General features: G+C 34.6%; 2 protein-coding genes across 2 annotated transcripts; one reads left to right on the forward strand and one right to left on the reverse strand.

The window, feature by feature from the left end:
- Positions 1-31,475: 31,475 nt before the first annotated feature.
- On the reverse strand, positions 31,476-37,928 carry LOC131670151 (histone-lysine N-methyltransferase, H3 lysine-79 specific-like). The gene is made up of 8 exons (XM_058945538.1): positions 37,874-37,928; positions 37,296-37,524; positions 36,382-36,524; positions 36,224-36,306; positions 36,120-36,158; positions 32,650-32,848; positions 32,220-32,533; positions 31,476-32,108 (listed from the first exon to the last, which is right to left on the reverse strand). Exons 1-8 carry the CDS (start codon positions 37,926-37,928, stop codon positions 31,476-31,478), a joined length of 1,695 nt encoding a protein of 564 aa, XP_058801521.1.
- A 21,118-nt stretch (positions 37,929-59,046) lies between these two features.
- Positions 59,047-61,176, forward strand: LOC131670152 (uncharacterized). Its single transcript, XM_058945539.1, has one exon. The coding sequence runs from the start codon at positions 59,047-59,049 to the stop codon at positions 61,174-61,176; it is 2,130 nt and encodes a 709-aa protein (XP_058801522.1).
- Positions 61,177-72,089: the final 10,913 nt, after the last annotated feature.

The following is a 72,089-nucleotide window of genomic DNA, read 5'->3' on the forward strand; positions in this document are numbered from 1 at the left end:
TTCCATTAACATTTGCAAGAATTCTTGATCCCAAGGGTCTTGACTTAAAATGTCACAGTTGAAATCGCCTATTAGTATTGAATTTTGTTTCTTTATGTGTTGAGTTATGTATGTTTTGATTGATTGTATGAATTGTGGTTTGTGTAGGTCATGTGATCTGTATATAGCCGCTAACAGTATAGTTTTTTCATTTTCTAACTGTATTGTAGTTTGTAAAATTTTTAAATTTTGTATTTGAATTATTTCTGTTGATTCAATTATGTCGTCTCTGATGTAGGTCACAACGCCATCAGCCTTGTTAATACTACTATTGTTATAGTACATACTGTATCCTTCAATATTGAAGACTAGGAAATGTTGTAAATTCCATGTTTCAGTACATATTATAACACTTGGTTTTTTTTGTAGGTTGTTTATAAATGTTAGAAGTTTGGTGTAATTGGCATTCAAACTTCTGATATTGACACAGATAATAATTTCCTTTTCTGTTATTATGTGCTCATTTAATTCGTCAGTGTTATTAATAATAATTTCGTTGCTAATATTTTCATCGATGGGATGCATTTTTATTTGTATTTCGTATTGTTGTTACCATGTAAGTTGAGCGAGGATATGGAGGCTAATGACGCTAATGATGCGCCGCTTGATAGAGCAGGACGCGCGTTAATTGTTGGTTTTTCTGCAGCCGAGCGTTCTATTTTTCCGAAGTAGCGTTGGTGCGTTGGCATTATCGGATAGTCTGTCATTTCAATGTATTTGTTTATTTTTGTTTTTAAAATTTCACAAGATTGGCTGTCAAATGCACTGTGTTGAGTATCAAATTTAGTTTTGTATTTAGTATTGTGGTATGTGCAATTAGGACATGTTTGTGTTTTATTATTACATTGACTACCTGTGTGATTACCGCCGCATTTGTAACACGTGGCTTCATTTTTACATCGGCTTCCACTATGTCCAAACCTAGCACAGTTATAACAAGGGCTTGTATTTATAATGTCATAGACTTTGCAGTTTTGGCAACCAACAAAAAGTCTGCTTTTATTCTCTCTAATGTGTTTGTACAAATTAGCTGATACCTCCATTATAACTGTCATAGTTTGCAATTTCTCATTAGTGTATGAGTGTATTACTTTACCTTTGTCATCATAATTGTGGAAATTTCTTTGGTTTATATCTGACTCAATGTCTCGCATATTTTGAGTGAAAGATTTGCTGATGCCAGTAATTTTAACAGTTGGTTTCCTAATTTGCTCTTTTTCAATTTTAGCAAACGTGTGTATTTTTTTGTGTAATGTTTTTTCTATATTGTTAATACTCTCTTCATTCATGCAGTTAATTATGATAGTATCATTATTTACTATTTTAATTTTGTTTGTTTGTATTGTTTTATCTTTGATCAGATAATGAGCTACGGTATTTTCTAAATTAGTGGTATCATTTTTATTAGTTCGTTTGATAATAAGTCTTGGTACTTTTTTTGGCTTAGGCTTTGGTAAACTCAATGTTTCAGCATATGAATTTTTAAATATGTTATTTGGTTTATTTTTCTTTTCTTTTGTTAAAAACTCATTCCTATTTTGCTTTTCTTTGATGAGTAATTCATTTAGTAATTCATTTTTTTCCTTTGTTTCTTTGTAGAGTTCTTTTAATAAGTTATTTTCAGCTTTTAGTTGTTGTATTTCATCTATTCACTTACTTGTGTTAAATCCATATGTTCATCGTTATCATTCATTATTTGTTTCTCATGCACGAGTTCATTTAGTATTTCTTGTTTTATTTCCTCTCTGCTTACAAGTGTGAACTGTGCTATGAAAGCACTTGCTTGTTCACTCAAGTTACCATATGGTAAGTTTGAAGTTAGTGCAAAATTTGGATGTTCCTGGCATATTATGAACGAACTATTTATCAATTTAATTGCATTTCCTGCATTGATTTTTGTTACTATTTCACTCGTATGATAGAAATTTCCACATACTAGACACACAACTGCTCCTACTTTTGTATTTGGGTGACACTTGAAATGCTTATGTAGCGATGATGCGTCAGGCGGTTGCACCTCCGCACCGCTTGACGGCGACATCGCGACTGATTTTTTTAGTCCAATTTCGGAATTACAAATCTCAGATTTTTTTGTGGCAATTTAAAGATTTCGAATTTTTGCATTTTACTCCAATTTTATTTGAACGATTGTCTTCGTAACCGCTCCGTCTAATTTTCCTGACATAGTTTTTATCTGGCTCAAAATCTATCTTTGATTCTTTATCGCTTTCCTTATTATTGGGGACGCTTCTCACAAATCTGTCTAAATTGTTACAAATTTTTACTTGATTTCGAACTACTCCAACATAAGTTTTGCAGTTTGCTACTGATTTTGAATAACTATTATCATCTTGCGATGTTGTATATTGATTATCTGTAGTTGTACGAGTATTGTTTGTAGATAAAGAGAATACTTTATTAGCGATTTTTAAAATATTGTTTTTATAATCTATTTTAGCGTTATATTTACGCAAACATTCACTGCGGATTAGTCCGTCTTCTTCAATAGGTAAATCATTGGGTACCATGTGAAATTCGAATTCTAAATCTTTTATTGTACTATTTATTTTTTCTAATATTACTACACTGTTATGTGTAATACCTCGTAACTCTAAAATATTCAATTTATTTAGATATGCTTCGTTTGATTTCTTAGACTATTTCAGTAGAGATGGTCCAGCACCAGTATCTAGCATGATAGAAAGACTGATATTTTGATTTTTATCTTCTAAAATGAAAGTTGGTGACTTACTATTCAAGTTTACCAATACCAGTCTTTTCGTTACTTCTAATATCTTAGTATTCTTACTTAAGCTCGGCGCTCCATCTGTCTGGTCGTTTCCTGGGTCACGCCCGTCACCTGGAGACCACCGGCGTTTACCTGTTGTTGTTTTTTTTGTTCATTAAAAATTCTTTTGTTACATCTATTTTTCCAGTGACCTTTAATACCACAATAATTACAAATAGTCGGACCTCTGTTTGTATTTCCTGGTCCGCCATCGTTAGAATCAAAATTTCCCTGGTATTGATTTTTTGATGCAGAGTTCTGATTTGTTTGGGGCGGTGCTACTTGCTGGTTCATTCTTTCTCTATTGGCTGAATTTTGACTATTCATTTGCTTTTGTCCTTCGTTACTATTGAATCTTTCATTTCTAAATTTCATACTGCCATTGTTACGGTAAAAACACGTATCTGCTAAATGATTTGATAACTTACAAATTTAACATACTTTCGAGTTATCGGTTTTTACTACTTTTACACTTTTAATGTTTGCTAATTCTTTTTTTGCTTTTGCAAGTACTTTTATTGTCTGGTTGAGATCGTTGGGTTCCTGTGTTGCAAAATCGCGTTCAATCTCTACCGCTTTTGCTGTTGCTTCTTCAAGATTTTTTGCCTGTCCCATTCGCGCTTTAATCACCCAGTGTAAGCCGCGGATGAAAAACTTGACTTTATCCTTTTCTCATTGATTTAAGAATCCGATATATCTTTTTTCACACACTGCTGCGCTTACTAATTTTCGCGCTACTGTTTTAACTCTGTTTGAGAATTTTACTACATTTTCTGAGACTTTTTGCTTGAGCATAGCCAGCTCACCAGATAATTGGTTGAATGTTTTGTCTGATCCAAAAAGATGATCTAAATACATTTCAATCTCGCTAATTGTCTCAAAATGTTTTCCACGCATACTTTTGAATGCATCCCCGTATAATCTCATTTTAACTAATCTTGCTAGATCCGCTTCATTTCCGGGTGGAATAACATTATAAGCTTCCCAACAACCGTCTAGAATGTCATGTAGTGGAATGCAGTATCCATCGTATTTAGGAATTAAATCTACGATATCTTTCAAAACTACATTTCTCAAAGGGCTAATTGTGGAATTTTGTACTGAACGGGTTACTTCTTGTGGAGTTGAATGATAAATCGGTCTTGTGCTGGCAAATGTTCTGCTTGTTGATTTTGGTGTAAAGTATTCGGAATTGCTACTTTTCTCATTTTGACTTTTTTCAGTGATTTTTGGTATTAAAAATTTAACGTTTTTATGATTTATAATAGGAATTTCGTTTCTTATTTTATCTATTTCGTCTTCGTTATCGTTGTCAATTGTCAAGTTTCTCAAAGCTTGGAAATATTCCCTTGACTAGTCTTCCGTTATTTCCGCGTTTGATTCAATTATTGGCTCGAATTTATTTTCAAATTGTACTATTTTGTCAGTACGATTTACTGCGACTAAAATTTCTTTTGGACTTATATTACGTTTTGTTAATTCTTCTACAATGAGTAGTAAAAGTGGATCTTGACATGAATTCCTTATTAATTGTTCATTTATATAATGTTCTAAAATTTTTATTAATTTTCCTAGTTGTTGTTGTTTTTTACCTTCTGATTCGAAATCTAAATCTTGATGAGCGTGCAGAAATTTTATACATTCTAGTAATGTTGGTTCTCTAGTAGTTCTAAAATTCGGATCTACTTTTCCTATGAAGTTTCTTAATATTAATAGTGCTTTGTTTGTATCTCAAATCGGCTTCCGTAGCCATGTTTGTAAAAAAAAATTTACTTTTGCCTAATCCTGCTTTTCGTTAAAATATATTCGGAGGGATCCTCAGTTGTTACGTCTCATGTAATGGCCGCGAATTGACAAGAATTACTCAAACGCGACTGTCTCCTTTCGGTCAACGCATAAGCGCTTTACCACGGGTGCGAGACTCAAACGAAAGCAGGGCGGCAACGTATCTAAAGTACCAGGTGAATAAGTAATAATTAAATAATTTACCTGCAGTTTAACTGGACCAGAAACTCGTACCTCAGAACCAAGAGATGAAAGTGGATTAGGTATAACTCTCAAATATGTTATTATAGAAATAGATTTATAATATTTATTGATCAAATTACAGAAGATGCTTAGTGTCACAGAGTAGAATACAGAGTGTTTGTTACAATTGTCTTGCGTTCTCTTTTATAGCACAAAATACATAAAAACTAATCGATAAAGGGTCAATCCCAGAAGCGGTAAGTGCGTCACTGAGATTAAAGTCAGCTATTAAATGACTATTGCTTTTAATTACGGCAACTCCCCGTCCATATTAAATTCAAATTTTACCGCCATAAAATAGTCTGACTCGTCCTCGACGTAACAGAATAATGAAATCAATTCCATCAAAACAATTTCATTCTTCCGAAGAAATATTCCATTGACTTAATGGTACTTTTTATTGTGATTCGATCAAGAAATAGAAAATAATACAAAATTGACTTATAATACAAATCAATAAATTACTTCAACTCAAAACACTATGTATTATTTTTACTTATTGAATACATTTGCGAAGCAATTACTATTAATTGAAAGAAATGATTTAATTGAATCGATGAAATTTCTATCGTTTCAATAATAGTTTTTCCGGACGTAAAGCCATTAAATGAATTCATGAATAAAACCATTACTTCAGACCTAGTTTCTTCGATATAATTATTCCTTTATCCATGAAAGATGTTCAGATAATGATTGATAGAGCCACAAAAGCTACACAGCATTGATAGAGTCACAGAAAAACTATCACTGAAATAATTAAATATTTAATTTTCTGTATGAAACAGTTTCACTGACATACATATATCATGCTCTTCGTGCCATTTCTGATTAGTGCAGTAAAATATTTCATTAAACCAATTAAATATTTATATAACCATTAATGTAACCAATTGCATAATCAAATCTGCGTTCGAACAGAAAAAATATTTTTTTTTAATAATTGAACGTTTATTATACTCAATGTTATACTTAATAACTGAATTTATCAACTAACACATTTGTAATAGTTATAGACTTATGCAAACGATTAAATAATTTTTTAAGAATATTACATAATTCGTTGATTCTGTGACTAATTTGATCTTCAATAGTTTACGAACTACGAGAGGGGGTCAATAAGTCTTTACAATAAGAAGAAAAAAAAAGTTTTGCGTATGTAATTTTTTTTCATTTTTCAACATAATCTCCTTGAAGGTCGATACATTTTATTAAACGGCCTTCCAATTTTTTTACGCCATCATAAAAATATGATTTCTGAAAACCCTCAAAATAGGCATTTGTTTCGGCGATGACTTCTTCATTCGACGCGAATCATTGTCCGGCAAGCCATTTTTTGAGGTTAGAAAATAAGAAAAAGTCACTGGCTGCCAAATCAGGCGAATATAGTGGATGGTCAATTAATTCAAACTTTAAATAGTTAATTGTTGTCATCGAAACTGCACACGTGTGAACTCGAGCATTGTCTTGAAGAAAGAGGCATTTTTTTTGTTCAATTGAGGACGTTTTTCTCTGATTTTTTCTGTCAGCTAACCTAATAATGACGCATAATATTGTCGGATGATCGTCTGGTCTTTTTCCAAGTAGTCGATGTAGATGATTCCATACGCATCCCAGAAAACCGTGGCCATAATCTTGCCAGCTGACTTTACTGTCTTTGCCTTCTGTGGGGCTGGTTCTCCTGCGGTAATCCATTGTTTGGACTGTTCTTTGGTTTCAGGAGTATAGTGGTGTACCCATGTTTCATCTACAGTTACGAGTCGACGCCAAAAGTCTTCCGGATTACGACGTATACGTGTCAAAAGATCCTCAAAGGTGACGACACGGGTTCGTTTGTTTTCAACAGTGAGCACACGCGGCACCCATCTTGCTGATATTTTTTCATCCCCAATTTTTCATGCAAAATTTAAATTATTGTATCCTTTGATACCCGTGTGGCTTCAACTAATTCTGGCAATTTTAATCTTCTATCACTCAACACCATATCGTGAATTTTGTTGACCATTTTGGGCGTACTCACTTCTACGGAGCGTCCTGAACCAGGTTCATCTTCTGTTGTTGTACGGCCGGGTTGAAATACATTTGCCCTGTTATAAATAGTCTTAAACACAAGGGCAGACTTACCATGAACGGCGTTCAACTCAACTGTGATGTAACTCAACTCTTTTGGTGTAAGGCCTTTCAAATGAAAATGTTTTATCACCGCTCGAAACTCTGTTTTTTTCATTTTTCAAATAAACGAATAACTTTTTGTTCAACCAACGCTCACAAAAATACGACTTAATAAATCGAGCTGAAACTTTGTACGATATCTAGTTAGTAGTATTGCTTGCCAAAAACATCATAATTTAATCGTGACGAGCGCCATCTCTTGGATTTGGTAAAGACTTATTGACCCCCCTCGTATTATTTCTAAATAAGGATTCATCAAATACTGCTAGGTCGTTAAACGGTGTAGCTCTACTGCTAACGTAGATTTTGCTTAGTAATCTCGGCGTATGCGCGATCTCCCGTCTAAATTCATCGACAGTCGCTGCTCGCAGCTCATAGTACTCATACTTTCTATCTTATGTCAACTTGCATAAAAATTCGAACGGTGTGCAAATTAGTATATATTTTCATTAATTTTGAAGTGCATTGAGCTTTTTAGTAAAAGCTATGGCAGACGAAGAAGTGAAAAATTTATTGCAATCAAGGAATTTAGCTGAATATATTGGTGTATTTCAAGGTGAGTGTATTTCTTTATTATCCATGGTAAGAAGTCGAATATTTCTTACATCGGCTACGTTGAAAAATGAAAATATTTTGTAATACTTTGGTTAGTAGATAAGCAATGTATGTTCTGGGATACAAAGGAGCCGACAAAGGATGTCGCCAATGTATAAGGGATATGTGTATATTCTGGGACACAAAGAGGCCGCTCGAAGAAGGTGTCGCGGTAGTGATACCTTTTAATTTAAGTTGAGACCCCATGCTGAGTGTTTAAAGGGCATTTGATGTTCGTTTGACGCCTCCCGCATGCCGCCAATGTATAAGGGATATGTGTATGTTCTGGGACACAAGCCAATGTATAAGGGATATGTGTATGTTCTGGGACACAAAGAGGCCGCCCGATGAAGGTGTCGCGGTAGTGATGCCTTTTAATTTAAGGTGAGACCCCATGCTGAGTGTTTGAAAGGCATTTGATGTTCGTTTGACACCTTCCGCGTGACAGTGGGCCCCTTCGACAGAGTGCCCCCCCCCTCAACCACCCACCCACCTACAGAGATTGTTAAGGTAGGATACTGTAGAAGTCGGTAGGGTGTTTGGTAAACTATATGATGGTCTCTCTCTCTATCCCTCTCTCTCGCTCTCCTTCGATAGTAGGGCGCTTATGCTGGCTGGGCGTTGACCCTCGGAGAGGGGGTAGCGTCTCTAGCTTGCTAGGCGCGTACACCGTATAGTGTGGATGCTGTTTTCTCTCTCTCTCTCTCTCTCTCTCTCTCTATCCCTCTCTCTCGCTCTCCTTCGATAATAGGGCGCTTGTGACAAGCAGTAGTAGTAGTAGTAGTACTAGTAGTAATAGTAGTAGTATTACTAATTATCCTACGCGCATTTTCATCACAATGGCTTATATTTCTTATTTTGAAAATACAGTACGCGATTTATGGAAAGCCTATTACAACTCAGACGCTAATAAGGATGATTTTATTAGATGGAAAAATATAATAATTACAGCTTTGAATTCTCTTGGAGAATATATGTTACGGCCTAACTTAAGTAGAGCAATACGACAGAGATGTCAAACGTGCACTACTCATTTGAATTCAATCGAAATTAATTTAAATAATTCCATAAAAGTCGGAGGAAATGTTAATTCATTACGAGTCATTCCAAACCAAATTGAAGGGGACGGAGTTATTTGGCGTGAAATAAATTCAGCATTTGAAAAACGTATCATTACTGCATTCATAGCCAATCAAGAACATACAGATATAAAGTTATTCTTAAAAGCATCAAATAAACTATTACAATTACAAATACCGACATATCTTTCAATTCATAATATTCTAAAAATAAATATAGAAATGTCAGCTCAATTTACCGTAATAAAAGATAATGTAGAGGACATTCAAGTAAAGTATTTCAAGACCGAAAATGTTTCTATTTATAGAACGACAGATCTTAAATTATGGTTTACAGAAAATATTGAAGACGTTATACTTAAAAATTTAGAAGAATTTCAAGAAAAAGATTCCGATTGGACATTAAAAACTTTCCTGTTGAGGTAAAGAATATTCCTAACTTTGAAAAATTAAATAGTATTTTAATAAATCTATATATACTAAAAAAATACGGTTTTAAATTCGAAGTCTCACCATATTATATATCAACTTTAAAACAAGATAAGCATGTAAATCTTTTGATAGTACAAAACGATTATATTGATGAGAATGAAACAGAAAAATCTAATAGATCAAATAACAATGATAATTTCAAATTAAAATTCAAATTAAAACTATGAATGGATTAAAAACTTATCTGCTCTTGTTATAAGTCAAGTAACGAAACATACTGCACAAATTTGTCTATGTGAACGCTGTCTCCACTATTTTAATAATAAAGAAAAATTGAATATTCATGAGACAGATTGTTCAAAATTAAATAAATATAGAGTTAATCTACCTAATTTTCCTCTTCTGAAATTTAATCATTATGATCGAAAAGAAATGGTTCTGTTTATTATCTATGCTTATTTAGAGTGCTTATTACAACCAGTAAATAATGATTCCAAGATCATGAAGCATTTAGTGTGGGGCTTTATATAAAATGTAGTTATGATGATTCCAAATCAGTTTTTAAGATGTATAGAAAAAAACTGAATGAAGAACAATCACCCGCACAATGGATTATCAAACAATTTCAGATTTTGTTAGTTGAAATGAATCAAATATATAAGAATGCTATAGAAATGAATCTTTCATGGCGTAATCAAATGGATTTCAAGATGAGCAAAGTGTGTCATATTTGTAGAAAATATTTTCAACATGATGAAACAAAAGTTAGAGATCATTGTCATTTGACGGGACGATTTAGAGCTGCTGCTCGCGCATCCTGTAATTTAAATTATAAGAATCCTTATTTTATACCAGTCGTCTTCCATAACCTTACTAGATATGATTCTCATTTTATAATAAAAGAAATAGCTACTAGCTCTGATCTTGAAGAAAATGTGACTGTTTTAGCTAAAACCAAAGAAAGATATATAGCTTTCACAAAACACGTGGACAGTAGAACTATAAATTTTCGATTTATTGATTCGTTTCGTTTTATGCCATCATCCCTCGAAAAACTGGCTTCATACTCAACCAAACTAAATATCGTAGAGCATGAATTCAAGATAGATAAATATACAAAAACATAAATAGAATTATTGAAGAGAAAAGGTGTTTTTCCATATGAGTATGTTAACAGTTTTGAAAGATTAAAACAGACTCAATTACCACCTATCGAAGATTTTCATAGTTAATTGATAGATAGCAACATCTCTGAAGCTGACTATGAGCATGCTCAAAAAGTGTGGAATGCATTTGACATCATTGATTTAGGACAGTATTCTGATTTATATTTAAAAACTGACGTATTAATTTTCGTAAAACTTGTGTGGATGCGTATCAACTCGACCCAGCAAACTATTATACTACTCCTGGATTAACATGGGATGCTATGTTAAAGTGTACAAAAATTGAGCTAGAACTTTTAACAGATATAGACATGGTTTTGTTCAACCAAAAAGGTATTCGAGGAGATATCAGTCAATGCTGTAATAGATATTCAAAAGCTAATAATCGATATATGGGCTCAGAATATAATGAAAAAGAACCTAGCAAGACTTTGATGTACTTTGATGTTAACAATTTATATGGATGGGCGATGACGCAATCATTACCATATAAAAATTTTAAGTGTGTCTCTAACATCGATGAGCCTCATTTTTTCAATGTTTCCGATAATAATGAGGTTGGATATATTTTAGAAGTTGATCTAGAGTATCCGAAAGAACTACACGACGAACATAAGGACCTTCCACTTTGTCCTGAACATAACACACCACCTGGATCAAGACAAAAAAAACTTTTAACGACACTGTATGATAAAGAACGGTATGTCATTCATTATAGAGCGCTAAAGCAGGCTATTAAATACGGACTCAAAATAAAACAAATATACAGAGCACTTCAGTTTAATCAAAAGCCTTGGCTTAAAACTTATGTAGATTTGAATACAGAAAAAAGAAAACAAGCTAAAAATGAATTTGAAAAGTTATTCTATAAACTCATGATTAATGCAGTATACGGAAAAACTATGGGGGATGAAAGGAAACGCGAAAAGACGTTAAATTAATTAGTGCATGGAGTGGCAGATATGGAGCAGAAGCACAGATCGCCCAACCCAACTTTCATAGTAGTTCAATCTTTGATGAAAATTTAGTAGCAATACAGTTATCATGGACGTCTATTAGTATTAAAAAACCAATATATATTGGACTTTGTGTGCTAGATCTCTCAAAAACGTTAGTATATGACATCCACTATGGCTACATAAAAGAAAGACTACCTCATAAAGCAAAATTACTTTATGCTGATACAGATAGCCTCGTATATGAATTTCAAGATGTTGATATATATGAAATAATGAAAGAAGATATCAATAAATTTGATACATCAGATTACTTAGAAAATAATCAGTTTAATATGCCGTTAGTTAATAAAAAAGTTCTTGGTATTATGAAAGATGAATGCAATGGTAATATTATGACTTCGAGTAATATTGGACTTCGAAGTAAAATGTATAGTATACTAATAGAAAACCATCAAGCAATAAAGAAAGCAAAAGGCACATACTGTCATAAAAACAATAGATCATGAAGATTTTCGAAACTGTTTATTGGATTTAGAGATTATTAGGCGTGAGCAATGCAATATACGAAGTGTAGCACCAAGTAAGAACAGAAAGAGTGCAAAAAGTAGCACTAAGTCCATATGATGATAAACGATGTATATTCGATAAAAATCCTCATATACTTCCATGGGGTCATTACAAAACTATTGAAACCTCAAAGCTTAAAATCAAGAGTGCGGAACAACGAAGCAAAAGAAAGATCATAGAAATGGAAGAAAATCCTCAAGAAAGTTGTAAGCTTCCTCCGATAGAAGTCGCTTAGAATAGAGTAGTAATAGTGGGGAGGAGGAATGCTTCGTTAGGAAAAGGCTAAGGATAGAATAGTGAGAGAGTGGGGATAACGATAGAGTAGGGGACAACAGCAGACATGGCGACTGAAGTCGGAGGAGTATGGGCAATGGAATCATATGAGAGATTACTCAAGTTCGAGTTCTCAGAGAGGGGGCGCATGGTACAAAACGGAGAACACACCTCAGTTCGTCGCAGTTATTCAGCAGTAGGTTGAAGCAACAGCAGTAGTCTCTCTTCCTAGTTCTCCTATTCAACTTTTATATTTTCTCTTAAAAGTAAGTTTCTTGTATACGAGTAGCACTCTAACTATATCCTAGTAGTATTAATTATTGATTGATTTTTTTATTGTAGAATGGATTTTTCATCAATTAAAAAAATAGCCAAATCGGAATTCTTACCTAGAAAAACAATGTCGCAATTAGAAAATAACTGCTCCTATATGATAACGAAATTAAGATGGCTGAATACTCGTTATGGATTCAGTGTTGTAATAACCGTAGACGACGAATTTGAAATTTTTCTACCTAAGCGAGTAAGCTTAGCGTTAGAAAAAGACGAAGATATGTTGAAGAAATTATTCGAGACTATGGAGAAAAAGGCGTTATTTATTTACCATCGAGAAGGCTCGAATTTGGAATTTGAAAATTAATCTAGTATAATGTGTAAATGTATACATAGTAAATAAATTTATATTTAAAATTTTGATTATGTCTTTAATCCTAATTTAATTATTCCTTCAAATCCTTTTTTTTTTGGAGAGGTTGAAGTAATTACTTATGCGTTCTTTCTGCCGAGTTCCGACTTAGTGTAAAGGTCTCATAAGCAATGTTAGTAGTGGAAGCACCTCACAGGTGAGAGCGATGGTTGGGGCTCTCAACATTCCCTAACAAAAAAAATTAAGAAAGAGAGAAGGGGGCGATTTCGACGGCACGAAAAGCGAAGTAGTGGGGTTATATTATAAAATAGCGATAAGATGTTAATAGGAAGCCCATTCTGTGCGAAGCAGTGGTAAGAAGAAGAAGTAGTAGTAGAAGCTTAGCCATGCCAGCTATAAGAGACAACAGGAGATCTCACTCCTCTTCTAAGCATGTATGGTTTGCGAAGAAAGTTAAAAAAGATCATCTTCCATACGAAGAAAATGACTTTAGAAAAGGTATTTGGGAGCAGATAGTACGAGATCACGAACGTTTCCAAAGACGTATTGCTGAATTGAATAAAGTTATATTACGAGAATTACTCAAGAAACGTATATTGATGATGAATCGAATGCTTGGTCCTATATTAGAAAATCATCACACTATATATATGTTAAATAAAATGGAAATCTAATTTAAAGTAGAGGGAGGCGGTTGTGGCGGCTCGAAAACCAAAGTAGTGGGGAAAGGTTTGAAAAGAGCTGTGAGCCTTGAAGAGCTTTATTCTGTCTCAAGAATCGAGTAGTAGTAGCAGCAGCAGCCGCAGCAGCAGCAGCAGCAGTAACATCAGCACCAACAGTAGTGTGAGCAGTAGTAGAAGTAGTAGTAGAAGTAGTATTAGAAGAAGAATACGTAACATTCTAGATCTCTTTACCTACAGCAAGATGAATTTTGAAATGTTGAATAACATTGGAATGAAGCTTTTCGATATACTTCCTGAAAAAAGTCATTATGAATTGTGTGGCGGGGAATTTCGGGGGTTTCTTCCGCCACAAGGCCTGTTTGGCTCTACCCCCGATTATTTAGGGCGCCAGACCGTCGGCTGATTACGGCGATCGTCGGGGGTAAGGCCAGTAGGGTTATCGCGTATCCCGGTCTGCTTAACGGCGACTGAGCAGGGGGATACGCGTTGTATCCTCGCTTCAGGCCTTGGTGTCCAACTCTCGTTCTCTTTCTACGTCTCCTTGACTAGGGTATGCCGGCAGCTCAGGTGTTGGCTCCTTGATTCAGTTCGTGAATACGTTCAAAATCGCGCGTATGTTACCTATCGTGTGACCCGAAAATACAGCGAATCAGTGATACCCGATTATGACCGCTCGCGGCTGAAAATCACTAGCATACAGTCGAGGTGGGATATCAAAGTAAATTATATATACATAGATAATTAATCACTTTATTGATATATTAATAATTTACAAGTAAGAGGTCGGAGTGAATAGTAATTCTTCAATGATTGAATGAATTTCATTAATATGATTAGGATTACCAGCGGTTTGTTCGGCGAAAAACGATCTCAAACGATCAACGAGCTCGTTTGGATTGTTACGTCTTACGATGTATCCTTTTTTATAACAAATGCACATTCATGAAATTCAAAGCTGCTAACCTACTCGCACGTCAGCTGACGAAACGCGAGGTGAATGACACTCCGAAATAAAGTGTTACGCCTTACGACGCATCCTTTTTTGTAACAAATGCACATTCATGAAATTCAAAGCTGCTAACCTACTCGCACGTCAGCTGACGAAACGCGAGGTGAATGACACTCCGAAATAAAGTGTTACGCCTTACGACGCATCCTTTTTTGTAACAAATGCACATTCATGAAATTCAAAGCTGCTAAACTACTCGCACGTCAGCAAAAAGCTGACGAAACATGAGGTAAATGACACTCCTAAATAAAGTCACCAAACGCAAAAATTTATATTCAGCAAAAACAAAATGTCACATCATATCGCAGTACTGACCTGAAAAGAGCTGTAAAAGATATAAAAAGGAATGAACAAAATTACTCAGGCAGTTGATCAGTAGTCCGTTAGTCAGTCAATAAGTACCTGTAAGACTCAACTCCGTACACACCGGTCCGACAATTGATGATTAATTTACTTAATAAACTCGCGACTGTTACAAAGTTATATCGTGCAAGTAATTATTCAACGACCTATCCAATACAATTCAACAAGCAGTTAGAGCCTGCTACATTTATACAACTCTACAAGCAGTTAGAGCCTGCTACATTTCTATCAACAATTAAAAACTACGATTATCAAGGTAGTGTAATTATCATACATATATATTTACATTTCCACATACTTTTATTATAAGTAAGACATATCCAAACACTAGTCTCATTCATTAGCTATTCGTAGTTGATGCACGAGACGTAACAGAATCATTTCAATATACATAATCAAATAATATTCCTTTTTCTGCTATTTTATAGTTAGGAAAAAGACCCCTTCCATCAATAGTCAATTTTCGCTTCTTAGCACTACCACTTAAAGATAAATTTGGACCAATATACTTTTTGAATTTATTTACACGCTTATTGTGATATTCTTCATTTGTTTCATATCTCTTACGATGAGCGTTAGTGATTTCAAGAATTTTGATATAATTTTCAATATCCGATGAACTGATTAATTTAGAATTAGGTTCTTTACGAAAGAGAAGTTTCATTAATCCAGACGTCTTGCTGAATGCTTTATCATTCACAGTCACATTATCGTTTTGGAAAGAAATTGGAGAATTGCCTATGACATGTATTTTCATGCAATCGAACGCCAAATGTCTTGTCTAAATTACTTTTCTGTTGCGGTTCATGCAATAGTCGAATATAGTTTCCTACAATCGAGTCATCCAATAGCTGTTTTTGTTGTTTTGTAGTTACATTTGAACTAATCGTATTGATTCACTAGTCTTACTAAATTCGTCTTCATCAGCATTATCAACACCATCATCAGTAGCATCAGCAATAGACATAGCGGATTCAAATGTAGAATCAAGCGGATGTAATGTAGAATTTAAGTCATTAACAGTACTATTGAAATATCGAGATTTATAGGGAGCTTCAAACTTTATCGAACGTAATTTTTTTCTCCTTGTTCGTTTCCTGTTCAGTATTATCGTTAGTTTTATCAATAGCTACCTCCACAAGTTTCTTCAATGGATCAACCGTAGGTTTAAAAGTTTCATTCAATGTATTTTCTAAATCAGCTTTGTCACGTTTTATTAGTTGATACTTACGTCTGATGGTATCACGAGCCTCAGATAATTGCTCGAGCTTCTTCTTTTCCTTTTCAAAATTAGCCATGTTGACGCTTGTAATTTCTAAAGTTAAATAATCTTCATTCGTTCACTCTGCTATATTTATAGCAAAAGAATCGAATCCTTTTCTATACCGTCCATGATTGATTGGTCTATAAATAACTATAAATCCATGATTATCATCTCTCCAACATTTTAAACAAATTGCTTTAAACTTCTCAAAAGTGATGTCTGAGTTAACATGATCGTTGTAAATATGTTTAATATTCACGTCATCTTGTCGAAACAAAACTAGTAAATTCATATTAACTCGAATGAGATGCTTCGGTATGCGAGCGTACGAGTATAATTGACAGAGATAGAAACTATCTACTTTTTTATGTCTTCCCATACAGAAGAATGCTCTCACGTTGTCCTGCTTTTCAGTGGCTATATCGTCAAAAATCATGATGGAATTTGGATTAGCTTTATCCGGTGAAACAACTGCCTCATGCTCGCTGAATGCATAATACTGTATACCATCAATCGGTTCCAATAAATCTTTTAAAAACTTGTACTTTAGTTGATTGAGGGACTTTGAATAAACATAAACGTTTTCGAATCTAAGTCCATTAGGATGTGTGATTAGTGTTAGCAAACAGTTAGTTTTCTTATAGTTACTAGGACCACAGAAAACTGCTCGTATAATGTCAAGTAGTAGTTCACCATGTCTTTTTTCTCGTTTTTCCGTCTCAATCACATTATCAAAATTTATGACTTGAAACTTAAGTGGTTGCTCTTTGAAGTCCATATTGTTTTCTAGTCACCGATCGAACGACGAATGAGACTACTAACTATAAAAAGACTGTTTATATATTTTTTACTTTCATTAAGACTTTGTCTTCTAATGAGGTATGATCATTTGTCACAAAAGAAAGACTGGTGGTGCTGGCTTAGTGAATAAGATCATTAATAACTTACCATTCGAAGCTCATTTGCCTGGTTATCAGTATTGCGGGATGGGAACGAAATTGAAAAAATGACTTGCTCGTGGTGATCGTGGAAAAAATCCGCTAGACGCTGCTTGGAAAGATAACGATATTGCTTATTCTCAGAATCCAGAGAATATTGAGGCGAGAAACGAAGCCGACAAAATTTTAACTAAACAGGCCTGGGATAGACTGCAAGCGAAAGATAGCAGTTTTGGTGAGAAAGTTGCTGCGTTTGCTGTAGCCAACATAATGAAAGTTAAAAGTAAACTTGGTATGGGTGTTAAAATTTCAAAACGAGAAAAGAAACGAAGTAAGGGATTAAAAAATCGTCAACAACAATCACAGCTATGAAAAACACATGTAAAAAGTAAAAATCTATCAATTGCATTGAAAAATATTATTAACGCTGCCTCGAGAAGTGTTGTACCTAGTAATAAATCACTCTTTGTCATTCCTACGGCTATAAAAGGCGCTAAAGAAGCTGTGAAGAAGGCTGGAGGAAGAAGAAAAATGAATATGCCTCGTATTCTACCAATTCCTAGTAAAGTGGGTGGGGCTCTTCATTTTTTAATTCCATTATTTACCGCTTTGAACGCCACTGGAGCTTTAGCTGGAGGAGCTGCTTCAATAGCAAAAGCCTTTAACAGTGCTAAGGCCGCTCAAAATTAATTGAAAGAAGCTCATAGACACAATAAAACTATGGAAGCTATTGCTATTGGTAAAGGACTTTCTTTGAAACCACATCGTAAAGGTTATGGTCTTCATCTGAAACCATATTCAAGTGGAAAAGGTTTAAAAAAAAAGCTCGAAGTAACTTTATCTAATCGAGCACTGACAGATCATGATATAAGAAAATATGCTAAAATACTAAAAATTGCAAATTTTCGAGGTGTTTTTATGCGTGATGCTCTACCGACCGATGGACCTCGATATCAAGAGACAGCTATTGTAAATTTAGATAATAAATGGGGACCAGGTACTCATTGGGTAGCATATAAAAAAAAAGGTGATGAGGTTATATATTTTGATAGTTTTGGTAATCTACAGCAGCCTATAGATCTATTGCTTTATCTCAAAGATAATAGAATCATGTATAATTATATTAGATATCAAGATTTTAATACATATAATTGCGGCCATCTTTGTCTCAAATTTCTTTTAAACAAACTATAGAAAAGACAACTAGTATAAAAAATACTCATTCGACGAATGACTATCATTTGATATGAATCTGTCATGGAGAATACACTGACATTGAGTCTCTCGGAACATCATCCGTACTCAAAACATATTATTTTCCAACGATCGAATTGATACCAAACAAAAAATACGTTCTTGGTCTAGTTGAGCTATTAACATTTAATTCAATACCAAAAATTGACGTTGGTTATAATAAGTTTTACATTGAAGGTCAAAAAGCTATCACTTTACCAAATGGTAGCTACGAAATAGAAGATATTGAAAGCTTTCTCCAAGAAGCATTAGCATCTAAAGGTATATCGTTTAGCCTGAAACCAAATAATAATACTTTACGTTGTGTCATTCATTGCAGTCAAAAAATACATTTTGAACTAGAATATTCTATTGGATCAATTTTTGGCTTCATTAAACGCACGCTCGTTGAAAACGGAACACATAGTTCTGACTTACCCGTCACTATACTGGAAGTCAACGTGTAGAGTGTAATATTACTACAGGCTCTTACATAAACAATCGCAAAGTACATAGTATATATGCATTTTTCCCAGCAGTCCCACCTGGATATAAGATTATAGAAGTTCCCTCTCATGTCATTTACCTTCCAGTCACTGTGAGGAGCATTGATCATTTTCAAATTCGTATAGTTGATCAAGACGGAAACCTAGTTAACTTTCGAGGAGAAGTCATCACAGTGCGAGTACATACAAAGACCATATCTTAGTAATGGGTATTATTTACAATATAAAGAGCGGCCGAGGCTATATTAAAAGACAAAAATGTCAAACAACAGCCAGTCAACAGCGAGCTATCAGACTGCTCACACCTCAGAACATTCAATTCCTGAAAAGCCGATAACAATGAAGTTTTAATATGTAATGCTCTAGATTTTTTTGATGTTACTATACCTCTTAGTATGTTGATGGACTTTGCTGAAGATTATCGGAAAATTGTAGTCAATGTCAAGCATGAACTTATTCTCACAAGATCAAGAGATGATTTGAATGCTATTTTAAGGCTCTGTAACGGTCCTATGTATGAGCTATTTATTAAATCACTGAATGACTGCAACTAGTCTAATGTATCTATCTGTTTATTCAAAACAATACATTAAGCGGCGCTACCTCACTGTTTACGCGACTGTATACAAATAAGAGTCGAATCAAAATAAACAGCGTGACGTCACAAAGTAATAGACATAGATATAATGATTTAGGATATTAAGAAAAATATGTTAATTAGAGATAATTTTAATATAACAAAGTATTGATTATATAGATTTTAGCATGTAGATTCATAATATTATAACAAAATTCACATTCAATTATGAAATAATAATGAATATCAATATGCAAAGTTGATTTATTTATTACGATAACATATGAAATATTAGAAAAATGTACAATAAATAAGTCATATGCAAAGTGAATAAACATAGAACATAAGTAAGAATTGGTGTCATTAATAACAGCTGTATAATAACTGTTATTAGTAAATAAACAATTAATAATTTATTTAAACAATAAGCTATTTATAGAACGAAAATATTAAGTTTATACTTGATAATGATAACTTTATGATTTAGAAATCTTATATAATTAAACTAATAATTGCATATTAAGATTAGAAAAAACCGTTACAAATATGAAAAATTAGTCATAATTCAAATGTTATTAATTAATTTAAATAATTAATTTTGGAGAATACTTCCAAAATTAATCAACTATAAAGTTATATGAAAATTTAATAATTTTCTATTGTAAATATTGTAATATCACGTTAATTAACTTTATTAGTTAATAACTTTTAGCGATAAATGTATATTGTATAAAATCAACAAATAACAAATTCTGTAAAGTTTACATGAGTTAAAAACTCAATATTAATGGTTATTTACTTGTAAATTAAGAAAACTCATTTCTCAAAATTCGCGAATGTCTCTCGAATTTTCGATGAAATCTCTCCTGCAAAAATAAGCGGGAAAATCTATGTATAAATAGGCCAACCTCTGCACAGGCTAGCATTCACTTCTAGCCTTGCAAGGTGAGCGCATGAGTCTGAATAAACTTGGATTATACCTAAGTTCTTTCTCTCATTGTGATTAACTAAGCAAGACTGTCCTTTCCTTATAATTTGAGCTCGACTTATAAAACATCTCGCGCTATAAGAAACTTGGGCCGAATTATATCCTATCAAAGAAAGACTTTAGCTCTGCTTATGGGACAATTCGCACCATAAGAAACTAGGGCATTGTCTGACTTTCCTCGAAATATTGCACTTATTTATGTATATTTGATCTACTTATTTATTGCATTTGATTTATTTATCTATTTTCTTGACAATTAGAGTAAAATCATTGGAAACAAATTCTTACTCATTAGCTGGATTACAAGAGTTCGAATTATTTTATATATAAGTGATACGAACATCACAGCTGCAATAGGGAATCCTGCTGCTTCAGAAAAATAAAAAATTACTTTAACTAAGGTTGAATGGTTGATGCCATATGTGATGGTTGCAGATAAAGAAAAAATCAAATTACTCAATCAAAATTACCACGTACATCAAAGCATGTTTGGAGTGTTAAGACTTCCAATCAATTGGAAAAGCCTGGCTTTGTTATTTTAGCTTTTCAAACTAAACGTAAAAGATCAGCGAGTGTTAATTCTAGTAATTTTGATCATTGTAATATTAGTAATGTGAAGCTATTCCTCAATTCACAATGCTATCCGTATGGAAATTTCAATTTGAATGTCAATCAAAATCAGTATACTGTTCTCTACGATATGTACGAGGTGTGATCAAAAAGTAATGTGAATTTTTAATTTTCTCAAAAAATATTTATTTATTCATCAATTTTTATTTTATCTCCTTCAAAGTAATCCCCCTCGGATATAATGCACTTGTGCCAACGCTTTTTCCAATCCTCAAAGCATTTCAAAAAATCATTTTTTGTGATCTTGTTTAGTTCATCCTTCGATGCCGTCTTTATCTCCTCAATCGTGGCAAAACGCCGTCCTTTCATGGGCCTCTTCAGTTTTGGGAACAAGAAGAAGTCACAGGGGGCCAGATCTGGGGAATACGGTGCCTGTGGCATCGTTACTGTGTTGGTTTTAGCCAAAAATTCGCGCACAAGCAACGATGTGTGAGCAGGGGCGTTATCATGGTGCAAAAGCCAATTTTTATTTTTCCACAAATTCGGACGTTTCTGGCGGATTGCTTCGCGTAAATTGCGCATAACTTGCAGGTAATATTCCTTATTTACTGTTCTACCCTGTGGCAAGAACTCATGATGCACCACGCCCCTGCAGTCAAAGAAAACTGTAAGCAAAACCTTTACATTTGATCGAACTTGGCGTGCTTTTTTTGGTCTTGGTGATCCAGAATGCTTCCACTTGTAAACATTTTTTTGGCTTAAAGTAGACTCACCGTATGCCACTTTCAGCATTTCAAGTGTTTTGGAACATTTGATTCCATTTTTCACACAAAATTTAATGCAAACTCTTTGATCCATGTTTTTAGACAGCAGCAAATCGTGGAGCACGCAAAACACTTCTAACCTTGATGCCTCTCACAAACAAACCAAACATACTACAAAGCTGAAATTTGGAACGTATGTTCTAGATGAGTGTACCGATATAACCAAATAAAAAAGTCGAAGATCGAACGGACGTAGCCCGCTAAATTTCAAAATTCACCTTACTTTTTGATCACACCTCGTATACTAATTTTCAAAACGCTTATTATGGTAAAGAAAACGAGCCGTTACTCAATAAAAAAGATTTCATTAATAAAGTGCCGCTAATAGTTATAGACTGCTCCAAACAAAATGAAACATTAAAAAGCGCGCCAGTCAATGTTCGCTTACAATTTGAAACTCGGACTGATTTTCCTGAAGATACTGCAGCCTACTGCTTAATATTACACGACCGTATTGTACAATATAACCCGATTAGTGGTGATGTTAAAAAATTAGTTTGAAATTAACAAGACATTATGTAATCAATGTATACAATGCTTTTCAATAAAAAAGGAAATAAATTATATATATTGTTGGAATTTAATAAAAACTTTTAATAAAAAAAATTCAGTCGCGATGTCGCCGTCAAGCGGTGCGGAGGTGCAACCGCCTGACGCATCATCGCTACATAAGCATTTCAAATGTCATCCAAATACAAAAGTAGGAGTAGTTGTGTGTTTAGTATGTGGAAATTTCTATCATACGAGTGAAATAGTAGCAAAAATCAATGCAGGAAATGCAATCAAACTAATAAACAGCTCATTCATAATATGCCAGGATCATCCAAATTTTGCACTACCATCAAACTTGCCATATGGGGACTTAAGTGAACAAGCTAGTGCTTTCATAACACAATTCAAACTTGTAAGTAGAGAACAATTAAAACAGGAAATATTAAATGAGCTTGTGCATGAAAAGCAAATTTTAAATGAAAACGATGATCATATGGATGTAACACAGATCAGTGATTTGGATGAATTACAACAATTAAAAGCCGAAAATAACCTATTGAAAGAACTGTACAAAGAAACAAAAGAAAAAAATGAATTGCTTAATGAACTACTAATTAAAGAAAAACAAAATAAAAATGTAAATACTAACATTATGAGAAAAACATATGCTGAAACAATTGCACTACCAAAACCTAAACCCAAAAGAATACCAAGATTAATAATAAAGAAAAAGAGTAACGATAACATAAACTTAGAAAATCAAGTAGCACATTACTTAATAAAAGACAAAAACATACAAACAAAAAGTGTACAAGTTAAAAATACTGACACAATAATTATCAACTGCATGACCGAAGAAAATGTCACAGTATTAGAAAAAACTTTACAAAAAAAACTACCGGCACTTACTGTTCTAAAAGAAGAAATACGTAAACCGATAGTTAAAGTAGTAGGAATTTCTAAAGCTTTCACAACAAATGTAAAAGATATAGAAACTGATATTAATGCAAGAAATTTTAGTTAATATGAAGAAAAATGCAAAGTAAATCATGTATTTACAAATGAAAAAAATACAACAGTAACTGCAATAGTAGAAGTTCCATCTATTCTATATAAACATATAAAAAACAATAGTAAAAAATTATTTATTGGTTGTCAAAACTGCAGAGTCTTTGACGTCATCAACACATATCCGTGTTACAACTGCTCAGGTTTTGGCCACGGCGGCGGAAAGTGTGAAAAAGCAAAAAAAGAGCCACCGTGTTATAAATGTGCAGGCAAGCACCAAGCAAAAATGTGTAGTAGCAGCATACTCCAATGTCCAAACTGTATTTTCCACAATGAAACATATAGTAAAAACTACAACGTAAACCATAGTGCAATCGACAGCGAAATGTGTGAAGTTTTAAAAATGAAAATAAAAAGGTATATTGAAATGACAAATTATCCAATTCAACCAATTCATCAAAGATATTTTGGTAGAATAAACTTTGAAACAAACACCCGCAAGATATATAACCGTCCGAGAATAAATAACAGTTTATCGTTATCATCATTATCTACACCAAGTCCAACAGGTAATAAAACCAGGAATACTAAATAGTTTTCTGCAATATTAAAATATGGATAACAGCTTATATGATATTATATTTGAAAATGAACATAAAACAGATAATATTGATGAACTAAACAAATATATATGTAAAGAAAATATTATCATTCTATGTATAAACATCAGAAGCCTAAAAAAAATTACAATAAATTGCTAGTATTTCTGAAGAACCTCGAAAAAAAACCATGTACAATAGTATGCACAGAAACATGGAATTTAGAAAATCATGAAATGTTCAATATTCCAGACTATAAAATATATTACAATGAAAGTAAAATAAACAAATCAGATGGAGTTGTTTTGTATATGAAAGAAGAAATCACCGAAATTACAGAAATTCTTGAAATAGATAAATTAAAAATAATTAACTCTAATATTACACTAGAAAACAACAAAAATTTGGTGCTGTCTGCAATTTACAGATCCCATGATTTATCTAAATCTGAATTCCTATTGAATCTCAAAGAATTATTGAAAATAAACAAAAAATATAAAAACAATATTTTAATGGGCGACTTTAATTTTGATATATTGAGAGAAGAAATACTAGATCAAGATTTTTTACAAGTACTGCTAGAAAATGGATATTGCCCTAGACTACATACCATAACAAGACCATCCAACGTTGATATTAACAAAGGTACATGTATAGATAATTTCTTTGTTAAGCTAGAAAAAGTCAAATATAAAACTTACGTCCTCAACGTACCCTTCAATGATCACTACCCAATAATGATAAGTCTAAGGAATAATTATAAATGTACACAAAAAATCAATTTCAAAATAATAAACTATTTTCAACTAAAAAATAAAGCCAAAAGAACTGTTTGGACTGACATACAAATTATAAAAGACCCTAATCTAGCTACGAACAAACTAATAGAAAAAATACAAACATGTATTACGGCATCATCTAATAACAATAAACACAATAAGAATAAAATGAACCCAAGGAGTAATTGTATAACTAAAGCAATAATGATATTATGTGCACACAAAGAAAAACTTTATAATAATTGGAAAAAAGATCCCAATAATGCAACAAAAAGAGAAAAATATAAAAACTATGTAGAAACTTTAAAAAAGACCATAGATCTAGCTAAAGAAAAATATGACAAAAATCAAATCAAAACAAATCAACACAATCCACGAAAATTATGGAAAATAATCAACAACAAAATTGGGAAGAAAACCAAAAAAAAACAATAACATAAATCATCTATTAATAGGTAATAATAAAATTACAAACTCAAACGGCATTGCAGAACAAATGAATACATTTTTCAGTACAGTAGGCAAACAGATATGTGATAATATTAGACAACCAATAAATAGTAACATTACTCTACCACCTATGAACAACAACAGTATTTTTCTACATTTAACAAATAGAATAGAAGTTCAACAAACAATAAGAAAAATGGGCAACAAAAATGGAGGATCTGACGGCATCAACACTCAGGTACTAAAGATGATAATAAATCACATAAGTAATCCGTTGACCTATATCTTTAAGTTATGCTTACAAAAAAAAATATGGCCTGACGAATTAAAAAGTGCTGAAATTATTCCTATCCATAAAACTAAAGAGAAGTATCTACCAACAAATTATAGACTTATATCTTTAATATCAAATATCGCCAAAATTTTTGAAAAATTAATACAAATCAGTTTTTTCAACAAACATAATTTATTTTCTAATAAACAATTTGGTTTTAGAAAAGGTCTTAGCACCAAAAATGCCCTATACTACCTAACTAACTCAATATACAATCAACTAGACAAAAGTAAATCAATAGCAGCAACTTTCTTGGATCTAGCGAAAGCTTTTGACACTGTGGACCACAAAATTCTACTCAAAAAACTCTACAGATATGGAATTAGAGGAAGTGCGTATGAACTTATCAAAAGCTATCTAAGTAATAGGAAACAAAGAGTTAAAATCAATGGTGAATATAGTCAATATCGACAAGTCAACATAGGCGTACCACAAGGTACAATATTGGGACCTTTATTTTTCATAATCTATATAAATGATATGTTACAATAGCTACCAAATGATAGTGTGTCGGCTTTTGCTGATGACACGGTAATTATTGTGAAAGGCGAAACATGGCATGAAGTCGAAAGAAATATGAACTTCTATTTAAACAAAATATCCATTTAGCTAGCATTGAATAAACTGTCACTAAACATTGACAAAACAGTATATATGGCTTTTGGAAATAACTGCAATAGCAACTCAACATATCTTCATATAAATATAAAGGGTGCACCCATTCGAAAAGTTGATAACACTAAGTACCTTGGAGTGCATTTCAATAGCCATATGAGATGGGACCTGCATACAAACATGCTATACAATAGACTAAAATATCTAACTTATATTTTCCACAAATTATCTAGGATAATCAGCACAGATAATCTACGTATGATTTACTATGCACTTTTCCATAGCGTAACAACCTACGGTATTATAGCATGGAGTGGAGCATACATTGGAAGACTCAAATATATACAAACTCTACAAACACGACTATTACAAATAATAAATAAAAACAAGTTTATAAATGAAAAAAATCCACTAAACATAGCTCAAACATTCATCATGGAATCTCTAGTGTATCACTATGTCAACCTGCAAGATATGTTCCTGAAGAAAAATTCCGTAACAAGGAAAAAAACTATACAGCCCCTTAAAAGAAAATTAACAATCAGCATTAAAGATAGCTATACAAGAGCTTTAGCCACCTTCAATCAACTACCTTCTCACCTCAAAACTTTAAATAGCAATATAAAAACAATAAAGGACAAAATAAAAAAATGGATCAAAGGCCATCCATTCTAGATACAGGAATACAATGAACCACAAAATACACTGCAACAATTTACAACAAATCTATTACAAACTAAAGCAATAAGGGAACTTTGATAATAGTCTAAATTCAGCATTGGAAGTCCATGTGGATGTGGATAAGGATAAGTTTCTCTTGGATGTAAGGACATATTTGTGTTCACAAGGCACTTGTACACTTCATCAAAATCGTTCTCATCGTCGAATATCTGAATATAACATGAAAAAAATGAAAGTATCAGATAACTACAGAAAAATAATAGAAACAATTGCAAATGTGATTGACATAGCATGGAACTCACAACGGATAACTATTAATACCAAAACAAAAAACGGACTCAAAGAGAGAAAAAGAAACGAAACTTACATTCTAACAAAAACAGATACAACCAACACAAATTTTATTAATAAATGTGAATACTGCACATACAAACAATTAATTGGTAAAAAACATATACATTTCATAAAAGAAGAAAACAAAGAAGATCACAAAGAACCAAATACAGATAAAGTAAGATATAAACCCATAGAAACAGTATTTAAACAAATAGATGACATTGCAGAAAACAATAGTATGCAAATAGAAACAAGTAAACCAAAAAATACACCAGGAAAACCGATTCTACAAACAAATAATATTCGAATGACCTATGGAGACATCAATTATCTTGGAAACAATAAAGCATTATTATACTTTTATAGAGGTATCAGGATATCAAACTTTCACTAATTCATTGTACTCACTGGAACAACAACCTAAATATAAAGATTTGATAGTCTTAGATGACATAGTATTCACAGCAACATGTAAATGCGATTCACATAGACAGCATACTGAAATGTTCCCTCACTATAGAGTCACGTGTGCTACAGGACGTACTTGTCCTGTTAGACTAAATACATACGAAAGAATATCATATGCAAGAAAAATGAAAGCATCAATGACGACAATCGTAACGGCCAGACAAATGTTAATCAGATATTGGAGATAGAAGAATAAAATCGTAGATATTAGTGAAGTAAGCTTTTATAGGAAGCATTCTTGCTACCAATATTAATCCATACCTCATCTGTGAAATATTATAATCTATTATACAAACTAACTCTTAGTTTAAAATTTTTTTTTTTAATTTCTTTAAGTGTTTAGTAGTTTTAAATACCAGACCAGCGAACAGGTTTATCCTCTGCCGGGTTACAAATTTGTAATGTATGATTGTATAATTATTACTACTTGTTGTAATATTTTGTACTATACTCTGGATAATAATAATAATAATAATAATAAACTACCTATAATCATACTACGAGTATACAGTGACTATGACGCCCTATACTTTCGAATGGTGAGGTCTAGTGACTATGGCGCCCTCTACTTTCGAATAGTGAGGTATAGGTTTTATATAGAACAAACACGTGCCTCTACTCTTATAACGGTTTTAGGAACTAGTAGAGTTCACATTAACTTCAGCATCTTTTCAAATGGATTTCGTAATAGATTTTCAAGGCTTTCAAAGTTTAAACGAGAATTTTGTTTGTAAAGAACTCGCATATCTACCATTAGATGTAGATACTGTTCCAACTGTGTTTTTCTTCGAACCACCATATCATTGGTTTCAACTTCCTTTCAAGTGTCGAAAAGTGAATCATTTCTTAGAAACGTGTCCTCATAGTTTATTATAGAGATCCGATCTTATTCCATATAAAAATTTAGTACGTGTACTAAACAATCATTTAAATAATTCTAGAAATATTTATGTAAAAGGATTAAAAAAGAAACAATGGTTACAAAAAGCTTTACCTGAAAAGTAAGTATTTTTATTTTTTTTGTTAGAAATTAAAATCATTATTAATTAAAAATTTTTTTCCTTTTTTAGAAAAATTTTAGAACTTGAAAGCGAGATGAGATGTCTACCAATGAGCGCATTACCTTATCCATTAGAAACAATATGTACATATCATTACAATAAACCAGCTAACTTTGTATGTGCCGTTACAGATGCACAAAGATTGTTTTTATGGATAAAAGCTAGACGGAAGCAATCTGAAATGGAAGGTATTGATGAAGTTGACAATATTACATATAAAAATTCAAATCAATATTTCAATATTGCAATGTCAACTACTGAAAATAAAGATTATAGACAGATTGTATTATATTCAATCTCGTAATATAGTATACAAGCAGTAATATTCACTACAAATTTAAATTATTTTTAACAGTTAGTTTTGTGCCTTATTTATTACATTTGTTTGATAATATGATTTTATCCCCATTTTGTGAGAAAATAAAAAAAGAATCAGATTTGTTGGCTCATATAAAAACGAAGCATAAAATAATGATGAGTTCTAAAGTTTAGTGTTCGCATTTTGATTGTAATTAAAAGTTTTGCAATGTGTATGCTTACATAAAACACACGACTCGGGTCCACAGCAATATTAAAAAATCTTTAGTTAGTTATTGGGAAATACTAGAAGCAGATGATGTTGAATATTCAACGGAACCGAGTACTACGCTCGATTTTAATCTAATAAATGAAGATCTCAATCTCTTTATGAAAAGCTTACCACAGCCAGTTTTAACACTTGAAGAATTATCTGACGTCATTTCTAGAGAATTTGCTTTGTTAGTAGCCAAATATTTTGCAATACCCGATATAATACAAAAAACATTTTAGATATAATTCGTTCATTTTCAAAATTTTATAAAGGTTCAATTAAATATATAGAAAATAAATACAAAGTAATTCCAGAACTCCCCTTGAAGCTCTCCTTAATACGAACTGTTTTCAATAAATTTCATACAGAATATCTTGTATTCAAATATTATATCGGTCAAGGACCTTTGATTATGCCAAAGTCTATTCCTATAAGAACTTATCTAAAGTCCCGAGCAATTAAAGAACAGTTTAAAAACAGGCTAATACATGATGACATACAAATAGTTCCTATTAAAAGTGTATTAACAATTTTCTTGCGTTTGCCCGGTGTACTCAATTCCATTGTATCGAATATAGAAAAATGTAAACAAAGTAAAACATTTGATTCTCTATTTACAGGAGCATTATATAAGAAAATACTGATTTCCTTTACAGATGAAATTGTTATTCCGCTCATAATATACAATGACAATTTTGAAATAAATAATATTATCGGCTTATGTAAAGTTCTCCGGAAAATTGGAGCGGTTTATAATATTATTTTAGGTATTCCTAATCAATATTCCAGTCAGCTGAAAAATATATTTTTACTACAATTGCATAAATATTTAAATCATAAAAATTTAGGTAACGAACCAGTTTTTCGAAGTTGCATCGACGAATTAATTAATTTAGTAAATGAAAGTTTATCCATAGAAAATAAGAAAATTCGTTTCGTAATTTTCCAAGTAGTTAGTGATAATTTAGGTGTGTATTCAATACTAGGCTTTTCAAAATCGTTTTTGTTAAATAACTGTTGCAGAATTTGTACTGCAGATAAAAAGATCAGACAAAAGCAAACAAAACCAAATCCTTTGCTTTTGAGAAAAAAAGAAAATTACGAAAAGGATTCTCTTTCTCAAAGTACAGGAATTGAAGAAATATGCATTTTTAATAAAATACCATACTTTCGGTTGACGGATAATAGTTGTGTCGATATCATGCATGATGTATACGAAGGAATTTGTCGATATGTCACGCCCAGAATTTTAGATTACTTTATCAATGTCAAAAAATATTTTACATTAGACATAATTAATTCTAAAATATCTTGTTTGAATAAGACTTGTTGACAAGATCGTAACATATTACCAGAAATACCATTGAGTTGATTTAAAAATAAAATATTAGTTTGTTCTGCAAACGAAATGAGATTTTTAATAGAATACTTTGGTATTTTGGTAGGTTATTTGCTACCTAAAACTGATAAAGCGTGGTATTTATATTCATTATTAAGAGAAATGTGTACTTTGATAAATACTCTAGTTGCAACTGATGCTTTATTAAAACGCCTCGAAAGTATTATTGAAGAACATCATAAACTTTATATGAAACTATTTAAAGAATTATTAAAATTCAAATTTCACATAATTTTACATTCCCGCGTAAAAAAATGAAAAGTTTTCAAAAACTTTTGCCAAACTTACGTTGGCTGAAGTTTAGGAAAACTTAAAAATTGAGACGATGCCAAACTTACTGGTTTATTGGCTATGTTTGTGTCAAGTTTGGCAAAATTTTTTACTAACTGTAGCCATTGATACATTTTTTTAATATTTTTTTAACCGACTTTGGGCGATGTTTGTAAAAACTTGGAACAAAATGAATTTTAAGATTGCATTCACAAAGTTCAACCAAACGTTATACAAACGTAGTATAAAACATTTAACATCATATATCTAGTTTGGGATAAAGTTTGCCCAAACATTAGCTAATTATTTTTTATTTTCAATCGGAATATGAAGTTTGGCAGAACTTTATCAAAACTCGAAACCCGCAATTTGATTCGATTTTTTCGTCATTGTCGTAAGTTTGGCAAAACATACGACGAACTTAATTTCAATTGACCGTTTTTTACAATATTTTATTTGTGTGTTTGGCTAAACTCTATGTAACTTTTGAAGGTACACCATCCGTATCTCTAGCTGATAGGATTTTAACGAAATAGATTATTCGATCAACAATTAAATATCGAACAGTGTGGTTATGTTTTTAAGATTTAATATATTCGAATTTTGTAATTTCACAATCAATTTAATAATTAAATATTTTTGTCTTGATAATCATGAATGTTTCTTATATTTTTTATGGTGTTCTGTTCTATTTTCGTATTCCCACTCATCTCCCCATTAACGTTTCTTTCTTTCTCTTGTGCCTTGTTTGCCCTGGTCACTTCGTACTTCTTCGCGATATTCCTTTTCAACTGATTTTTCTCCTTTTTGGTCGCATTTGCTTTTCTTTCTACGTTGTTGCTCTTCCTCGTGTCTTTTCTTTTTATCATCACTCTTACTTTTGACTTCATCCCGATTTTTCCGGTATTCTTTTGCTCCTATTTTCCCGTCTGACCCTTCACTTTTTTTTCTATCTATCTTCTTTTCCTCATACAGCCCTTTTCCATCAGATCTTCGACTCTCAACTAGCAGTTCGGTATCTTTCTTGCCATGTTGTTCTTTCTCATGTCGTTCCGTTCCATCAGATTCTTTTCTTTCGCTCTTCTGTCCGACCTTCTCGAGGCTTTTTTCTCTGTTTTGCCTTCTTTCTTTATTCACCTCATTTACACCATCTCGCTGTTTCTCAAATATTGGTTCACTGCTTTTTCTGCGATAATTTTCGTTCATGTATCGTTCCTTATCATACGGCTCTTTTCTCTCGCTTGTATGTCTAACTCTCTCCTTGTCTTGCTTTCTCTCTTCATTCTGGCAGGATTTACCAGCCTGCTGGTGCTTGATCTCATGTTTGCTGTTCTTTTTACGATGCTCTTCCTTGTTGTACCGTTTCTTTGCATCCCGCTTACTCTCAGCCGACTATCCACTCTCATTATCTCTCTCTCTCTCTTCGTGCTCTTCATTACTTTTTCGTTGTTTCTCTATCACAGATTCGCGATTTTTTCTGAGATGCTTTTCCTTTGCGTGCCCTTCATTTCCATCAGTTTCTTTGCTTTCATTCGCTTTTTCGTTTCTCAGTAGACTTTGTTGATCTCCCTCATATTGCCTCTTTTCACCAGGTTTGCTCTTCTGATTAAACTGCTTATTCTTGTCGCCTTCTCGTTTTCGCACCTCGGATTTCTCTTTCACACTAGAACCTTGCTGTTCATCTGCTATTTCGGTATTTTGATCACTCGAAATGTCTTCTCTACTGCTCACTACTATTTCTTCCTCATAATTTTTACTTTTACTGCTGTTACTTCCTTTGCCAGTATATAAAATGTTTATTTACACTCATTGTTATATATTAGTTCATTACATTTTAACATTTTACCTTTAGTATTTTTATTTCAAATCTCTTCCATTGTTCGTAAATCACCTTCTGTCATATTCTTGAAGCTACTATTAGTTTGATTCGAGTGAAACTTTGTTTTTTGCGACAAACTTCGCCTGGAAGATTTAACCGTAGAATTGCTGTTGGCCATACAAATATTGGTTCCTTTTTTGCCTTTTGGATTTCTCAAAGTTGCGCACTTGGATGTGATGACTGCAGTATATTGTTCGTAAGTAAGCCTAAACTGAGGTTTTGTGTTCAAGTTTACAAAGCCTATATGGATTCAAATGGAAATATAATTATTTAGTCTTCTATTAAAGCTCTACTATATCGTAGATATCAGTGAATATCAAACGAACTAATAATATTTTCTTTATAAATTCACCTTTTGTGGCAGGGAATTTCGGGGGTGTTGACCGCGCTCCGAGTTCTTCCGCCACAAGGCCTGTTTGGCTCTACCCCCGATTATTTAGGGCGCCAGACCGTCGGCTGATTACGGCGATCGTCGGGGGTAAGGCCAGTCGGGTTGTGCGTATCCCGGTCTGCCTAACGGCGACTGCGCAGAGTGGGCAGATGGGGGGAATACGCGTGGTATCCTAGCTTCAGGCCTTGGTGTCCAACTCTCGTGGCTATTTTCCTCCTTAATTAGGGTACGCCAGCAACTCAGGTGATGACTCCTTAAATCAGGTCGTGAGGACGTTCGAAATGGCGCGTATATTACCTAACGAGTGACCCGAAAATATAGCGAATTAGTGAAACCCGTATGTAACCGCTCGCGGCTGAAAATCGCTAGCATGCAATAGAGGTTGGTTATCAAGTAAATTTTATATATAGATATAAAGATAATTAATCACTTTATTGATGCATTAAAAATTTCTCACATACGAGGTCGGAATGAATATGGTCGGTAAAATTCTGAATTTTCATTAATCCTTAAAGGTACAATTTAATCGGACGTTAATGATTTTCCGGTCGGTCCTCGGTTAATAAAGAGAGAGGGTCAGCGCAAATAACTCAGTCGCGAATTTCCCTTGTCCGATCTTACCGCTCACACTCGGTTCATAAAATGGCGGAAAGGTCAGCGCGAATACTAAATCGCAATTTTCTTTTTGTAAGACCTAACGCTCAAATTCGGTTTGCGAAATGGCGGAAAGGTCAGTACAACTAATTAATTAAGACACTTTGATTCGGTTAAACCTATATTCGTAATAAATAATCAACGAAAGGTCAACGCGAATACTAGATTGCAATTTTCTTCCGTAAAACGAACACTTAATAAAAGTTGACGAAAGGTCAGCGCGAATACTAAGTCGCAATTTTCTCTCGTAACCGAACACTTAACAAAAGTTGACGAAAGGTCAGCGCGAATACTAAGTCGCCATTTTCTCTCGTAACCGAACACTCAATTTATATTTACGGAATGGCGGACAGGTCGGCACGATCCGGTAGGCACCGGCGTCGACGGATCCACGCGTCGCGACGACCTACGGCATTGAACTAAATAAGTTAACTAATCTAACCCGCACTCCGCGATTAAATAAATAAGTGGCACTTTGCCTACTTACAATTTTCTCCTTGCGGTATTAGCAAACAAATTGACAAAGATATCTGAGGCGTCTAGCGCTAATAATCTGACAACGATTAGCTGATAGAGAGGCTCCTTCCTTGCGGATATCCAGTGGAAAAATGGACGAGAATCGGCTTCTCGCGGTCAAAGATCGTTTCTCTTCTCCTCTTTCCGAGAAGAAATGTTATTATTGGTCGGTATGCTAATTCGGATATCGGTAGCGCCCTCCGAATTTTTATCATTGGTCCGTATGTAAATTAGAATAATACAGCGCCCTCCTTAACTCTCCTACTTTCGTCGTTATATACTCTCTCTCACCCCCCCACTAAGGTAACTATCATTAATTGTCGGAAAAGATCTACACCTACTCTTATCTATTCGTCTATCCGGACGGAAATCAAATTTTATTCTAATTTGCCTATTGGTCGTGACGTCACTAGCGAATTTTGTCAGAGGTTCAAATTCGGTCAGTTAAATTATTATTTAAATCTAAAGGGGGTAGTTGTCGCTCGCTATCATAATAGGGGTGTCGGTCGCGTGCGAATTTTACAATTCGATATTTGTTCCACGCTCATTATTTTCCAATTTAATATTTTAATTTTATTATCGGAGATACGTATATAATATACGCCGTTTCATTCGTAGCGCCCTCATCTTCGCATTTGCATATGATTCTATCTATTATTTTAAATAGTCTGTCTCGCTCGCTCTTGTTTCGTCTTTTTCGCTCGCTCTGTCTCGCTCGCTCTGTCTCAGTCTGTCTCGCTCGCTCTTGTTTAGTCTGCTTCGCTCGCTCTGTCTCGCTCGCTCTGTCTCAGTCTGTCTCGCTCGCTCGCTCTCAGTCTATATCAGCGCTTCAAGATGGCCGCTCAGTTTCTCGCGCGTACGCTTCGTGTCCTTGTGCCGGTTGTTGGAGCGCCCCCTGGGGCGCTCCCGTGTCGGTTCTGTGATGTTCCTCCGGGTGTTGGTGTGTGTGGTTGCTGATATTTGTGTGTGTGGCGCTCAGGATGTCGCTGATGGTGTTCGGCAGCCCGACATAGCTGATTGCCGGCTGCCACTTCATCGGCGATTTTCTGCTCGCCCCAGGAGTGTCAGTGCCTCGGGAGTGTTAGTGTTGGTGCCTGGGAGTGTAACGGATCTGCATGTGTCATCAACATGCATTTCCGTTGCATTTCCCAGTCAAGTTTTGCATTTCTTTTGCCGGTCGGCAACACGTGGTCGGGAGTGTATATGAGTGAGTGTGTGCGTGCGCTCTCTTTTTCTGTGGTGCGCTCCTTTTTTTTTGTCTGCTCTTTGAGCGTCCGTCGGATCGCGTTGGGCAAGTTTGTTTCACCCATATCTCCGGCGTGGTCGTTCGGACATGGAAAAGAATAATTGTTCGGTATAGGGCGTGTTTAACTTTATTTTAAACGACCGGTTGCGGGGCGGCAAGGGACGGGGATGGCCTTTCTAAGGTGTTGCAAATAATGCAACACTCAGGAAAGGCCTTGTAATGTACCACATTACACTTTAATAAATACTGTAATGTAGAAGAAAATATACGAAACGATAAATTTATCGTTCTATTTTTATATTTTAGCATTACGACACTTATAAGAAGTAAGTGCGTAGAGCAAATGTTGTCCATTCGTTTGTGTATCTATAGATATCTATATAAGTTATATAATTTAATTTTTACTTTGAACACCTTCAAAAATATTTTCGGGGATGGGTTCCCTGTTATTTTCCCCCTTTGTAGATGATTTTTTCAGCATATCGATTCCAATAAGATCAACTAGTAAACGACGAACCTTTTCTTTAGGATTTTTTTTGTACGAAGTTCTGTAAACGCTAAGTTTCCATTCGGGTAATTTTCACTTGGAGCCCTCTACTATTGGAATCTAAATTATACAATTTATATTATAAAATTGAATGCACTATTCAGACATCTTCGAAAGTCGTATCTTACCTCTCGATTTTTGGTGAAACCAGCTTTTTTATTAATGTTCTGCAAAACAAATATGAGCAATAAAAAAATTTTGAAATTTTTTCAATCTAATAATAGTGACTTACATCAAGGTCTTTTAAGACTTCTGGGTTTATGGCTTTAGCAAGGTCCAATATCATTTGCAATTTTCGTATATCTTCTTCGGTAACTATAACAATAAAAAAAAAGGATTATTTTAAGTGGTTGAAAATTTAAATCTTTTAAATTAATTTTATTTGCTCACTATTTGGAAACTGTGAACATATACAATTTCGCTCTGCGCCCTTCTTATTCTCATTTTCGTTGCCCTCGTGCGTCATGACGACATTGTCATCCGGCTCAGAATAATTTCTTCCATCACTCTCTTCCAGGTCTAATTCATCTTTCCTACATTAATAAACGACATAATTATTATTGTGTACCTAAATAGTAAATCAACTTTTACATTATTATGTTTAAGGGGGTGCCACACCTCTGTTTTACCGACTTTTTATTGGGGCGTATTTTCTCCAAAAGTACTTAACGGCGCAAGTGGGGACTTTCACAAAAGTTTCATTTTTGAAGAAGAGAGAAAAATCGTCATCTTGATTATTGAATAAGAAATAGGCATGATTATTGGAGACGACTAGGCATCGATCGATCAGCTGGTCGTCGTAAGCATTGTTTATCAATGAAATGTTCATACAGTTTGTAGATCACGCATAGCAACGCGGTGCGGCAACGCTTTTTTTGATCGGAACAAATTATTAATCAGATTTTCTTGTTGGATATTTTTTTTTCAAACTTCACCAACAAGATGACCGTACTTCCGCTCTCTTTTTTAAAAATGAAACTTTTGTGAATGTCTTTACTTGCACCGTTAGTACTTTTGGAGAAAATACGTCAAAAAAAAAGTCAGTAAAACAGAGGTATGGCACCCCCTTAAGCTAATTAAAATCTGTGAACAGGTTTGACGCGCTTGTATGATCAAGCTTTCAATTTACAGAATGGTCAATTACGAAATATTTAACGCGGACGAGTTTTAAAATTTCACGATACGCAATTTTTTCTTAAGATACTGCAGCTCATATACAAGTACAAATTCGTGTATGAACAAACATGCGCCGTATGGTATAATGAGTATCGCAATGAAAGCTTTTTTAAAGTGTTGAGTCTTACCTTTCATTTTCACTGTCATCATCTTCTGAAAAAATTGATCGTTTTTCCAAAACCTTGTATCCCTGTGCTCTTGACGCCTTCTTATTTAGTTCGTTCAACCTTTTGTTCTCCAAGCGATTAGTTTTTTTCGCCGAAGGCCGCGACATTTTGTTGCAGTTCCTTATCTCACTATTGTCTAAGATAATGCCTTCTTTTGACACGTGCAATGAATCGAGCCACTCTTTGCTACCTATTTATTAAAAATTAATTATTAGATAACGTATAGTTTGAAGAAGTGCATAGGATTCGTTAAAAAATCAAACATACAAAAACTTTGGTAGGTTTTAAGGTACTTACTATTGACACGTATTACTTTTACCGGGTAATAAGAATCACCCCACTTTGCAGTTACTCCGTTACAATTTTTTTTAATGTGTGTTATTGGAATCGTACTCACGTCTCTAGTATTAGACCATAGAACCAATACGTATATCGGTTGCAGAAATTTTCTGCGGTTATGTAAACGAAAGGTTAACATTCGAACTACGACATGAAATCATCGATGCCTTTTTTTTGAATGTTTTTATAGCCTTAATAACCTTGCGATGTGTCGTAACTACACATGATAGCTTCCACGAACTGGTAAGTATTCATTTCAGGCATAAATTATAATTAATAGAATGAATAATACAGTAATAAACTAAATATTTTGCAGGGTGAATTTTCTATATTCCCATCATGAATGAAGGGCGTACTTTTGTAAGCTATTCGCGGGCATCGCGGTATCGCTATATCAACAAGCTTAGGGCAAGCAATTCAGAAAGTGAAAGTTCTAATGATTCCACAAGTTCAACAACTGTTAGTGTGAGTGATTTTATTCTTAGTATCATATCAAAAAATTGCACTGTGCTTAATCATATTAGTAAATCATAGGTTTTAACATAAAATTTTTCATGGGACATTTCTAAAATTACATTTAAAGTTTTACTACCCACGTAGTGCTTGAGTGTAAACAACTTTTTTTTCCCCGCGGTTGTACCTAAAACATATTAATTAAGAATTACGAATTTTGTTTTGTTCAATTGGCATAAACACAACTAATATTAACGCTTATGTTTCTGTAGAATTACTCCGACACAGACTCTGAAAGCAATGAAGGTAATGACACCGACGATAATCATAATGAGCAGGAGAGCACTTCGAGCGATGCTGATATTGGAGATCGACAAAGCTTAGAAAATGCGCCCGAAAATAATAAGAATGATGATGATGATTCTACGTTCGAACAGCAGGGTTAGATATTATGGTCACTCGATTCTAGTGGAAAACTTGTACACTTATTAATTTCTGCACGATATCAATCCATGAGTTTAGTCTCTTTTCTAACTACTATAAGTACAACAAAATAATAATCTCATTTATATTTATATCATTTATGTATGCTAATTTGTAAGTTCGCGCATGAAAAAAGTATTATTAGTAGGCACGTGGCATAATCTCTGAATTCGCGCGACTATTTAAATATATTTTGATTATATTAGTGGTTTTTGGAACATAGGGAATAAAAAAGAGATCAAACCTCCGTTTTTTTTGTATTATTAATTATGTTAACAGGGAAAAATAAAAAAAAATGACGCTTTTATTATTCCGCGTAATAAAGGGTTTTAAAGCAAGAAAAAGCGATGTTGCTGTTACAGAGTGATAGCGGCTGGGTACGGCACAGTGACTCGCGACGGGTTTTCAATGTAGGTTATGATGAAGCTGGGTGCGCTTTAACTCCTCGTTGTAGATCGGCATGTCGTGCCGCTCGAGTCCCGGCAGGTAACACTCGGACGACTACATCTGGTCTTCGGTGATCACACTCTTGAACGTGCGCGCGGAGGTCAGCTGTGAATCTCGTCAATTTTCTTTTTCTTCCTTGGACACAAGCGACGTAAATACAATCGTCCTACGTGTTTATTTCACACATCACACGCGTCTTACTCTCCGGCTCATAGAGCGTAATAATGACGCAAGAAAAAAAGAAAAGAGAATAAAGTAAAAAAATATCAACAAGATCTACGGCTGATCGAAATCACATTCAAGAATTTGAAAACCTAGAAAGCGACTCTTATTTTTCCCGGCGCGCCGACCTAAGTCACCTGGCCGCACTCAGCCTTCGACCAAGCCGCTGCAGCTGCACCCCGACTCTCTCTCTCTCTCTCTCTCTCTCTCTCTCTTTCAGTCACATTCGAACCCTTTTTCTTGCGCATTTTGGGAAATACATTTGTCAAATGAATTTATAAATTACTGAAACTTTAATGTAACTGTACAGAATCTATTGATGAACCTCAGAACTCCAGCGAAGAAGACGAGAGTGTTTCTACCAGTGATAGCAGCTCATCAGCATGCAGTTCGTCTTCCGAGTACTCGGATACGGAAGATAGTGGCGAAGAGGAGTTTACAATTATAAACGGCGACGAACCCTTGTATCCTGGAGCCCCGATAACGACAGCAGAAAGTATTATGTCAATTTTCACTGTCATATCGAGATTTGAAGTCACGGGAGCTCTAATGACAGCTATTCTCGAGCTTATATCGTTACACTGCATCAAACCAAACTATTGCGTGAAAACTTTGTATAAACTTAAACAATTTTTCGCGAATATTCAATGTCCATTAGAGAAACATTTTTATTGGTCAGCATGTTTTACACCAATAGAAAACGAGCAATGCAACATCTCTCAACAAAATACTAAAATTGACCACTTTCTGCGAATTCCAATAACACCGCAATTAGCTTCGTTTTTTAAGCGTCCAAATTTTAAAGAAAATCTAAATCACCGATTTACACGAATTAAACAAAATATTGACAACTACGAAGATATATATGACGGGTCGGTTTACAATTCACTGCCTCGGGAATATAGAGAAAACCCTAATAATTTGACTTTTACTTGGAACTCTGATGGTGTAAAAATTTTTAATTTTTCAAAATATGGTATATGGCCACTGTATTTGATGATTAATGAGTTGCCTTATCATTTAAGAATTAAAAAAGAAAATTGTATTTTGTCAAGCGTATGGTTCGGACCAAAAAAACCATTACCAAATTTATACTTATCCGCTTTACAAGATGAACTTACTGAGCTCTACGAAGGGCAGTATTTTAATGTACATAATCTATCTGAACCTGTAAAAGTTCGTGGGCAGATTCTGAATGAAACTTGCGATTTACAAGCAAAAGCTATATTCCTTAACATGCAACAGTACAATGTGAGATTCGGTTGTCAAAATTGCGAAATAGAAACTGTAAGAATCGGAAATGTGCAAACCTATCCTTATATCAAAACTCTAGAGCCTTTGGAGAGAACGACAGCACAAACACGGCGATATGCTAGGCAAGCTCTTGAACAAGGAGTTCCTGTACGAGGTGTTAAAGGACCTTCTGCGCTAGATTTAATAGTGCGCGATTACATAGGTTCGACTGCAGTCGACGAGTTCCGTTTGAATGTCATAGAACTGAATCTTACGTGTTAACAAATACAAATAACATTGATGATGTACTGTATTATTTGAATTTTGATGGTAGAATGTTTGTTGTAGAGCGAGCAAATACCCTCGAAAGAGAAACAGGTTAAATAGTATCGAACTACTTTTTTCTAATAAAAGTAAAATTGATTGTGAAATTACAAAATTCGAATATATTAAATCTTAAAAACATAACCACACTGTTTGATATTTAATTGTAGATCGAATAATCTATTTCGTTAAAATTCTATTATCTAGAGATACGGATGGTGTACCTTCAAAAGTTATATAGAGTTTAGCCAAACACACAAATAAAATATTGTAAAAAACGGTCAATTGAAATTAAGTTTGTCGTATGTTTTGCCAAACTTACGACAATGACGAAAAAATCGAATCAAATTGCGGGTTTCGAGTTTTGATAAAGTTCTGCTAAACTTTATATTCCGATTGAAAATAAAAAATAATTAGCTAATGTTTGGGCAAACTTTATCCCAAACTAGATATATGGTGTTAAATGTTTTATAGCTACGTTTGTATAACGTTTGGTTGAACTTTGTGAATGCAATCTTAAAATTCATTTTGTTCCAAGTTTTTACAAACATCGCCCAAAGTCGGTTAAAAAAGTATTAAAAAAATGTATCAATGGCTACAGTTAGTAAAAAATTTTGCCAAACTTGACACAAACATAGCCAATAAACCAGTAAGTTTGGCATCGTCTTAATTTTTAAGTTTTCCCAAACTTCAGCCAACGCAAGTTTGGCAAAAGTTTTGGAAAACTTTTCATTTTTTTACGCGGGCTATTAGCTAGAGATACGGATGGTGTACCTTCAAAAGTTACATAGAGTTTAGCCAAACACACAAATAAAATATTGTAAAAAACGGTCAATTGAAATTTAGTTTGTCGTATGTTTTGCCAAACTTACGACAATGACGAAAAAATCGAATCAAATTGCGGGTTTCGAGTTTTGATAAAGTTCTGCCAAACTTTATATTCCGATTGAAAATAAAAAATAATTAGCTAATGTTTGGGCCAACTTTATCCCAAACTAGGTATATGATGTTAAATGTTTTATAGCTACGTTTGTATAACGTTTGGCTGAGCTTTGTGAATGCAAATCTTAAAATTCAGTTTGTTCGAAGTTTTTACAAACATCGCCCAAAGTCGGTTAAAAAAGTATTAAAAAAATGTTGTAACGGTCCTATATATGAGCTATTTATTAAATCACTGAATGACTGCAACTAGTCTAACGTATCTATCTGTTTAGTCAAAACAATACATTAAGCGGCGCTACTTCACTGTTTACGCGACTGTATACAAATAAGAGTCGAATCAAAATAAACAGCGCGACGTCACAAAATAATAGACATAGATATAATGATTCATGATATTAAGAAAAATATGTTAATTTTAATATAACAAAGTATCGATTATATAGATTTTAACATGTAGATTCAGAATATCTCATTCAATTATAAATTAATAATGAATATCAATATGCAAAGTTGATTTATTTATTAACATATGAAATATTAGAAAAATATAAATAATTTATATGCAAAATGAATAAGCATAGAACATGAGTAAGAATTGGTTTCATTAATAACAGCTGAATAATAACTGTTATTAATAAATAAACAATTAATAATTTATTTAAACAATAAGCTATATAAAAAACGAAAATATTAAGTTAATACTTGATAATGATAACTTTATGACTTAGAAATCTTAGATAATTAATCTAATAATTGCATATTAAGATTAGAAAAAACCGTTACAAATATGAAAAATTAGTCATAATTCAAATGTTATTAATTAATTTAAATAATTAATTTTGGAAAATACTTCCAAAATTAATCAACTATAAAGTTATATGAAATTTTAATAATTTTCTATTGTAAATAATGTAATATCACGTTAATTAACTTTATTAGTTAATAACTTTTGACGACAATATTGGCGATAATTACATATTGTATAAAATCAACAAATAACTAATTCTGTAAAATTTACATGTGTTAAAAACTTAATATTAATGGTTATTTACTTGTAAATTAAGAAAACTTATTTCTCAAAATTCGCGAATGTCTCTCGAATTTTCGATGACATCTCTCCTGCAATAATAAGCGGGAAAATCTGTGTATAAATAGGCCTACCTTTGCACAGGCTAGCACTCACTTCTAGCCTTGCAAGGTGAGCGCATGAATCTGAATAAACTTGGATTAATACCTAAGTTCTTTCTCTCATTGTGATTAACTAAGCAAGACTGTCCTTTCCTTATAATTTGAGCTCGACTTATAGAACATCTCGCGCTATAAGAAACTTGGGCCGAATTCTATCCTATCAAAGAAAGACTTTAGCTCTGCTTATGGGACAATTCGCACCATAAGAAACTAGGGCATTGTCTGACTTTCCTCGATATATTGCACTTACTTATGTATATTTGATTTACTTATTTATTGTATTTGATTCATTTACCTATTTTCTTGACAATTAGAGTAAAATCATTGGAAACAAATTCTTACTCATTAGATAGATTACGAGAGTTCGAATTATTTTATTTATAAGTAATACGAACATCACAATGTATCAATGGCTACAGTTAGTAAAAAGATTTGCCAAACTTGACACAAACATAGCCAATAAACCAGTAAGTTTGGCATCGTCTCAATTTTTAAGTTTTCCCAAACTTCAGCCAACATAAGTTTGGCAAAAGTTTGGGAAAAGTTTTCATTATTGTACGCGGGTTAACCACACTTGATGAGGTTACTTGGACCTCTGATTCAATTTGAAGTGATGCGATTTAAAGGAAAACACAAAATATTTAAAGATGTAGCAAATGCAATAACATCTAGAATTAATCCTGAATACAGCCTTGCATTAAAGCAAATGTTACAACTGTCTTATAGAATTTTATGTTATGTATGATTTGAAATGCGAATTGTTTTGTCGCGGAACGACTAAGCTATCATGCCTTAGGTGGCATGACGCCTTTATCTTCTTTGAACTTTTTAATTTGTTACACACGAGTGTTGATGATTGAAGTTGGTGAAGGTGTTGAAATTATTTTACACTCGCGTAATGGGAAAAAGCCGTCTAGCACAAAAAACCCATAATTTATTAAAATCTTAAAAATAACACTAAACTAATACAAAAAAAGAAAATGCAAATTACGCATAGAATGAAGATTCCGTGCTTAAAGGAATAAAAGAAAGAACGAGCGAATATTACAAATGATGTCGCGTGCTTACACACACACACACACAGCGCACTGCACACTGATGAAATGATATATTGTGGTCGAGAGAAATCTCAGACACACAATTTTGATATAAAGCTGTACTCAATACACCTAAAATGAATTGAGTGATGAAATTGAATGCTTGATTAGCACCTCAAACGCCGAACGGCGAATGAGTATAATGCAACACGTGGTGACTTTAATATATGAACTATTTTTTCACATATAAATTGACTTAAGATTAACTAACTGAACTAACACTCGATAAAAGGTGCGCAATACGTTGGTTTGCGTCTTGACTATTCTGATAAGGGGCGCGAAAGCACACAATGACTTACTTTTAAGAAAACTAAAGCGCTATATTAAGCACGTGTTCATGAGCTGAAAGCCGGAACTCTTCGTCGCTACTATCTGGCAACCGCGTGGCGAGCGAGCAATTAGCCGCGTCCGGCATGTGCTGTCGCCACGAGGCGCCCCAATCACTCTCATGCACACTTACAAATAAAGCATTGACGTGTGACGACGGAACATACTCCCGGCCCACGCGGCGAAATACAGGTATTAGATACGAAATGAAGCAGATTGCGAAGCAATACAAAGAGAATTGGAGCAATAGCGCTCAGAACGAAACCTTAGACTGTCTCCAGCTCCATCCGGGAGCATCGCGTCACAGAAGCCACCCTCTCGGCGTGACCTCTGAGCTTCTGGCTGTGAAATTTCCGATTTCACCATTCTCGGACCAGGCTTAGTAGACCAGGCTCTCAGACACGACATGGTTCGACTCTTTTGGGGCAAACCACAGCGTACACATCTGGGGCAATAATGTCAATATGTCAGAAGAGAGTTTTGAGGCTCCGACAAAGCGCATCGCTCCTGAACATTAATGATTATGACTAAAATAAAACGCACATAATGGAGTTAGTTTTACCTAACAGCGATCTTTAGAAAAGCTTGACTAAATGTCGACTAGACAAGTTTTCAAACGGGACAGTTTCCTCTGGAGGGACTGTCTTGTTGATTACACATAGTTTTAATTCTAATTCTATCACAGATAGAACGCAATGAGAACTTAACCTACGAACAAAATCTTAAATTTACGTAGAGTTTATAATGGGAAGCACACACAAACGTGTGAAATTCCGCTTGAACACGCCTTTTACAGTCTTGACTGAAGCTACTCTCACGACGCCATCGCTACCAGGATGCACCTCGATGATCACACCCAGTGGCCATTGTCCGCTTGGGACGTTGTCTTCAATGAGTAAGACCACCATACCTGGAGCTAACTCGGAATCACTCTTAGTCCATTTCTGGCGAACTTGGAGTTCATGAAGGTATTCTCTATGCCATTTCTCCCAGAAGTTCTGTCTGGCTTTGGTCAAAAACTAGTAGGTAGACAACCGATTTTCTGAAACTGACGAAAGTGATTGTTCAGGCAACATGTTAAAAGGGCGACCTATCAATACATGAGCTGGTGTTAAAACTAGAGGGTCGTTGGGATCGGCTGAAAGAGCGTATAATGGTCGCGAATTCAGTATCGCTTCATTTTCGATGAGAAGAGTGTTAAATTGCTCATATGTGAGCTACTTATCGAGAATGCGTTTTAAGTGATGTTTGAAGCTCTTTACGGCCGCTTCCCATAGACCTCCCAAGTGAGGTGAAAGAGGCGGATTGAAATGCCATTCAATTCTTTTCGAGATTGCGTAGTTGTTGATTTCCGCGTGAAATGCCTCTGTATCAAAGAGTTTATAAATTTTTGTCAATTCATTGTTTGCCCCGACAAAATTGGTTCCGTTATCGGAATAGACATGCAAAGGTACTCCTTTCCGAGCGATGAATCTACGAAACGCAGCTAAGAAACCATCTGTTGACAAATCGATAGCCAATTCGACATGGACGGCCTTGGAAGTCAAGCATATAAAAACACGTCCGTAAGTTTTGATGAACGACCTATTTCTATGAGCCTTCTCTTTAATGTTGAACAGTTCGAAAAAATCGACACCTGTGTGACTGAATGCGAAAGATTCATAGACCTGTGGAGCAGGTAAATCTGCCATTTTGGCGTGGCCAATATGTGGTTTTTGGCGAATACATTTGACGCACCGTTGAATCACCTGCCTTATTTGCGATTTTCCATTTAAAATGAAAAATTTGAGACGAATTGAATAAAGAGTGGAATGAATTCCGGCGTGCAAGTTGCCTTCATGATGATGACGAATGATCATTTCAGTCACAGGATGTTTCTGAGGCAAAAGTATCGGGTGTTGTTGCCCGTAAGGAAGTTTAGAATTCTTGAGGCGACCGCCTACGCAAATCAAGTTGTCGCTGATGAACGGACACAACTTGTCAAAACATGTACCCTTTTTTACACCTTTAGATAATTTAGATAAACGATCATACTCTACAGAGAAATCCTCCCTTTAAACTAGCTCCAAAATCTTCCTTTCGGATTCCTTGATTTCAGATGGAGTCAGCGGACGAATTCGCTTGCTAATTCCTAGTATTTGCATTGAATCATATTGAATTTCATAATTCGTTTGAGCTGGCTCGCCTGTAAAACGTGAGCCCTTTTTCCAACGCGAGGCGTAAGCCAGTACTCTAACGAATCGTTCATAACAAGAGAATTGTGAGTAAACTTCGGAAAACGAAAAGGATTTGGTAGCGACCAAACACCTTCCCCCCTTTAAACCTGGAACTTCTCGTGGCACCGAGACCACGTCTGGAGGCCAGTCAACCCTGTCTCTAGCGAGCCATAGTGGTCCAGATTTTCACAGAGAATATTTGATGAATTCAGATGGTAACTGACCTCGTGAAAGAGAATCAGCTGGATTGTCTTCTGAACGAACATGTAACCACTTAACCTGGTCCCTTACTGATTGAATGTTGGATACTCGGTTAGCTTCGAATGTTTTTAATTGTTGAGGCTCTTTTTTTAACCAACAGAGAACAATTGAAGAATCAGAATATAGAATTACCTGATGAACAGGGATCTGCAATTGAGATCGGACCTGGACGTATAAATCCTTGAGGATTGACGTGGCGCATAACTCTAACCGAGAAATGGTTAACCCGTTTAATGGCGCTACTTTAGACTTGCTACAAAGAAGCCTGACCAAAACGTTTTCCTGAGCGTCGATGGACTTAACAAATAGACAGGCACCGTACCCAAGAAGTGAAGCGTCACAAAAACCATGTATTTCGACGCGCAATGCGTCTGGAAGAACTATTTTGCGATCAAAACTGAGACTTTCTACCAGGGATAGCTCACTGAACAAAGCTCGCCATTTTGTTAGAGTCTGTTGAGAGACGGATACGTCCCAATCGACCTTTGATTTCCAACAATCCTGAATCAGAAATTTTGCGAACATTGTAATGAGTCCTAACAGCCCAAGTGGGTCGAAAATTTTTGCAACAGCTGAGAGAAAAGTTCTCTTAGTCACCATAATTTGAGAATCAATTTGAACGATGCAATACTGAAACGTATCAGCCCTCGAATCCCAAACGACTCTTAAGGTTTTCTGCAAGGGAGCCTCCTTGACCAAATGGTCAAGATCGAGGATTTTCTTGTTGATAGAAGTTAACACTTCGAGATCATTTGATGCCCATTTTCGAATGATAAAGCCGCCTCGTTGAAGAAGAGCCGTCATCTCCTCACGAATCGCGCTGATCTCTTCTGAAGTATCTACCCTTGCTAAGAAATCATGTACGTAGAAATTTTTGAGCAGAAGCTTACTTGCTCGAGGAAAATTCAACGCTTCGTCTATCGCTAGTTGTTGAAGAGTACGAATTGCTAAATACGGAGCTGCTGCTACTCCAAAAGTAACGACTGTTAAGAGAAAAATGCAAATCCTACCCTGATGATACCAAAAGATTTTTTGATATTTTCGATCGTCTGGATGAATCCACACTTGACGATACACTTTTTCGATGTCACCCGTGATGACGTAAGAATGTGTACGAAACCGAAGTAATTGCTGGAATATAGTGTCCTGAATCGTGGGGCCTACCATAAGGATGTCATTCAAGGATACGCCGGTCGAGGTTTTTGCCGACGCGTCGTAAATCGGTCGAACCTTTGTCGTCTCACTAGACTCCTTAATCACAGCATGATGGGGAAGATAATAACCGTCGTTGTCATCATCTTCGCACAAAACCGCGTGACCTAACGAAATCATTTCGTTCATGACCTTGGAGTACTCCCTTTCTAAAACCGAATTCATCCTAAACTTCCTTTCGAGATTGTAAAAGCGACGGAGAGCCTGTTGTTTGGATTCCCCGAGCGTATGTTTATTCTCCTTGAACGGCAAACGGACAATATATCTACCTGAAGAGGTGGTATTTTCGACATAATGCCGCTCGCAAGCAAGTTCTTCATGAGATTTCACTGACTCGTGATTTACCTCCTCGAGATGCCAAAAACGCTCGACCATTCGAGTGAGAGGAAGCAAATTGCAGGTTCCTTTATCGGACGGATCCGAATTGTTTGTTCCTACGGCTACAATCCATCCTAAAACGGTTTTTTGTAGAATGAGTATTGATTCCTCATGTTGAAGCTTTATTTGTCCGACGCTCAGAATCGAAAAAGCTGTTCGTGAAGCTAACAGCATTTGTATGGACTTGGGAAGATAAAACTGGGGATCGGCTAACCGAATGTCCTGCGGGATCTCAAAATCTTCGCGCGGGAAAGCCTCGCTCGGCACTGTATCAGCAATATTAGGAACAACCAAGAAATTTAAATTAAACTGAAAGTTATTTTGCTTTGAACGACAATTTACTTTAACTTGATGATTGGAGGCAGTATTCAAACTGTTAAATGCTCCAATGTTTATTGAACACGAAAGCTTAGGTAGATTTAAAAAATTTGCAAAATTTTCTGTAGTTAGACTAACCGTGGACCCGGAGTCTAACAAAGCACGAGCTGAGACAAACCTTCCCTCGCGATTTTTGACGTCGATCAATGCCGTTGGCAGTACATGAGAATCTGGTGAGAAAGCTACTGATGTATATGCTGGGTAAGCTAGTCATGCAGTCTTGGAAGACGACTGTTCATTTTTTTCAGAGCTCGCATCCTCTTTGTCTTCAAAATGCAAGAATGTGTGATGTGGTTTGTTGCAAATTTTGCACCGCCCGGAGTTGGGGCAAGAGGATTGATGATTTCAAAGACAATTTCGACAAATGGATTTTGACTTTGCGAATTCGAAGCGCTTAATAGGGTCAAGTTTGAGAAATTCTGGACATCTAAAAAGTCGATGACTGCCCTTGCAGCCTGGGCACAATGGCCTTTTATCGGCTGCTGTTGAGGAATATAAGGGGGCCTTATTAGCGGAAGAAGACTTTGCCGAATCAGTTGCCCGCGACGCGGAAGTGACGAACGACCTAGCCGATTTGCTGCGCTTGCTTGCCTGCTGCTGAGCGCCGTCACTAGTTCTTTTCCTGTTATCGCTCTCTCCGGCATCGCGCTCTATTGAACGAAGTCTGAAGATCGTATTAGCACTAAAGTCATAAAATTCCTGTAGGGTAGGATACCTATTCATATTGAGCGTTTCCTGCCACTTAGAATTGATAAATTTTGGTAAACGCCTCTCTAAATATCTAACAACCGCCTCTTCTCTGATGACGACGTCAAGACGCTCCAACATAAACAAATGTTGCTTAGTGAGATCAACGAGTGAAGACAAAGAAGATGCGACGTTTTTAGGATCTACGAACGGGAGATCATAAAATTCATCTAAATGTTTAGTAATCAACACGAGCTTTGAATCATACGCGTCAAGCAGCGTTTGCCAAGCCTTCGGATAATTTTCTTCGCTAGGAGTGAAAATTTTAAGTTTTAATTTGGCCCCGCCCTTGAGTGCTTACTCAAGGCGGCTATGTTTAATCAAGTTTCTATAATCTGCTCGCGAATGTATAAGCGCGACAAATTTATTCTTAAACGCAATCCATTCTTTTGGATCACCATCGAATGTTGGGATTTCGATCGCCGGCATTTTCGGATAATAATGCTGATCAGTCATTGAAGTATTTAACGTAGAGTTCGCGAGCGACGGGGGCTGTTCGCGAGGTTGGATTTTCGTAGCCCTTGTGGCTACGTTATAGTAACTCGTTTCAGTCGTTTCAAATTCCGGGACTAACGGATTTTCTGGATCTAACGCAGACAACTCCTCAAATTGTTCAAAATAATCCTGAAAAAGGATTGATAGGTTTGATAACCTCAATTTACCGCTGTACCTTCGAGATAAGTACCTAAACTTTGAACAATGGTCTTGAACGTTTTTATTTTTTGTTCGAGATATTTAATTCGATCGCACATCTCTGCCATGTTGATAAACGAACTAAAAGAATTGTATTTTGTAAAAATAATGACTTATCTTATTATTCTTTTTGTAGCGGTGGCTAACTGGGTGATGAGGTCATCCAAATGGCTAGCGACGGTGTTGCTTGGCGTCTGCAGGTTGATGACGTCACTGCGTCTATTTGATACGCTAAGAATTCCGGCGCGCTCGCCGCACTGATTCCTTTGGCGCGCTCGCCGCTTTCCTTTGTCTTAAAAATCACTCACACGCGCGCACGCGACATCACCCATGAACACAAGCCGAATTGAAAAAAGTGAGATTTTCAAACCTCACAGGAGGCACCAAAATGTTTTGTCGCGGAACGACTAAGATATCATGCCTTAGGTGGCATGACGCCTTTATCTTCTTTGAACTTTTTAATTTGTTACACACGAGTGTTGATGATTGAAGTTGGTGAAAGTGTTGAAATTATTTTACACTTGCGTAATGGGAAAAAGCCGTCTGGCACAAAAAACCCATGATTTATTAAAATCTTAAAAATAACACTGAACTGATACAAAAAAAGAAAACGCAAATTACGCATAGAATGAAGATTCCGTGCTTAAAGGAATAAAAGAAAGAACGAGCGAATATTACAAATGATGTCGCGTGCTTACACACACACACACACACACCGCACTGCACACTGATGAAATGATATATTGTGGTCTAGAGAAATCTCAGACACACAATTTTGATATAAAGGTGTACTCAATACACCTAAAATGAATTGAGTGATGAAATTGAATGCTTGATTAGCACCTCAAACGCCGAACGGCGAATGAGTATAATGCAACACGTGGTGACTTTAATATATGAACTATTTTTTCACATATAAATTGACTTTTAATAGCGTCGGCGTGCAATGCCGATATATTCACTACTATTACCAATTATTTATAAAGGGGGAAGGCAAGGGAGGAGGTGTATCGCTCCAGGCAAAGCAGGAAGGAGAACAGCGGGCAAATGATTTCACACACACAACTCTTTGACAAACCGTTTATTACAACGCACGACCTAGAGTGCCGGTGAAAGTACAAACACTTATTAACAATAACGCGCAAACTTAATCTAAACGAGATGACCGGCACGTTAGCGCCATGTCACCTCGTTAACCGGCTCAAACAATTACTTAAATTACACACTGCCGGAGACTACGCCGGCTCGGAAAAGCCTGGCGTAGCAACGCGAACCGTGAGAATCGCCGAGGAAAGGAAGAGATAGAGAGAGAGAGAGGAATCGGTGACCTGACCAAATTCTGGTGGACGTCGCTGTTGCTGGCAGCCTTGAAGGTGTCCCACCGGCGGCTAAGCTGGAAAACCCCTAGCTGCTGCATGGCCGGCGACCTGGCAGAAAAGGCTGTCGGGTGTTGCCTCGATGACAGCTTCTTGCAGGGCAACTGCTGCGTCGCTGGCAGAGGAAGTCCCGTCCGGCCGATCTGCTGAGGAATGCTGACTTCTTCCGGACAAAGGGCAGGCAGCAATGGTCACCAGCTAACTCGTACGACTGATTGCTGTCGCGCGCGTCGCGTCACTCTCTGTCGCGAGTGCATGAGAGCCGGCTTCTCACGCCTTCTTCCACCACTCGCCTCCTAATCGGCGGCACGCGGCAATGCCGGTCGCGACAAGTGCCGCGCGCCAAGCCCAACACTCAAACTATTGCTTTTCTCTCTCTCTCTCTCTCTCGCACTCTCAATACTCGATCGCGTCGTCGCGTCCACGGCTTCTCCTTCCACTCTCGTGCGTTGCTGAAAAATAAAAGGGCAGGCATCAGGCACGTGGTAAAAACGTGCGCTTGATGCCGGCCGCGCGCCTTTGCCTAGGAAGGAGAGGGAGGTAAGCACACGGTGCAGGCCATGACCAGCCTACACCGTCACAACTTAAGATTAACTAACTGAACTAACACTCGATAAAAGGTGCGCAATACGTTGGTTTGCGTCTTGACTATTCTGATAAGGGGCGCGAAAGCACACAATGACTTACTTTTAAGAAAACTAAAGCGCTATATTAAGCACGTGTTCACGAGCTGAAAGCCGGAACTCTTCGTCGCTACTGACTGGCAATCGCGTGGCGAGCGAGCAATTAGCCGCGTCCGGCATGTGCTACCGCCACGAGGCACCCCAATCACTCTCATACACACTTACAAATAAAGCATTGACGTGTAACGACGGAACACGAATAGAGAAAGGAAGCAGTGAGAAAACTAGAATGGAGAGCTTCACAGACTTTCAAAAATATAGTACTGTTTTGCGAAATCTAGTTAAAACAGAGGAATACGAAATTGTAAAATGGATTCACGTAAATGGAACGTTGTATAAACAAAGTTCCGTTATTTTCATAGAAAATAATAGCTTTATCATTAAATTGGGAAAAGTTTATCATATTGTTACGTCCCGAGACGTAACTATTTCTTCATTTTGATTTCATCAGCAATCAATTAAAAAACGAAATAATGTATAAACGACGAACGGCATTTTTACAAAATACAAACTCAGCGAAATTAAAAGATGAGTAGTCCGAAAATTTGGGGCGCCCGACATTTTGATTTTTTGATTACTTAACATATTAATATGGGCCGAAGAGTCAATATAAAAACAGAAGACTCGACTTTTCGGCAGTTGATTCGGGACGCGCGACTACTCAATAACATTAAAATTTGTTACAGTTCTTACGAGCTGATTCACGACGCGCGACAGCCGAATAACGTATAATTCACTTATTGTTATTTTTGAGAAATCATTTCTGTCTTTGAATAAATAAATAATTACTTGAATCGAGTGTTCGTGCATCCTTACCGATCGACCTCATATATACTTATATTTCATCGAGATAGAGCTAAGGAGCCAATTTAACCCCCAATTATAACCCGGGTAAGTTCCTGTCACTGTAATAATTACTAATAAATGAATGATCATACATATTCTAAAACTACACGTCATGGCTACGTAGTCGCGACATAACAATATAATTCTAACTTCTCAACATGATGTAATATTTATATATAAAAAGCTACAAAATATTTCTCAGAACACACATGTAAACGCTTATGAAGTCGTAGAATCTGATGTCTGGAAATGTATTAAGCAGGACAGTCTTGCAGACTTTATGCCTTCATGCGATCATTTAATGAGTGATGGGAAACGATATGTTCAAATTAGAAATTAAGTATCTTCAGTAATAAAATTTAAATAATTGTTCTATGGATTTTAATGTTTCAATATACGTTTACTGTTCATTTTCAGTTTATATTACTTTATAAATATTTGTAATCCAAATAAAGTTTCTTTTGATGAAATTTGATACCTGCAATTAATTACTACCCATGAAATTTATTTCAAAGAAAATTGTACGATTCAAGAAAATATTTTATTGTTTTATTCAAGCGTATGCTTGGAATTTATGAAACAAGTTTCAAAGAGATGTTTGCTAATTAATTCAATGAATATAAAACAGCTTTGATTCCGCAGTTATGTAATGCAATGAAATTATTGTTGTAAATAAATATCCCAAATTTTTGAAAGTATGAAATCTATTTTCAGATCTTATTAAATATTTGATGATTTTAATAGTAGCTTTTCCGGAAATGAATGTAATTATTCAATGCGTTTATAAAAGAAAACGCGAAATTAATTTCTTTGTATAATCAACCAAAAATTGAATCGATAAATCACGATGTGAGCTTCAAATTCATATAATAAATTTATATTAATTCGTAAAATTTCTATTTTATCCATTTATCTGTTATTTTTGGATGCAATAAAAAATGGATTCGACGAAATATTTTTTTGATTTTCATACTTTGTAGCCTACGGTTAGAGGGCGTATGAGTATTTTATCTGCAAGTGGCTGGGTAAGATGTCGATTACTATATAAGGACGAACATTTTTGTAGATTCCTAAGCGTGCGTATAAAGCGAAGATGCGTTTCATTGTAGCGATTAAGCGTGTAATTATTGCGATCAGTGTGCGATTATTTATATGCGTTGAGACGTACACAAACTGGACACGAGACACAAATAGTGAAATAGTAAATGTAAACCAAATGTAACATAAATTGTAAATAAAATATATATATATATATATATATAAATCCAAAACATCGCACAATAAATGTGAAACCTAAAGACGTGATAAAAGAAAATGAAATACATGTCTTGACATGATTCTCTTACGACTAACGTTTTTTTCAAAAAACCGAAATTCCAGGTAGAAGATAAAGTGCGAGTGAGCACGTCTAAATAAGTTTCTAAAAAAGGGTATTCGTCTAATTAGACGTTTGGTTTACAGAAATTTTTACTGTTCATCATATTTTGAGAACTAAACCTATAACATATCACCTGCTAGATTACCAAGAAAATTCCATTGTTGGTGGCTTTTACGAGCAAGAACTACAAATAGCTATGTATTCTGATATCTATATTCTGGAAAAAATTCTCATAAGACGGGATAATGAAGTCTTTGGAAAATGGCTCGGCTTTGGCAATACTCACAATTCTTGGATAAATAAGAAGACTATAAATTAATGAATTACAAATAAAAATGGCCTAGCCGGATAAGATGGTCGAAACTGCCCCCAACGGTTAAGCCAAGCGGAATATGGCATCTTGTAGGGCTTGATTAGAAACTCTTCTGACCAAATTTTCAGACCCCTAGGTGGCCAGGGGCACCCTGTAGGTCCAAAAAAGGATCAAACCGTTTTTTGAGATAACTCGGCTTCTATAATAGCTAACGGAACCAGCCGAACGGCAAAAAATTTGTCTTAGATTTTTAGAACGGATTCTAATTTTTAAAAATTGAAAAAAAAAAAACAAAAAATAACTCCGAGCTTGAAAAAATTTATTTTGTTTATTTTATATTCCTCTATATACTCAAATTTTTTCAGATTTTTTCAAGTGGTGGAACATCGATAAAAAAATTAATAATCATTTTTCGATCATTTTTCCTACGTTTCCGACGTTTCACTCAATTCCATCGATCGAAAATCATTCATTTTTCTATATTTTGTCAATTCTATAGTTACTGCGATTATATATGATGTCTTTATACCATCTAAATGTAGATTGAAATTGAGTTACTGAATGTAGGTCCTTATTTTGGAGTCTTTGTCTTGAAAACGCGTAGAGATTATTTTTTGCAAATAATTGTATTTCTGATATCAATGAGGTATTTTGCCTTGTGATGTCTCCGGGTAAGATGGCGAATACCTAGGGACAAAAATGTACAGGATTCATATGGGAGTCGGATATACTATCTGGTTCAGCATTTTTTCTGTCTTGGGAGGCCGAAATTAGCGGGTTATCGACCGAGCATTTCGGCCCGCAAGACATAAAATGTCTTATGGAGCTGGAGATTCCTTCAAGTTGAGCTGCTGCATCTATTGAATGTGAAGTATTTACTAGTATCGTTATTTTATACATATTCCAAAGTGAATGATTGATTCTAATATTCATAATTTTATATACAAATTATTTCACTCTTGATTGCTGTGTTTACGTACTGTAATTCAGTATAAATGTATCAATTTGTAATAATAACATGATCTGAAGGAAAGTGGAATGAGGACTCGGCCTGAAAAAACGGACCGGTCGAATTTATTAAACAAACTCTTGACAGCCTTAGACCTAGGTCAAACGTACATACTTCCTGCATCAAATCAAATAACAACCGGCCTTTGCAAAAAAAAAATGTTTTGTAACTGAAGGTTTCCTTTTATGTAATTAAATCCATTTTATTTAATATACAGTGAATCAGTGGAATTTATTTTCAAGAAGAAAATAATCTATAACAGTAATAATAGATTCAGGATTTGAGCATAGGTGTGTAGTTTTTAATTATTTATGTGACTATTTTTCAATAAAGTTTATGAAGCATATTAAGAAATTATCATTGAAATCAATATGTACAGAAAAGATGGAATATATTTATTTATTTTACAGTAAATAAAAACTCCAAGTTTCTTCTCTATTAATAGTATTCTACCTTTAATACGTTTATATTCATTCAGTAAATTATTGAATACATTTACTGAAACCATGTATCTTTGTTTGTTTATTATAATTTCACTACTCTTTGGTATTTGTAAGACTTCAAATCGGGTGTTCTTTTAGTTGAGCTATAACAAAAATAAAATATCCAATTTTTTTATTAAGCCTTACATGTTGATATTCCACTTCATATTAAAGTCAAAATTCCACCCTAGATAATAACAACTTCCTGTTAGTTTTATTCTATTATTTGCTATAAATATATTCTAATCAATGGACACATTGTTACTGCGTACCAAAAAAACAGAAGTTATCAACATTTTGATTCTTACTAAATCAAGTGTCATCTGCATATGTCATAATAAGATGATCAAGTTGAACAAGAAGATCATTAAGAGGACCAGCTAGTGTTAAAGCTAAAATTAACGAAATAAATATTCAAAGTAGAATTATTGAGAATTGTATAGTAATGAATTTTTACTTCTGACATAGACTCCGTAACCTACTGTTTCATATACTTACGTATGTCTAGTTACTGATGGTATAGCTGGGAATGTCTTGCCAACCAATTATTACCAACAATCATTTTTCGTAGACTTTCAAGAAATCTCTCTGGGCTAGATTATTTTGCATGGAGGTTTCATACACCTTTTTTAAAAAATCAACACTGAAGAAAAATAATTTTAAAGTATGTGCACTATGTTTTACTAATTTGATTTATGAATCAGAATCTTGTCGCTATATACTTCTTGAACTATATATTCAGTTTAAATTGATCATTTTTAATGTTTATACGATGCTCCACCATGAAAATATCAAATATATCCAATATAATGTATTCGACCAAACATCTTTGGTTTCTAGTCAGAAATCTAAAAGTCTTTCCTGACAATCAACTTTTATTGAACTTCACACATGTATTCTACATATAAAAAGAAGAATTTTGGTCACCTCCAGAATTTCTTAGACCATTTCAAACCCAAGTTATTGCTAATTAAAGGTTTTTTAAAACCAATTTTCAAAAAGTTTCATGCCTCCACTACTTTGAGCAAAAAAATTGCTTGAAGGCTCATTTTCTTCCTTCAAATCAATAGAACAAAGTCTTAGATCCCAATTTTTTTCCAGGTATTTTTTACAGCAAACTAAATCAAAGGATATCAAGCAATTACATAGAAAATACTATTTTTCAATATAATTAATCTATAAATTCTGTATATATTGGTTTTGTTTGAAAGCAATTCAATCCACCACTTTTCCAAAACCAAGACTTTGTTCTATGGGTCTTGAGGAAGAAAATGAACCTCCGAACAATTTTTTTTGTCAAAGTAGTATACCTACGCAAGGATTATTTTTAAAAATGCCTTTAAAAAAACCTTAAAATATTAATAAATTGGGTTTGGCATTGTCTAAAAAATCCTGCAGGTAACCAAAAGTCTTCTGTTTTCATGTGCATACATACAAAGTTTCAAGAAAGTTGAATGTTAGGAAAAAATTTTAGGATGTTGGTCAAATCAAGTAGCAACCCACCTTAATATGATTTCAGTTGTAATTTCACTTTTCAAAAATATTCAAAAATATTCATGAAGATCCACTTCATTTCCATTCGAGTTTTGTTGAATAAAACCTGTAAATAATAACAAAGCACTCACAAAGAGTCATATTCTACCTATTATTACAATACTAGAGTTCATCAATACTTATCTGAATGGATGTCATGTTTTTGAGTATACATTGAAAACTGTACTTGTCTTATTACTGAAAACAATTAACTCACACAATAATATTAACAAACATGCGAAGTGTGCAATCTATTAAGAAGAGTAGAAGACAAGATACTGTAAACAGTAAATATAATGACATGTCCAACTAACCTTAATGCTACAGGGGGTCTAGGCAGAGTGTGGCCAAACCGCGTCTCTCGCGCTGATTGGTCGAGCCAGTTTTGGGACAATATGGCGTCCATCCCCGTGCATTAGTATATCTATATATATAGTGCAGCTTCGTTTCCAGTATGTTTACGTTATGGATTGAAACTATTGACGTTGATTCTTGTTGATTTTTACATTCGCATCGATTTAGTAATTTAGTCAAGTACTTGATAAAATAAAATGATGTGTTGAAAACAATATTGCACCTCGCTGACATTGATGCAAATGCTTTGATTTGCATTATTTATTATGTATTTCTATATATATCCTTATTTCTATAGACGTAGATGGTTTATTTTTGCACTGAAGTTCTATTTCAATATTCATTCTTTTTCATGTAGTGTATTAATCAGATGAATAATCAAAAAGTGAAACCCTGCATTGAAACTAAAACCTAAAGGTATTTCATTTTGGCTTGCGCGCGCTCGTATGACGTCACATTTGAGATAATATGGCGGCCATTGGCCACACTCTGCCTAGACCCCCTCTACTTAATGCAATCCAACAGACCTTTATTATTGTGTGACAGATCGAGACGTCACGTGTCGTAATGGGCATGAGGTATGATCGTATGGATCGTATGGATCAATTTATTGTATTTTAATAGTGTAGAACCTAAATCATTTCTTGATGAAATTAAGTCAATTTCGATAAATATATTTTTTAGATAAACCAACGCCCCATGATATAAAACTTAATGTTTCATCCGTTTTCTATTTCTTTCTACTATAAAACTTAATATGTTTTATATAAGTGATTTCTATTCAATTTCAGGTTCATTATGTCTTCCACTACAAATACAAAACAACGTTACAAAAATTGTATTAGATGCAACTTGAATGAAAGAAAATCAACGGGCTACAAAAGGTTTATTCAATTACAATCTGTGGTGGATGATTTGAAAAAATGTCTTAACGTTGATGCTGAAATTGACGATTTTATCTGTAGCAAGTGTTACGCTGTTTTTTCATGTACGAGGAGTAGGTTGACAAAAGAAGAAGCGACAACAACAAATCAGTCTGAAGATAGAGTATCCCAATCGTTCAGCCAACTATCTGTTTCTTCAACAAATTCGTCTCAACAAACTGATCCTGGAGATCCTCCTATATTGTTTACTGAACGAAAGATAGTCGAGGAAGACGAAATAGAATTACCTATACCAAGATGTATTGCCACACATAAATATTGCTGTATATGCAGAAAAGATCGTAATCTTATGGCAGTACCAATGGAAGGCCGGTTGCAAGTTTTCACTGTGAGGAATATTTTCATTCGCGCTGGTAATCGATGTTGCAAGGATCATCTTATTAAAAAACATTTATACGAAGAAGTTATGAATAACATCATAGCAACATCTAATGTTAGCAGTATGAAAGCTTCTGATGTTTCTAATTTTTTACAAAAGTTCAGAATAGATGTTGATAAAGAGCTTACTGACAAAGTTGGAGATTTTTCTTTACCTGAAAATCGTCTCATCATTTTCACGGGCTTGACATGGGAAAATCTTTTCGAACTGCGTGCAATGATGACATCACTACGTAATTCAGATTCTCGAAATGTCACTCAAGCCATCGTCGTATTTTTATTCAAACTGCGAACAGGCAACTCTAATAACGTTATTTCTTCTGTGCTCGGTTTGGAGCGTCCTCAACAAGTGTCTGATTTTTCAGCTTCAGTATTAGAATCATTTGAAAAAGATGTGCTACCATCTCGTTTTGGTATAAAAGCAGCGAACCAACAGTACTTGATAGAAAATCACACTGCTCCAGTCGCAAAATTATTGCACGATTTTAACGATAGTCAACTGGGTTTAGTATGTGACGGTACATATCTTAGGCATGAAAAAAGTACAAATAACGAATATCAACGTAAATCGTATTCAGGTCAAAAAAAAGCTCCGTTGTGCAAACCCTTTACAATTTGCACAACTAATGGTTATATAGTAGATATGTTGGGCCCGTATTATGCGAATGTTAACGATGCAAAAATACTTGAAGATATTTTTAATGATCCTGAAGGTTTAGTCACTCTTTTAAGGCCTGGTGATAAATTTTTTTTGGACAGAGGTTTTAGAGATGTTATTTGCAAGTTAACTGAAATGGGGTATGAAGGACTCATGCCAGCATTAAAAGGTCAACGAAAACAGCTAACAGCCACTGAGGCAAATAATTCACGCATGGTTACAATTGTACGTTGGGTCGTTGAAGCAGTCCACGGTGTTATCAGCCAAAAATACAAACTTTTACATAATCAATTTGACAATAAAATGATTCCGCACGCAGGAACATACTGTCGCATAGCTTGCTTTCTTATCAATATATTTGGGAAAAGATTCGTCTCCAGCATTTCTAGTAGTGAAGAAGTGGTTAACCTTATGAAAAGGAAAAAAGACACGGGCAATAGCTTGGCGGAAGAAGCGGAAAGTGGAAGATGGAGTAGGCGAAGAACGAAATTCATGAAACTAACTTCAAACGATATTTTAGATTTTCCAGAAATGACAGAAGAAGATTTGAAAATTTGTTTCACAGGAACGTATCAGTTGAGCCAAGCAATTTCGTATTTAGCTGAATTAATTGATGAAGAGGGTCGAGTAAATATTGATTATCTGAAGGAATCATCAAGTGTACTCAAAATTCAAGTTCGTTCTCGCCACATATCTGCCAAAACATATAATTGTTACGTAGAATATACTCCTAATTCGATTGGATATGGTGGAGTCAAAAGATACTATTGTGAATGTGCAAATGGAATGAGAACCGTTGGTTGCTGTTCAGATATAGCTTCAGTAATTTACTTTTTATCGCATGCTCGATACTTGTCTAAAATTATAAGGCCGGCTGAAAAATTGACAAAAATCTACCAAGAAAAAGAAATAGTTCCTGTCATAAATGATGACAGCGATGAAGACTAAACAAATATTAGAATAAACGCCTCTTCAAAACGATCTACTTTGGTAATTTATTTTTATCCTCTTATTTGCTGTTGGTACTGTTAAGCTTTTGTGATTTTATTATGAAAAAAAAAGATAACATTCGTATCAATCATATGGCATTCCAACAGTGTGGAACTTGCTCATAAAAAATATAGAAATATATTCAATCGTAATATTTTATTGATGCATCTTATATCAATTTAGTTTGGAGAATATTAATCGGAAGTTACAAATCCTTTGCGATATGTAGAATAGAGTAATTTTCCGGTAACCGTTACCATATTTCTTCTCTGTGTACAATAACTGATAAATATCATTCACTACATTACACGGAACGTTGTAGAAAAATTCTCAAAAAATTATCCGCTGATTTATTCATCTCACTGAATATATAATCGAATAAGAGGTTCAGCCAATGATCAATCTACATTTAGATGGTATAAAGACATCATATATAACCGCAGTAACTATAGAATTGAGAAAATATAGAAAAATGAATGATTTTCGATCGATGGAATTGAGTGAAACGTCGGAAACGTAGGAAAAATGATCGAAAAATGATTATTAATTTTTTTATCGATGTTCCACCACTTGAAAAAATCTGAAAAAATTTGAGTATATAGAGGAATATAAAATAAACAAAACAAATTTTTTCAAGCTCGGAGTTATTTTTTGTTTTTTTTTTTCAATTTTTAAAAATTAGAAACCGTTCTAAAAATCTAAGACAAATTTTTTGCCGTTCGGCTGGTTCCGTTAGCTATTATAGAAGCCGAGTTATCTCAAAAAAACGGTTTGATCCTTTTTTGGACCTACAGGGTGCCCCTGGCCACCTAGGGGTCTGAAAATTTGGTCAGAAGAGTTTCTAATCAAGCCCTACAAGATGCCATATTCCGCTTGGCTTAACCGTTGGGGGCAGTTTCGACCATCTTATCCGGCTAGGCCCTTTATATGTATCTAGCTTTTATTGAAATAAATAATGTTGTTTTCATTTATAAATATTACATTTTTTTTTATTTTTTCTGTATTTAAATTCACATAAGGTTTAAGCCAAGGCTTCTGATTAAATTTTAGCGCTCTATGAATCATTTTGAGTTTTAGTCCCAACCTTATAGTCTGTTCAATAATATAATAATGCTCTATAATAAATAACATACCGCTCTTTATCATAAAGCGTAGTCAAAAGTTTTTCTGAGTCGAACCATGTGGTTGACTATGCTCAGGACAAAACGGAAGATTCTTATGTTCGTCATGTAACTCTTTAAGATACTCTAGATCTACTTTTAATATATGGCACATTCCAGACTATGACGATCAAATTTCAGGGGTATATTTTGAATTTTATTGAAACTTAGTATACATATTGTCTATATGGTAGTATATTTAAGTATGAATTATTAGATCATTATAATAATTATATTAAAAGTTATAAACAATTGAAATTTTTACGAAAAATTTTTAAAAATTTATATCTCCACAACGATTTAAGTTACTGAAGTGAATTTTATTTCAATTACGCGTAAAAGGGTGTACTTGGAAGATATTAAGCGAAGAATACTGTAATATCAATTTTTCCAAAAGTTATTAACATTTTTTTTAAACAATTGACCATTTCTTAGAAAGTATTATTTTTATTTTCAAAATTTTTTTTCTATTGAATTCATTTTAAAATTCTTCAAATGATCATTAGATGCGATACAGTGAACGAATAGTAGACGCTCACAGGCCATACAACGCTCGCTCGGCCGCGCGTCCGCGGCGCTATTACCAAACTTTTTTCTTTTTTTTTATTTAACGTCACTCTATTTATGCTCCATCAGTGCTAATAATCGACGGAAGCTTGCAATGTGAATGTATCAATCCCGATCAATCAATGTGTCCCTGCCGGGCCTACCGGGTCCGTCGCCCTACCGACCGAGCCATTGTAGGTCTCTGTTACCAAACTTACCGACTTATCGGCGTCGTATGGCCTGTCAGAAGTCATAACCATCAGATTACACCTTAAAAGCGTATGATGGGTATTGTTTACGATTCAAAGAACTGTAGAGACTATACGTATAAGCATTGAAAAAAGCAAACCCACCAGCAACCGTCGATTTAAATTGAAAACGTCAACACGGCGAACTCCAGTCATCAATCGTCATCGGAAAGCGTAAGCTTTAACATGACAAAAGCTTAAAGTTCCCTAAAAGTTTTGGGCTAAGAGTAGTTCTTGGTGGAAAATAAATTGCCTAATTTTTTTTACTGTTTTCAACGAAATAATGGAGAATATTCTAGAAATACCTATCGTCTTCAATGAATCTTTGGCTCATTACGAGATCCACGCTCGTCAACCTTACACTAATTCATCGTTCAAAAATAGTAACGAGATACGTATATCAATTCAACATCAAGACATATGTCTTTTACCATATTGCAGAATACTGTTAATAAATAATTTTGTTAATAATACCATTTGTCACATGTTTGAAGAAATTAGGTATAAGCTGAACGCTATAGAAATAGATAAATGTAATAATGTTGGTCTTACATCAATTATGAAAAACTGGTTATCTCTCACTCCAAGTCAAACTTTGATTGCCGAAAATACCGGATGGATAATTATAGTTAATAATAAAATAACTAATGGGAATGGCGATTTTGATATTTTAATTCCATTGAGTTTCGTATTTCGATTTGCTGAGGACTATCGCAAAGTTCTAGTGAATATGAAACACGAATTAATTCTAATAAGATCGAGTACCGATGTAAATACAGTTTATCAAACGAAGAAGATCGTCAACGACGTTGACGCTCACGAAGAATTCAAGATTGATGTAATGTGTCTAGAATAGATTATGCCCTATTTGACTGCATCGAATACAAAGAAAATACGTCTACTCGACTTTCTAAAAAGCGAACAAAGTATTTTAATGAGTTTTCGTAGTTGGGAACTGTACGAATATCCAGTGCTGTTTGCAAATATAAATCTCGTCTGGACAATTAAAACGTTGGAGAAACCACGCTACGTCATCTTAGCCTTCCAAACTAATCGAAAAAATGAACCCAACTCTAACGCTAGTTTATTTGATCATTGTAACATCAGAAATATAAAACTAGAAAAGAAATGTACCACAACTCTCAGTGCAACCCATATATCAATCTCAACATTGATTTTAGTAAAAAACAGTACGTAATGTTGTACGAAATGTATGCCAATTTTCAAAAATTTTTTCAAAAACGTATACTACGGTAAAGATGCTGAACTGATGCTTAAAAAACTCGAATATAAGAATTACATGCCACTTGTAATGATTGACTGTTCGAAACAAAACGAGTCATTGAAGACTGCTCCAGTAGATGTGCGCTTGGAGTTCGAAACCAAAGAAAATATTTCCGAAGAAATTACAGCGCATTGTCTTATTCTACACGATCACATTGTTCAGTATAATTCGATAAATAGAGATGTGAAGAGACTTATTTAAGAGGGGAAAGGGGAATTATAAAATTAATTCTTTTCTTAAGCAGCTTAGTAGTAGCTTTCTATCACAGTGGAGTACGTAGTAAATATGCAAGGCTTCATGATGCCTGGCAAAACTTATGCTGTAAAAAAGTTGGTGATACTTCCACTTAACTACAACGAAGAACCACTCGTACGCTTGTTCAAACCTTTTTTTTCATGTCAAAGACTAATAGAAAAATATAAGCGACAAAATCTCTGGTTAGAACTCTACTATCATGGATTAACAGTGAACTCTGGCGATTTTAAATATGAAGAGCATAAATTCATCATCACAGGTACACTCAAAGATGCCACAAAAATTTTCGTTTCCAGAGTTCTGAAAAAAGAGTGGTTAGAACGGTATGGCTTCAAAGTTTTCGACTTGAATGATTGAGTCTATTCACCTTTCGAAAAATTAAAATCAGTTGCCGTGTGCCCTAATCATAACGGCAAATACGTAACGACATGTGCACATCAAAACGTTAAATTAATGAAAAAATTTTGAATCGATGATTGTTGCATGGATTGGAAAGAGAGCGATGAAGTCGTTGAAGGATTTCTATAGTGATTTTTTTTAAAGTAGATAATTTGTAGAATAACATGTATTTCTAAGAACGTGTAGAATAAGGTATATTTTTATCAATAAAAAATTTTTTTTCAATTGATACAAAAAAAATATTCTTTTATTTGTTATTAAACAATCAAGAAAAGCGAAATTCTTCGCTGACAACAACAGCAGCAGCAGCAGTTCATCTTTTTATAATAAATTTTATATTTTTATCAATAAAAAATAAATTCGTAAAAGATAGAATTTAGATGAAAAAAAATGTTTTTCTATTGTAGTTGAGGTGGTGTACTCGTATAATTATGACATATGTACATATAATTATTAGTGCTTCTTTTCGTTATTGAACTGATGATAGCGTTTTTGTCCAGGAAAATTATTAATATTGCTTGAAAATTTGAAAATAGTTTGTTTCCGTGTTTACTGTCTTACTGTTTGTTCTTCTTTTCGTCGAGGTCTTCTTGGAGAAGACAAGAGTACTTTGCTTTAGGGTAGCAATCTATTTTATTGGAATACTGGTTAATTCGATTATTCTTACGCTGTGCTATTTATAGTAGCTTACAACCACGAAGAATACAAATAAAAGAAAGTAAGCAGGTTTCTATGTTGCATATTTTTTTCATCTTGGTCTTCATATGTACTTACACTTTTTTTTTAATTAAACCATCTTTGGCAGGTAACACAAACACACATACACGTGTGCGCGCGCATATTGCACTGCAAAAAAATTCATCATATACTAGTTATAATAAATATATATAATATTTATTATAAAAATATATATAATATTTATTGTAATTAGTGTATAATATAAAAAAATTAATTATATACTAATTATAATAAATATATATAAATAGCATTCTTATTTATATATATATTAGCGCTTGGGGTTTTATACCAATCGTGTGTGTAGCCAATATATACAATAAAAATTGTCCGTGGTACTAGTGGCAGTAGCTCTAGCGCTAAAGCAACGGCCTGCAGATCTAGAGGACTCGGGTTCGATCCTCCGATCTGACCGATCGTTTTTTTTCAATAAAATTTACTTTATTACATCTAAAAAATTTAACACACACATACACGTACACACACAAAACAAACGGAAAGCATGGAACACAGAACGCACGGGCATCAGCTCAGGGAGCACATTAGCTCAGTAGAAGAGAGGGCATAATGAACCGAAAGTGTGAAACATAGAAAGCACGGACATAGAAAGCTCAGTAAGGGGGGGAGGGAAAGTAAGTCAACAGTGCCGAAGCACAGGCATCAGCTCAGTAAGGGGAGGAAAGGAGGTGAGTTGTTAGTGCCGAAGTGAAAATGCACGGGCATCAGCTTAGGGGATATCAGCTGACTGAGCTGATGTCCTCTTAATTTACCTGAGGTCTCTCTAGTTTACCTACTCAGGACTTCCTAACCAAACAGTAAATGAATCAGATGCAAAGTTAATCAGAGTAGTAGAGAATAGGTTCTGTATTAAGGTCCATATAGTCGGACAATCTCGGCTTACGGTTTAGAGACCGATTAAGGTCACCCATGGTATTCATACAGAATATCTCAGGTGAGAAACCGCGAACGTAGGGCAAATTAAAGCTATGTATGGAAATTGGTAGTAGGAGTGATTAGTTGATTGCGACGGTGGTATCTTCTTTGAAGCATGATTTCATTTTAGGTGCGGATTTTTTTAATAAATGGGATAAAAATATCAGTTATAATAATCGCGCTTGGCGGGTAGGCGACCAAGATGATTAGTATCAGCTAGCAGAGAAGGATATTAAAGTGGTAGATGGTAGGTGTTTTCACAGAATGTGCAGGTTTGAGTATCTATTAAAAGGCTCAGCAAGAAATAATCATGGCGCTCGTTCGCCAGATTGTCCCTGAGCCTGGTGAATCGCCGGCGGTCATCAAAGTTATCGAGTACATTATAGATATAGGTGATGCGCGCCCGATAAAGACGCCAATGCGTAAAATGTCGTCCTTGATATTAGCGTTTACGCAGGAAGAAACAATGCGGCTATGGAAGGCAAAAATAATTAGGCCATCAAATAGTCAATGGTGTAACGCGCCGGTGATCGAACGTAAACAGAACGGTTTTGCCTTGATTTTAGAATGATAAATAAGGTAACGAAAGTAGACGCGTATCTGATGCCTAGTAAAGACGCTATTTTCGTTAGATTGCGTGAAGCAGTTTACCTGTTGAAAATAGATCTGCGAGCAGTGTTTTCACAGATTCTGCTATCGGAAAATAGCAAACAGTATACAGCATTTGCGGTCCCAGGTCTTGGAATGTGGGAATTTGAGCGAATGCCGTTCTCTTTGATTAATGCGCCGTTTACTTTTACGGGCCTTATGGATACGCTTTTTGGTTCAGAGTATGAGTCGCACGTTTTCTGGTATCTTGACGACGTGCTCGTATAATTAATATTTACAAAGTTATTAACAAATTAAGTTTGCACATTAAATTTAATACTATTCAATAGTTGAAAGTACTTGAAAATATGATAATCTTAATCTATGCCTTAAAATGTATATAAAAAATACTTTGTTTATTGAAATTACTCTTAATAATACATTTTAATTGAACAACAAAATTATCATATCTATATCTATATCTAGCTCTAATAGTCATACAATATGTAAGGTGGCGCCATTTAATATACTAATTGATAGATGTAGATTCATGAGTTTAGCGGATTACAGTAATACAGTGAAAATGAGAGAATAGTCTGAGAGCTCAAAGGTAGAACCGTTACAAGTGATCGAAACGATTTTTTTTTAATTACGCGTAAAAAGGTGTACTTTGAAGATATTGAGCGAACAATACATTAATATTAATTTTTCCAAAAGTTATTGTTACGTCTTACTAATTGTGAAACGGGAAAATTTTCTATCCTTTTTGGGTTGTGTTTTCTCACTTTACCCGGATAAGGAAAGATTAGTGTTAATTACAAATACCTATTTTTCTTGAATCTAAAATCCAGTATTCAAGCGCCAATCTTTTCAGAAGACTCAGTGAACACTTGATAAAAGATTCCACTCAGACCTATAAAGATCCTAACGATCCAAATTCTGAGCGTTTAAACTAATGTATCAAGTCTATTCAACTCGTTGTTCAATCAGAGGACCGAGCGATACGGAATTGGGAAAATTTAATTGTGAAAGGGGAAGAAATGTGAAAAATTAATACTTGAAATAAAACTTACTTTTTATTTTACGTAGAGTCCTTTAAAAAGATAATTATAAAACTTGATAACTAATTATAAAACTGGAGCCTTGCACGCTCGTAAAATTGAAACCGAAAACTGACTTTCCAAAAAAGGAATCCTTGGGTTTCTTGAGAGAGAGTGAATCCTTCGAGCGTGGCATTTCTTGCTGCGGGTGGCATAGCAGTGGCGAACAGTTCACTCCTTACTTAGCACAATCCCTCGGGATGTGCTCTCTTCCAAAATAAGGCTGCAAGGGGCTCTGAAGGATTTGGGCATGAAAACTTCAAAATTGATTTGTGGACATTTTCCCGCAATAGGGAAGCGTACAGTTTCCTTAAGATAGATGGAGTTACTCATGCCAAATCGTGTATAAAAGTACTATTATTTAAAATTTGACCGTGCAAGGACTTAACATACTTTTATTACTTAATTATTATCTATTATAAGTCATTAAATATATATATGAATAAAAATCTGAGAGTTATATTTAATTCTCAAATGTTATTTATTTACATCTTTAAATATCTAAAATAAAATGAAACTTAAATGAAAATTAGCTTAAATTGTAAATCGTACGACATAATTTTATCTAACTGCATAAACTACTCAATAGAATAAAATAATTTTCTAACATTTTTATGACTAAGCTAAACGGAAAAATGAAAACTCGGTGAGTAACGCATAAGGGGAGTTTTCTCTTTTGTTTCTGCATTCTGTATGGGGCAGCCCATGCTGTTAGTACAAAGACGTCCTAAGCATATGGATGCACATAACAAAGTCGTAAAATTTGTTATACCTATTTTCTAATCGCAGACTATTTGGTCAGCTTGTCTTCTCTTGGAATTTGAAGAAACCTTGAGAAAAACTTTCCAACGTATTTTCGTCTCTCGAAATTGTGCAGTTTGATGCATTGTAGTCGTAATACAAAAAAAAATTTAAAAAAAAATAAAATAAAATGGTATTATAAATCATCCGACGTTACACTACCACAGATAAACGGTTACTTGAGGTTACTCGTTATATCTAGAGATTAGTTTTGGAACTTGCAAACATACAAAAAAAATGATGAATAGTAAAACAGAATACAGAATTCGTTATAATCTGCTTACAACCCAATTAGGGTACGAATCCCAAGGTATTTTTGACAGGTTGTACAGGCAAAGGTTTTGATCTTTGTTGTTCTTCAGTTGGTAATGGAACATATGGATTTTCTTTCGGTGGGCAGCTGGATGGAGACTGAAGTTGTTATACTTCAACATCTTTGTTGCGCAGAAGATTGGTGGGGGCTGTTTTAATTAATTTATTCGACTCCACTTAAAATCCGATTACACTTCAAGCACTTGCAATACACTCTGGGACGCTCTTGAACGGCTGTCCGTCGAAGCGCTGCGATCAAGACTGACTCGCAAAACTAACCCCTGGCGGAGGTCACTCTCGAGCGCTCCCTGTCGGCCCCCTCTAAGGCGTCAGTGATCGGCCTTACCGCCCGCCGGTAGGGGCAGGGCGCTTGTTCCGAACAATCTTGATTAATAATAGTAGTCGTACTGGTTGGTGCTAAATGTAATAGGAAGGTCGTTAAGCTGTTCCAAATTGCTACTAGGAAATGGTATGACCATCCGTATATGCGATGAAGCGCCATTCTGTTGATCAAAATATCAGCTAACATCTTGCCTCCTTGAATGATGACTAGAATAGTCATTATACCAGCACTTCCAGTGCCAAAAGTCAGAAATTTTCCCCACATACGCTCCCAAATTCCAGTGACCAATTTCTCTAATACTTTCTCGTTAAGCAGTTTATTAATGGTGCCATCGTGATCACAAAGAGTATGGCCACGAATTTCTCTTGTAACATCATTAATTATAGCGGGTTGTTCCAACGGGTACATGATTCGGTTTAATAGTTCTTCCAGATCTTGTTCGCTGTAGATTCTGCTTGTTGCTAACGTTGGGATGTCTTGGTATTTCCACATCATTTCAGTGAAAAGTTTAAGTACCTCCGGATCTCTTGCATCAACTGACCGAGGTAAAATCTTAAACCAATTGTTATTGAAGTAGTAAAAGATTGGTAGCAGAGAGTTGCAATCAACCAGAGTTCCATGACTCTTTAAGATATGGGTATTTGGTGTCACAAACCTAGTTATTATGGCTAACCTTAAGCTCAACGAAACATTCATCTTCGGGCAAGACCTTAACATCACTTGGAATGCATTTTACAATATGAACAACTTCACCTGCAGCAACCGCCATATAACCAGGGCCCTTCATTATATTATAAGCGAATTGGTCTGGTGACTGATTAGCAATTGCTAAAGCGTTTTTAAGTATTTCTCACTCTTGTTTGCAGCGTTACAAAACCACATCTCTGTACAAACTTGTAATTTGACTTCGAATATATTTTTCGACGAAAACAAATTTTGAATTAACATAAGCGAATATATCCAAATTGTTCATAGAAAGTTTCTGCGTTATAGTAAAAACATTATTTTTAATAGTCTCGAAAATAAACAATTTGGAATGTTCAGTTATGATACTTTCATATCCACTAACCGATTTTTTTTATTTTTGCATAAGCGCAAATGTGATTTCCTGAGTGGTTAACGAATAAACGATATTGTGATTGTCAGTGATTTTATTAGCCATACCTTCATAAAGAATTCCATAATGGCTGAATTGACAAATGTTTCTTGGAAGACTTTTCCAAAAATTGTTGTCACCATCAGTGTCAACGCAAGATTCATCGTTTAAAGTACATCTGACTCCTGAACGAAGCCTGACTTTATTATTATTTAATTCTACAGAGGCAATGTAGTCTTGTACTGTAATTTTAATTAAACCTTGGACAACAACATTTGACCAAGTTCCATATGTATCGGAATAGTCAGAGCCAGTGCAAATTCCGTCATTTATCAGAAGAATCATTGGAGATCATCAAAATACAAAGTACTGGTGTGGAAAAGATCTATACAATGTTTTTCAAGTAATTCAATCATGTATTCATTCATTCCATCTTTAATAACAGACGAATGAGAATGCATACCGCAGTAGTGAATTGTTCGAGACAACTGAAACTTACATTGTACCACGTGAACGTATTCAAATAAATTCATTTGTAGCAATTGTACGAATCTTTTGGTAGAATTGACAGGGTTCAAAGGGATATCACACGGTGCTACGTCTAGTAAAGACACCGTGGTAGTATTCAGCGATCTGGCTCCACATCGTAAGCGACGATTCCTTGTCCCTCATATATGAGAGACATTAAAATGATTAGTCTGGTGTAAATTATTGTCATTTTGATTGGTTTCATAATAAATTTTGTTTAATTCTGTAATCAAAAGAAAATATTAGTATTTGTTCTCTTATCTAAAAATATGACTTTTATTTACTATTAAGGTCTTTATATGACGGATTAATATATGTATGAGATTTTCAAGCGATCAGCATGTATGATTTTTGTGCTATTTTTCATTTCTATTTTGATGTTGTTTTTAGGTAAAAAAGCAATTATTTTGAACGATCCAGAGTAATGATCATCAAGTTTACCGGGTTTAGGACCAGATTTTAAAAATACATGATCTCTTAATTTGAAGTTTTTAGGATTAATATGTTTGTCATAAAGTCTTTTTGATTTTTCTTTGGATCTT

The sequence above is a fragment of the Phymastichus coffea genome, unplaced genomic scaffold (assembly GCF_024137745.1).
Source record: "Phymastichus coffea isolate CEN01 unplaced genomic scaffold, Cenicafe_Pcof_1.1 PCOF00102, whole genome shotgun sequence".
NCBI classification, from domain to species: domain Eukaryota; kingdom Metazoa; phylum Arthropoda; class Insecta; order Hymenoptera; family Eulophidae; genus Phymastichus; species Phymastichus coffea.

What these genes read in the sequence shown, in the direction of transcription:
- LOC131670152 (XM_058945539.1), top strand. Translation starts at nt 59,047, where the DNA reads ATGTCTTCCACTACAAATACAAAACAACGTTACAAAAATTGTATTAGA.
- LOC131670151 (XM_058945538.1), bottom strand. Translation starts at nt 37,928, where the DNA reads ATGAATACTTACCAGTTCGTGGAAGCTATCATGTGTAGTTACGACACA. An exon ending in TAGTTACGACACATCGCAAG is followed by an intron (nt 37,525 to 37,873) that starts GTTATTAAGGCT and finishes TTTAATAAATAG; the next exon opens with GTAGCAAAGAGTGGCTCGAT. An exon ending in GTTTCACCAAAAATCGAGAG is followed by an intron (nt 32,849 to 36,119) that starts GTAAGATACGAC and finishes ACAAAACCTCAG; the next exon opens with TTTAGGCTTACTTACGAACA.